This window comes from Tamandua tetradactyla, chromosome 12, assembly GCF_023851605.1.
Source record: "Tamandua tetradactyla isolate mTamTet1 chromosome 12, mTamTet1.pri, whole genome shotgun sequence".
Classification (NCBI taxonomy): Eukaryota; Metazoa; Chordata; class Mammalia; order Pilosa; family Myrmecophagidae; genus Tamandua; species Tamandua tetradactyla.
This window is the reverse complement of record NC_135338.1, coordinates 78376915-78449003: the sequence shown is the minus strand read 5'-3', so window position 1 is coordinate 78449003 and position 72089 is coordinate 78376915. Positions and strand designations below refer to the sequence as shown.

At 35.6% G+C, this 72089-nt stretch overlaps 1 non-coding gene and 1 pseudogene across 1 annotated transcript; both read left to right on the top strand.

Moving 5' to 3' along the window:
• Positions 1-19282: 19282 nt before the first annotated feature.
• Positions 19283-63262, top strand: LOC143651460 (large ribosomal subunit protein uL30 pseudogene; annotated as a pseudogene).
• On the top strand, positions 57951-58017 carry LOC143652900 (small nucleolar RNA SNORD109A). The gene has a single exon (XR_013160947.1). It is a non-coding gene; the product is annotated as a small nucleolar RNA SNORD109A (small nucleolar RNA).
• Positions 63263-72089: the final 8827 nt, after the last annotated feature.

Genomic DNA, 72089 nt, shown 5'->3' with positions numbered 1-72089 from the left:
TTCAAGAAGGCTGATGAAATTCAGGGTTTCTCTCTCAAGTGGAAAGGCACATAGTGAACATGATCATGGTTCCTCTCTCATCTGGAAGGGCACATGGCAAACATGGCGTCATCTGCTAGCTTCTTATCCTGGCTTCCTTTTTCATGAAGCTCCCCGGGAGACATTTTCCTTCTTCATCTCCAAAGGTCACTGGCTGGTGGACTCTGCTTCTCGTGGCTGTCATTCTGCTCTCTCCAAATCTCTGAATCACTTTTATTCTCCAAAATGTTTCCTCTTTTACAGGACTCCAGAAACTTATCAAGACCCATCCAAATGAATGGAGACATGTCATCACCTAATCCATTTTAACAATCACTCTTGATTAAATCACATCTCCAGGGAGATGGTCTGGTTACAGTTTCAAACATACAGTATTGAATAGTGATTATTCTTCCCTTATGAAATGGGATTTAGATTAAAACATTGCTTTTTTGAGGGGATATACATCCTTTCAAACCATTACACTTTTTTCAATGCTTGTGCTTTGGGTTTAAGATCTAGAAAACTGCCTCCTATTACAATTTTTATGATATTTCCCTACATTTTCTTGTAAAACTTTTGTGTTCTTAGCTCTAATGTTTAGGTCTTTGATCCATTTTGAGTTAATTTTTATGTAAGATGTGAGATATGAATCCTCTTTCATTCTTTTGCATATGGATATCCAGTTCTCCAAGCACCATTTATTGAAGAGGCTGCTCTGTCCCAGTTGAGTTGGCTTGACTGCCTTATCAAAGATCACTTGTTCATAGATGTGAGTGTCTATCTAAGATCACTTGTTCATAGATGAGAGTGTCTATCGCTGAACACTCTGTTTAATTTCATTCATTAGCATATCTATCTTTATGCCAGTACCATGCTGTTTTGACTACTGTGCTTTGTAATATGCTTAAAAGTCAGGTACTGTGAGACCTCCCACTTCATTTTTCTTTCTCTAGATATTTTTAGCTGTTTAGGGCACCCTGCCCTTCCAAATAATTTGGTTATTGGTTTTTCTATTTCTGCAAAGTAAGTTTATAGGATTTTAATTGGTATTGCATTGAATCTATAAGTCAATTTGGGAAGAATTGATATCTCAACTATATGTAGTCTTCCAATCCATGAACATAGTATACCCTTCCATTTATTTAGGTCTTCCATGATTTCTTTTAGCAACTTCTAGTAGTTTTCCTTTGTATCCTTAATTAAATTTATTCCTAAATATTTAATTCTTTTGATTGCTACTGTAAATGGAATTTTTTTCTTGATTTCCTCCTTGGATTGCTTTTTACTAGTGTATATTAACACTACTGATTTTTGTGTATTATCTTGTATCCTGCAACTTTACTGTACTCATTTATTAGCTCTAGTAGCTTTGCTGTGGATTTTTCAGGATTTTCAACATATGGTATCATATCATCTGCAAACAAAGAAAGTTTTACCTATTCCTTTCCAATTTGGATGCCTTTTATTTCTTTTCCTTGTCTGATTGCTCTGGTTAGAACTTCCAGCACAATGCTGAATAACAATGGTGATGGTGAACCACCTTGTCTTCTTCCTGATCTTAGAGGGAAAGCTTTTATTCTTTCCCTATTGAGGATTATGTTAGCTATGGGTTTTCCATTTATTCCTTTATCATGTTGAGTAAGTTCCCTTCTATTCCTATTCATCAAGAAAGAATGTTGAATTTTGTCAAATGCATTTTCTGCATCAATTGAGATGATTACGTGGTTTTCTACTTTGATTTGTTGATATGGCATATTACTTTGATTGATTTTCTTAAGTTGAGCCATCCTTGCATACCTGGAATAAATCCTACTTGGTCATGGTAATTCTTTCCATGTGCTGCTGGATTTGATTTGCAAGTATTTTGTTGAGGATTTTTCAGCTATATTCATTAAAGAGATTGGTCTTTAATTTTCTTTTCTCATTGTGTCTTTGTCTGGCTTTGGTTGAGGGTGATTTGGGATTCCTAGAATGAGTTAGGTAGCTTTCCCTCTTCAAATTTTTGAAGAATTTGAGCAGGATTGATACTAATTCTTTCTTGAATGCTTGGTAGAATTCTTATGTGAAGCTATTTAGTCCTGGACGTTTCTTCTTTGGGAGTTTCTTGATGACTGATTCAATCTCTTTAGTTGTGACTGATTTGTTGAGGTAGTCTATTTCTTCTCAAATCTATGTTGGTTGCTCATGCCTTTCTAGGAAGTTGTCCATTTCATCTACATTATCTGGTTTATAGTTGCACATATTATCTTCTCATTACTTTCTTTATTTCTGCAGGGTCAGTGGTTATGTCTCCTCTGCCATTTCTGAGTTTATTTATTTGCATCCTTTCTCTTTTTCTTTTTGCCAACCTAGCTAAGGGTCCATTAATTTTATTGATTTTCTCAAAGAACCAACTTCTGGTTTTGTTGATTTTCTCAATTGTTTTCATGTTCTCAATTTCATTTATTTCTGCTCTAATTTTTGTTATTTCTTTTTTTTTGTTTTCTTTGGAGTCTCTAGTGCTTCCAAGTGAACAGCTAATACCTTGATTTTTCTTCTTTTTCTTTTTTGATATCAGCATTTAAGGCAATAAATTTCCCTCTTAGCACTTACTTTGCTGCATCCCATGCATTTTTTGTTTTTTTGGCATGGACAGGCTCCAGGAATTGAACCAAGGTCTCTGGCATGGCAAGTGAGAATTCTGCCACTGAACCACCATTGCACCATCCTATCCCATACATTTTGATATATTCTGTTTTCACTTTCATTTTCCTCAAGATATTGACTGATATCTCTTGTAGTTTTTTCCTTGACCACTGGTTGTTTAAGAGTGTGTTGTTAAGCCTCCATATATTGGTGAATTTTCTGGCTCTCTGCCTGTTATTGATTTCCAACTTCATTCCATCATGATCCTAGAATGTGTTTTGTATCATTCAAATCTTTTTTTTTAATTTATTGAGGCTTGTTTTGTGACCCCACTTATGTTTTATCTGTGAGAATGATCTATAAACACGTGAGAAAAATGAGTATCTTGCTGTTGTGGAGTGTAAAGTTCTGTAAATGTCTGTTAAATCTAGTTCATTTATTTGTCCTCTGTCTAGTTATTCTATCCATTGATAAGAATGGGGAATTAAAACCTTCAACTATATGGTAGAGGTGTCTATTTCTCGCTTCAGTGTTGTCAGTGTTGGCTTCATGTATTTTGGAGGACTATGGCTCAGTGCATAAATATTTATGATTGTTATGTCTTCTTCTTGAATTGTTCCTTTTATTAATACATATTGTCATTCTTTGTCTCTTTAGTTGTTTTAAGGTTGGAGTCTAATTTGTCGGACTTCTGTTCTTTTCTGATTGTTGTTTGCATGAAATATCTTTTCCCATCCTTTCACTTTCAACTTATTTTTGTCCTTGGATCTAAATGAGTCTCCTATAGACAGCATATAGATGTTTTTTAAATCCATTCTGCCAGCCTATGTCTTTTTATTGGGGAGTTTAATCCATTAACATTTAGTGTTATTACTGTAAAGGCAGTGCTTTCTTCTACCTTTATGCCTTTCAGATTTTATATGTCATATCTAATTTTTTTCTCTTTTTACCTTTACTGATATTCCTCATTTCTATACTCTTCTCCAGACCTCTCTCTCCTGCCTTTTCCTATCTGCCTGTAGTGCTCCCTTTAGTATTTCTTCCAGAACTGGTCTCTTGGTCACAAATTCTCTCAGTGATTGTTTTTATGAAAATGTTTTAATCTCCCCCTCATTTTTGAAGGACAGTTTTGCTGGATATAGAATTCTTGGTTTGCAGTTCTTCTGTTTTAGAATTTAAATATATCATACCACTGTTTTCTTGCCTCCATGGTTTCTGCTGAGAAATCCATACATAGTCTTATTGGGCTTCCCTTGTATGTGACAGATTGCTTTTCTCTCGCTGCTTTCAAACTTCTGTCTTTCTCTTTGACATCTGACAGTCTGATTAGTAAGTGTCTTGAAGTATGTCTATTTGGATCTATTCTGTTTGAGGTATACTGAACTTCTTGGATCTGTAATTTTATATCTTTCATAAGAGATGGGACATTTTCAGTGGCTGTTTGCCCCATTGGTCTTTCTCGTCCTTTTCCCATCTCTTCTTCTTTGGGAACACTCACAACACGTATATCCATGTACTTCATCTTGTCATCCAATTCCCTGAGACCCTGCTCATATTTTTCCATTTTTCTCCTCATATTTTCTTTTGTGGTTGAGTTTCAGATTTCCAGTCCTCTAGTTCACTAATCCTTTCTTCTGCCTCTTCAAATCTGTCATTGTAGGTTTCCATTGTTTGTTTTTTTAAATCTCTTCTACCATGCCTATTATTCTCATAAATTCTGTGATTTATTTTTTCAAACTTTTGATTTCTTCTTTTCATTCGCCCAATATCTTCTTTGTATCCTCCCTCAACTTCTTTGGTTTTTGATGAGATTTTCCATATACTTGAACATCCTGAATTAGTCATTTCAACTCCTGTATCTCATTTGAATAGTTGGTTTGTTCCTTTGACTGTGCCATATCTTTGATTTTCCCAGTATGAATCTATTTTTTGCTGGCATCTAGGCATTTGATTTTCTTAATTAGTTTATTCTGGAGGTTGTTTTCACACTTTTATGTAGGATTTTCTTGCTGTATGGCTTTGTTCTCTATCTGTTCTTTGACACTCAGTTCAACTTATTCTAGACCTTTAGCATAGGTTCCATTTAATTGATGATAATTTTTTAGTTCCTGTTTTTCTATTTCTCCCCCTACATATATGGAGCATTCTTTCCCCTCAGATGTTATATTCCACAGTCAGATTTTCCTGACTGGACTAGCCCACATCTCAGGAGGAAATTGTCACCAGTTTTCCCTTTGGGTGAGACCCAGCAGGTTGCCAGACATTCCTAAGAAGCCTCTGGACTCTGTTTTTACTGTTTGCCCAGAATGTGGTGCTTGTCTGCCCATGGCTTCCCACCAGTGTAAAGTGATATGGTGCCTTTAATTTCAGCAGAATTTTCATGCCAGGGGGTGTGGTTGAGACAGAGGGGAGGTTGTAGGTGGGCCTTAATTGCTTCAGTTTTCCAGCCCCTGGGGACTGAATTCCTTGAGGGAGGAATTCCACTTCAGCTGGGTCACACATTTTTCTGGGGAAGGTATAGCCTTAAAAAAATTAACTCCTTCCACATGACTAGTTATATTGTCTCTAGAGAAGCTTAGTTCCACTAGGGATAGAGTTGGTGCCTGAGAAGACTTCCTCTTTTAACTAATGAGCTATTTAGTAGTAGAAACAAAGCAAAAAAAATCCTTCCCAGAGCAGGTCTCCTGCTCCTTGAATTTGTCAATCAAGAGCTGAAGTTACATGGCTCTATGTATCTCCAGGCTCTATGTGCCCTCCCTTTCTTTTAGGGTCCAGTCCTTTTCCAGTATTTTGTGCTGTCCAACCCAAAAAGCTTCAGTTCTTTTTTCCTTTTTCCACCAGCCCCACCACCTCTCTGCCAGGGCAAAACCTCCTAGTTCCTTTAGCAGTTATTCCAGTTTTGTGTTTACTAGGGGCCTATTTTCAGTAGTCAAAATTTGTTAATTAATTCTGCAATTGGAGTTTGGTTGAACAAAGTCATCGCTGCTAGTAAAGTCTGTTTTCCTTCCCCTTAGGGAGCCAGGTTGCCACACACATAGGGGAGGTGTTCTGGCCTCCATGGCTTGAGGGCTTACAGTTCTTTCTGGGGTCTCAGTCAGTCCACCTTGTCCAAACTAGATTACACTGTATGTCCAGCCACTAATGTAGCCCTAGAAATTGTTCTGCACTGTTCCTGCCTATTTACTAGCTTTTCTGGAGGATGAACTAAGTTCCACACCTCAATAAGCCCCAGACGACATCCACTCTTAAACCTCATATCCTATGACTTAAATACTATAACATTAACTCCAACTTATGTCATATGATAAGAGGAAAACAAGATATTTGTTTATGTACAAATGCAAACATACTCATAACAAAACAATGAGGAAATATTCATACAAATACTGTCCTTGTTTCTGTAACTAGTCATGTGGTCATAGTTCATATTTATCACCACCATCTTTTACCACCCACTCCATATTACCTTTACCCTCACCAACTACTTCAGCTGGCTGTGGTACTTTGCCAGGTGGGGTGATCCAAACTTTCATTCTTGAGGTTTCTGGGCCATTGGTGGTCCTGCCTGAATTGGACTGTTTCAGTTTCCATTTACTTTAATCACAGGGCATGGTAGTACTTAGAGACACACTAGGGGATCTCCTGTATTCCAGGAAAACACTTCTTAACCTCCACTGTGTAGTTGTAGTCCTACTTCCCCTTGAAAATCAAGATCAATCACCCCATACAGAACAGTAATCTTCTTTCATGCCTGTTGATTCAGTGGCATGAAAAGCTCAAAGTGGCCACGCGGCAGTCTTTACTTCTAGCTTAATGGAATCACTGTTGTGTCTCCAGAGTAGCACTCCTCCTTTTGGAAATAAAACTTGTAGACCAGCAGAGCATGAGGGTTTAGGGACAGGAAGTAAAAATTTTCCTAGTAGATCATGAGGGGAAACAGTGAGTGGTGCTGCTCCCATTTCCACCCATTGATTCCTGGACACATAAACCCTGCCTATGAGAGAAAGGGCATCATAGAGTGGATGGTGATTCAGAGCATACACAGCCTCCTGGAGAACATTGCCCAAGTCCTGCAAGGTATTGTCACTTAATTGGTACCATAATTGGGTCTTCAAAGGGCCATTCTACCATTCTGTCAACCCAGCTGCCTCTGTATGATGGGGAACATGGTAAGACCAGAGAATTCCCTGGGCATGTGCACATTCCTGCACTTCATTTGTTGTGAGATGGGTTCCTTGATAAGAAGCAATGCTGTTTGGAGTATCATATGGTGGATAAAGCATTCCATAAGTCCATGGATGGTAGTTTTGGGAAGCATTACATGCAGGGAATGTGACCTATTTCCAGAGTATGTGTCCATACTGGTTAGAACAAATAGCTGTCCCTTCTGGAAGTGTTCCTATGTAACCAAGGCATGGTACCAAGCTGTATTAGTCAGGGTTCTCTATAGAAACAGAACCAACAGGATATGTCTATAAATATAAGATTTAAAGGGTGTCTCACACAGCTGTGGAAATGGAAGAGTCCAAAATCTATAGGGCAGGCTGTGAGACTGGCAGCTCTGATGAAGGGTCTGGATGAACCCTGTGAAAAAAGTCTGTCTTCTTCCTTAAAAGTTTTCAACTGATTGGATTATCTCTTGGTGGGAGACATGTCTTAGCTGGTCACAGATGTAATTGGCCACAGATGCAATCAATTGACTGATGATTTAATAGGCCAACCTTCCAGTTTATCAACAAGCCATGAAGTATCCTTGCAGCATGGGTCAGGCCAGTGCTTGCCTGACCAGACAACTGAGCATCATCCCTTGGACAAGTTGACACCAGAATCTAACCATCACAAGGATCTAGTACCTACTAAGATAGAGTTAAAGGGCATGAATAGATATTTCCTCAAAGAAGGTATACATGTGGCCAATAAGCATATAAAATGATATTCATCATTTATTATTAATGGAATAAAAATAAAACCTCAATAAGATGCCACTTCACACATGTGTGGACACAGATGTGGAGAAGTTGGAAACCTTGCACATTGCTGGTGGGAAAGTAAAATGTGGAAGACAGCATCCTACACTCCTACTTTGGGTTTGGAAGGAGCAGAATGGACTTTGATCCCAAGGAATTGCATTCATCTGTTTTGAGTTGATTGGTATTTCCCTGAAGGATTGATGCAAGGGGCTTTCCTCTGTTTCACCTAACTCAGTACTCTATTGGGTGTACAGCCCTGCAAAAGACTCCCTTAAACAACTAAAACACAAGTGAACAAAAGACTGCTGCTTGAAGCAATACATAACAATTGGGAGAAATAAATACATGCTGTAAGGATGGTATACTTGTTTGAAAGTGTTGTGTACCCCAGAAAAGCCATGTCCTTTAATCCTAATTCAGTATTGTATGGTGGAAAACTTTGATTATATTTTTTCCATGGATATTTACCCACTCACTTTTTGGCATTAACTTTTGATTAGATTATGCTACAGAAATGTGACATGACCAATTTGGGGTGTGGCCTTTTGAGTAGACAGAGATGTGACTCTTCCCATTCAAGGTTGATTAGTTTACTGGGGTCCTTTAAAAGTGGAGACATTTTGGAGAAAACACAGTTGCTTCAGAGTTGACAGAGATATAAAGAGTTGGAGATACTTAGAGTGCCAACAGAGAGAGCAGATATCTAGGCACAGATGTTTGGAGATGCAGAACCCAGCAGACTTTGCCATTTGTCTTCCATGAGATGCTAAGCAAGCAAGAACCCAAAGTTGTGTCCTGGGGGAGCTAAGTGAAGGTCTACTGTTTCTTAGAAAGGAAACCAATGGTATCAGAAGCTGGAAGCAATGGAGCCTGGACCAAGGACCAGCAGATGCCAGCAGATGCCAGCATATGCCTTCCCATTTGACAGATGTTAGCATTTTTTGAGTCAGGGTATCTTTCTCTAGATGCCCTAGTTTGGACATTTTTTATGTTTGGACATAAAACTATATTTTTATGGCCCTAAAACTATAAACTTGCAACTTAATACATTCCCTTTATTTATTATAAAAGCTGTTCCTTTTCTGATATTTTGCATTCTAGTAGCATTTAGCAAAGCAAAACAAATGGGAAGAAAGGCCAAGGAATGAGACTTTTTGTGGGGGGATAAGAGCCATGAAAATTTCCTGTTTATACAAGGGAATCTAGATTTCTACTCACTTGTACAGGGAAGGAAGTATGCTTAGAAATTACCTAAGAATACCATGAAATTTAACTTGACTACTCTTTAGGCTCAATGTAAGGAGGAACGGAAGCTTAAGACAATGATGGAAATCACACAGATAGGCATAGATGGAGTGGCCACACTCTTTTTAGATACAGCCAATCTAAAAAGACCATGAGAACTTCTTCTCCTTCTCTTTCTCTCTCTTTCCCCCCTCCTCTTTCTTTCATCTCTTTCTTCCTCCTGCTTATACTTCTTCTTCTCCTCCTCCTCCTTCTTCTTCATCTGTTTGGCTGTGAACATTTTTGTAAACGTCGAATTGGATGCTATTAGCAGAGAAATATGACTTTAGTGACCACACATAACAAAGAACACACTCTTTATAAAAATTCTCAAAATAACCAGTTTTCCACCCACAAATTTAGATATGTGAAGAAACAGGGAGGCATAACCCAGTCATAAAACAAATAGTAACTAACAGAAACTGATTCTGATGAAGCACAAACAATACTTACCAGAAAAAAACTAAATCAGCTATCTTAAAAATGCTTAGTGAACTAAGGAAAACCAGGAGAACTATTTGTCAATTGAGAATATCCATAAATAGAAAATATAAAAAGAAATTTTGACGCTGAAATGCACAATAACTGAAACAAAATGTTCACTAGAGGACTGTACAGCAGACTTGAGCAATGAACTTAAAGATGAGATTATCCAGCCTGAGGAGCAGAAAGAAAAATGAATGAGTTAAAAATGAGCTTAGCTTAAGAGATCAGTGAGAACCAATCATATATAGCAACATACACATAATGGCTGAACCAGAGGGAGAGAAGAAAGGAAATTTCCCATGAAAAATCTTAGAGGCTATAAAGCAATACAATAATATTTAAAGTGCTGAGAAAAATTAAGTCTGTCAGTGAACAATGCTATGTTTAGCAGAATTATCCTTCCAAACTGAAGGAAGATTTAAGTCATTCCCAGGGAAAGAAAAGCTGATGAAATTCATGACCACTAGAACTGCCCAACATGCAATTCTAAAGGAAGTACTTCCAACTAAAAGAAAATGACACTAGACAGTGGTTCAAAGCACCACAAGCAAACAAAAGACCTCTGGTAATTATAAATACCAAGACTTGTATTTATTTTTGGTATGTAACTCCATTTCTTACTCCCTACAGGTGCTAAAAGCCAAATGAATAAAAAGTAACAAAAAATTCTATGATTTATAACATACAATTACAAAGGTATAATTTGTAACAGGTACCCAAAAAGGTGGGTTGGATAAGGTGTATAGGAACACTGAATGTGTATATTATTGAAATCAGGTTGGTATTAAGACAAATATAATGGTTATATATGTGAAATGTTAAATTTAAACCTCATGATAATCACAAAGAAAATATATGAAATATTTTTTCTGATAGAAATGAGAAGGAATTGAATATAGTACAATTTAAAAATCAAATAAATATGAAAGTAGGCATTACCAGAAGAATTGAGGGACAAAAATATTAAACTTACAATAACTAAATAGCAACATGTCAGAAGAAAGTCCTGACACAGTAATGTCTTTAAATGTAAATGGGAAGAGAGGTGGGGCAAAATGGTAGGCATAGAGAGGTGTAGAATTTAGCTAGTCCTAGAATAGGTAGTAAACAGCCAGAAACTGTCTGGAACAACTGTTTGGGGGACATCCATGAACAGATCTACCTCATACACCAGTTGGGAATTAGTGGAAAGGCCTAGGCCACAGCACAGAATCATAATTAAAACCCCCAACTATGGATGCTGGTGCCCCTCCCCCACTGGCACAGCAGTCTGTGGTGGAGGTACTTCCCTCTGGGAAAAAGAAGCAGTCTCTACTAGGAGCAAAGGAAGGTAGATCAACTAAGCTCCAATTGTGGTTTTAATTAAGAAATTTAAACTGCTGAATGCAAGATAAACCCATAGTAGGCAGGAAAGGAACACTGAGATCTCACCCAACAGAGGAGGTGGGGTTGACAGAAGAAAAAAGAAGTAGAGGCTTTTGGAGTCAGCAGAGCTCAGTATACTGGAAAAGGTCTGTGACCCAAGAAAAGGGGCACAAAGAGCTGGGTACCAACTCTGGCATTTGATTCATGAACCTTGGGGGCTGTGGGTTGGCTCTGAAAAGGGATTTCTTCTTATTATTATTTTTAAACTATTCTAAGTAGCTCATGAGAGAAAGCCCAGGCATTTTCAATTGTCAGCACTGAAAAAGGCAAGAGCAGAGTTAACATAGGTCTGAGAGACAAAGTAACCAGTCAAATGAAGGAGGTAGTTCCCTAAAGGGCATACCATCCCCAAGAACAGGGAAAGCTGGTCCAGCTCAAGTGATAGCCCTTATTCACAGAATTCAGACCCCAGGGCCGGAAAACAGAAACAGCTAAAACCCACCTTCTACCTCAGCCTCTGTCTCAACCACATCACTGACAGGCAGATGGTCTGCTGAGAATTAAAGTCACTGCAACACTTATGCGAGGGGAGTTGCAGGGTGACAAGTGCCACCTGCTGGACAGAAAAGGAAAAGCACAGAGTCAAGAGTCTTCACGGGAAAGTCTGACAACCTGCTGGGTCTCATCCTCAGGGAAACTTGATACTGATTATACCCTCCTCCTGAGACCTGGGCCTGTCAGATCTGTGAAAATCTTATTGGGGTCAATCATAACTGTGGAGGTCTTCCTCAAAAAAAAGTGTCCATATGGGTAGGGCAAGAACAAGGAAAACAGTACATGAAAAATTCTGGTCAGTTAAACAGAAGCTGTGCCAGAGGTCTAGAATAAGTGGAAATGAATGACAAAGAACAGATAGAGAACAAAGCCAACCAACAAGAAAACCCTAGATAAAAGAGAGAAAATGACATTCAGAACAAGCTAATCAAGGAAATCAGATGCCTAGACATTAGCAAAAAAAATCACGAGTCTTCCCAGGAAAAATGAAGATAGGGCCAAGTCAGAGGAACAAAGTAATACTTCAAATGAGATACAGGAATTGAAACAACAAATTAAAACTTCATCCCAGTGCCCGCCCACACACACACACACACACACACAAAGTTCAAACAAATCTTCTGAATCAAATTAAAAATAAAATCAATGGGTTGAGTAAAGATATGCCAAAAGAGATGAAAGATATAACGGCATTGGGTGACCATAAAGAGTAAGCTGAAACCTTGAAAAAACTAATGGCCAAACTTATGGGAATGAAAGGAACAATAGAAGAGATAAAAATCACAATGGAGGCTTATAAAGCAGATTTGAAGAGGCATAAGAAAGCATGAGTGAACTATAAGATGGGATATCTGAAATCCTACAGACAAAATAACGGATTGGGAAAAGGATGAAAAAAATATGAGCAGGGTCTCAGGGAATTGAATGACTATATGAAGTGCATGAATATATACATGTTTTGCATGTTCCAGAAGGAGAAGAGAACAGAAAAGGGGAAGAAAGAATAATTGAGGAAATAATCACTGAAAATTTCCCAGCTCTTATGAAAGACATAAAATTTCAGATCCAAGAAGTATGACATACTCCAAACAGAATAGATCCAAATGGACCTACTCCAAGACAGTTACTACTCAGATTGTCAATTGTCAAAGACAAAGAGAATTCTGAAGGCAACAAGTGAAAATACATCACATACAGGGGAAACTCAATTAAACTATGTGCAGATGTCTCAGAAGAAATTATGGTAGTAAGAAAGCAATGATATGATATATTTAAGATACTGAAAGAGAAAAACTGCCAACCAAGAATTCTATATCCAGCAAAACTGTCCTTCAAAAAATGAGGGAAAGTTTGAAATATTTTCAGACAAATAGACACTGAGAATTTATGAAAAAGAAACTTGCTCTGTAACAAATAAAAAATGAAGCATAGGAAAAGAGGTCTGGAGGAGAGTGTAGAAATGAAGAATATTAGTAAGGGTAAAAACAGAGAAAAATAAGATATGATGTATCAAAATAAAGTCATGACTCATGCCACAACAGGGATGAACTTTGAGGACATTATGCTGAGTGAAATTAGCCAGAAACAAAAGGACAAATATGTATGGTCTCACTAACATGAAATAACATTAATGAGTGAACTTTGAGAGTTAAAGTTGGGAAGGCAGGTTATCAGGTTATAGAAATAGGGCAGAGGTTGGGCATTTGATTCTGAAGTAATATACAATATTCAACAGGATTAATTGTAAAGATCTTTAAAGGGATAGTACAACACTATCTGATGGTAGCATAACATTATAAGTATAATGAACAAAGCTGAGTGTGAATATGGTTGAAAGAGGAGGTATAGTGGCATTTATGATGCCAGTTGGAAAGATAGTGGATAAAAACTGGGAGTGTATAATTTAGCAAAACTTAGAGTGGACAATGGTGATTAAATGTACAAATATAAGAAAGTTTTTTATATGAGAGATAAAAAATGAATGTCACTAATGCAAGGTGTTGAAAATGGGATGCTATACGGAAAAAACATGGTTGATGGAAACAAACATCTGTAGTTATCAGTAACATTGTAATATGCATCCATTAAATATAACAAAGGCAATATAACTAAGCTAAACGTCAATAAAGGGGATTACAAGATAACGGTATGGGATTTTTGGTGGTGTTGTTTTCCCTTTTATTTTATTTTTTATTCATATTTTCCCTCTTCTTCTTTCTTTGTGAAAGAAATGGAAATGTCCTCATACAGATTGTGGTGAAAGCCTAACTTTGTTATTACACCAGGAGCCGTTGATTACCTAGGATGGATTGCATGGTGTGTGAATAAAACAACATAAAGATATAAGTGCTGTAAAAAATGTGGAGAGAGAGAGATGTACCTATTCACTTTTAGCAGGGATGTAAAGTGGTGCAGCCCCTCTATAGGGCTGTATGGTGGTTCCACAAGAGGCTAAGTTTAGGATTGCCATATTATCTTGCAACCCCATTGTTAGGTATATACTTGGAACATAAATGGACATTTTCACACTGGTTTTTATGGCGGCAGTATTCAAGATTTGCAATGGATGGAGGTGGCCTAAGGGTACATGGACTGATAAACAGAAGGGTGAACTGTGGTGCATACAGACAATGAAATATTGAGCAGCTACAAGAATAGATGAGGTTGTGAGGCATGCAACCACATGAGTGAAGTTTGAGGACAGTATGTTGAATGAAATAAGCCAGAAACAAAAAATAAATATTATAATGCCTCATTAATATGGATTAACTATAATGTGCAAACTCAGAATTAAATTGATGAGTATAGGTTATCAGGAGAAGACTTATTATAATGGTTCCTAGACTGTAAGCTTTTGCAACAGTCACATCTATTCCTGAGTTGTAATGGCTATTTCTAAATTCTGAGATGCTGAGCTCTTTGTGTATAACCAGGTCATCTTCTGATGAAACTTTGGGTATCTGTGTGACACCTGAGACTCAGAAGTAGTGTTCTGCAGTTGTAAATGTCAGCATTACCCCATATAGCAACTATTTAAAAGCTGAAAAAGAGATCAGTCTTCAGTTAGTATATGAATGAAGCTGATATATTTAGGACCAAGGTAAATCACACTAAAAGGTAAAGGATTATATTGACTGTTTTAAAACTTTAACTTCTGTTGAGACCAAAGGAGGAGATACTTATTTGATGCAGAATTGGTATTTTCTGTAGCACACTAATTTAACTTGTATGTTCAGTTTATGTGAACACCATAATCACATGGAACCTTGAACAGGGAGTGAGAACTTGGTTGGTACAGGTTAGTGTGATACCCTGAAACATCCCAGAGTAATCTGGGCAGAAAGTAAAAAAAAAAGTATTAACAAAGTTCCCTTGAGGGATGTGGGGAAAATATGGAAATATTTAATGCCCCACATGGGGAAGTCCTGATATTCTCACAAGATCAGGAACTACCAGTTTAACAGGCCAACCCCCTGATCTTGGGACCTGTCTTTATGTAAATTATTCCTGAAAAGGAGAAGCTAAGATTACTTAAAATTATGCCTAAGAGTCACCACAGAGAACCTCTTTTGTGTTCTCAGATGTTGCCTCTCTCTCAAATCTAACTCTGTAGGTAAACTCACTGCCTTCTCCACTACAAGGGGCATGACTCCCAGAGGTATAAATCTCCCTGGTAATGAGGGACATGACTTCCAGGGATGAGCATAGTCCTGACATCATGGGATAGAGAAAGCCTTCTTGACCAAAAGCAGGAAGAGAAATGAAACAAAATAAAGTTTCATTTCTGGTATTTATGTGACACCTGAGACTCAGAGTCAGAGCTTTGAAACTATGAAATTCAGTATTACCCCATACAGGAGCTGTTTCAAAAGTTGAAAAAGTGATCAGTCTTTGGATAGAGATATGAATGAAGCTGATCCGGATAGAACTAAGGTAATGAGAATACAGGGTAAAGGATGATGTTGTTAATATTTTAAAACTTTAACTTCTGTGTGAGACCAAATCAAGAGATGTTATTTGGTGTAAAATTTATATTTTGTGTGGTACATTACATAATTTAACTTGTATGGTCAGTTTATTTGAACACCATAAGTACATGGAACCTTGAGTAGGGCATGAGATTTTGTTGGTTTGTTCAGGTTAGTGCAATGCCCCAATACCTCCCGGAGTAATTGGCACAGTTAATAAAAAGGTATTTGCAAAATTACCTTGGGGAACTTGGGAGAAAGGAGAAAATATTCAACTTTCTCATTTGGGGAATTCCTGATATTCTTGCAAGCACTGAGGACAAAAAATGTCAATAGATTGAGCCCCTATCTTGGGAGTCAGCCCTATGAAACTTACTCCTGCAAAGAAGAAGCTAAACCTACTTATAATTATGCCTAAGAGTCACCCCCAGACAGCCTCGTTTGTTTCTCAGAACTGGCCTCTCTCTCTAAGCCAACTCAACAGGTGAATTCACTGCCCTCTCCCCTATGTGGGACCTGACTCTCAAGGATGTAAGTCTCCCAGGCAATGTGGGACAGAACTCTTGGCATGAGCTGGGGCTCAGCATCATGGAATTGAGAAAGCCTTCTTGACCAAAAGGGGGAAGAGAGAAATAAGACAAAATAAAGTTTCAGTGACTGAGAGATTTCAGAGTGGAGAGGTTATCCTGGAGGTTATTCTTATGCATTATATAGATATCCCTTTTTAGTTTATGGTATATTGAAGTGGCTAAAGGGAAATACCTGAAACTGTTGAGCAATGTTCCAGTAGCCTAGATTTTTAAGGATGATTACATATGATATAACTTTTACAATGTGATTGTGTGATTGTGAAAACCTTGTGTCTGATACTCCTTTTACCCAGGGTATGAACAGATGGCTAAAAACATAAGGATAAAAATAAATAAATAATAGAGGGAATAAAAGGTAAAAAATTGGGTAGATTGAAATTATGAATCAACAAGAGAGAAGGGTAAGGAGTATGGGATGTAATAGTATTTTCTTTTGTATTTCTTTTTATGGAGTGATGCAAATGTTCTAAAAATAATCATGGTGATGTGTACACAACTATGTGATGATATTGTGAGCCATTGATTGTACATTATGTATGGACATGGTATATGTGTGAAGATTTCTCACTGAAAATATTAAAAATAAAAATAAAACGGTCACAAACCTGATGAAAAAAAGTTTCAGTGACTGAGAGATTTCAAATAGAATTGAGAAGTAATTCTGGAGGTTATTATTATGCACTATATAGATTTCCCTTTTGAGTTTTTGGGGTATTAGAATAGCTAGAAAGAAATACTTAAAACTGTTGAACTGTAATCTAGTAGCCTTGATTCTTGAAGATGATTGTATAACTATATAGCTTTCACAGTGTGACCATGTGACTGTTGAAAATCTTTTGACTGACAGTCCCTTTATCCAGTGTTTGGGGAGATGAGTAAAAGTATAAAGATAAAAATAAATAAATAATAAGAGGGATGAGGAATATTGGATGTTTTAAGTGTTCTTTTCATTTTTATTTTTATTTTTTGTGGTAATGAAAATGTTCAAACTTTGGTTGTGCACTCAATGCACAAATATATGATGATACTCAGAACCGTTCATTGTACACTTTAGATGATTATACGGTATGTAAATATAACTCAATAAAATTGCATAAACAATGTAAATGGATTAAAATCTTCAGTCAAAAGGCAAAGATTGGATAGTTCTGGGAAAATGGAGGAATAGGGAGGGAGCTGCAGAATCTACTTCTCTCCCAAAAGCAGTGAATAGCCAGGCAGAAACTGAATCAACTGTCCAGGAAAGAACAGAAGAGCTCTGTACAACATCCAGGGATTGTGGGATGAAGAGACTGAGAAACTGAGGTTAGACTGTAAGTAATTTCATATATGGCTTAAGGGAAGCAGCAGCAGATGGTCTGATCCTTGCCTAAGGGGTTGCTAGGACCAAGATGGCTGCCAAAGTCCTCCACCCCAATTACAGAGAGAGGCACAGCCCAGTACTAAATCAGACTCTGGCTGGCAAAGTCAGAATGCCAGAAATCATGGTTCCAGTTCATTCTGGTCAAACACTGCCAGGTGCCATTGTTTTAACTGCCAGAGGTGGAACTGGGAAGAAGCAATAACAGCTTGCCTTCATAGGGCTGAGAGGAATAGATAGCCAAAATGCACAGTATGATGAAGAAAACTTGTGGAACTAATGGCCAAAAAAATTCCCAAACCTTATAAAAGGCATGCATATGCATATCCAAGAAGTACAATATACTCAAGTAGGATAAACCAAAATATACCTATGCCAAGGTGCATATTAATCAGACTTTCCATTGCCTAGAAAGAGAGAATTCTGAAGCAGCATGGGAAAAGAAATTCACCACATACAAGGGAAGCCAAATAAGACAAAGTACCAATTTCTCATCAGAAACCATGGAGATGAGAAGATAGTACTATGATGTACTTAATACACTAAACGAGAAAACTGTCAACCAAGAATTATCTGGAAAATCAATCCTTCAAAAATGAGGGAGAGTTTAAAATACTCACAGATGAGCAGAAGCTGACAGAGTTCATTAATAGGAAATCTTCCATAAATGAAATTCTAAAGTTAGTTGCAAGCTGAAAAGAAAGGACAGGAGAGAGAGACTCAGAAGAGAATGTAGAAATGAAGATTTATCAGTAAGGAAAACTAAAAGGATATAAAGAAAGAAAAATAAATATAACAAATAAAAGCCAAAGGATAAAACAGTTGAAGTACTGCCTGTACACTAATAACATTGAATGTTAATGGATTAAAATTTCTAATCAAAAGACACAGATTGGCAGAATCAATAAAAATATTATCGCTCTATATTCTGTGCACACAAGACGCATTTTAGACTCAAATATACAAACAAGCTGAAAGTGAAAGGCTGGAAAAAGATATTCCACACAAGCAGTAACAAATAAAACAAGCTGAGATAGTGATACTAATGTCAGATAAAATAGCCTTTAATGCTAAATGTTATATGAGACAAAGAAGGACATTATATATGATATAAGGGACAATTTACTAAGAAAAAACAATCCTTAACATTTATACACCTAACCAAGGTACCCAAAAATACATGGGCCAGCCCTGGCAAAACTTGGAGTGATAAATTTCTCTACAATAACAGTGGGACACTTCAGCACACCACTATCTCAATAGATAGAACATCCAAAGAGTGGATCAATGAAGAAACAGAGAGCCTAAATAACAGGATAAATGAACTAAACCAAGAACATTGTGCCTCAAAATAGCAGATTATGCAATCTTCTCACATTCACATGGATAATTCTCCAGGCTAGACCACATGCTGGTTCACAAAACAAAAATATATTTATGTTAGTAAATATAAAAACACTGAAATTACTAAAAGCACTCTCTTTGCTCATAATGAAATGAGGATGTAAATCAATGACAGTCAGATAACTGGGAAGATAAGGAGATAAAACAACATTTGTTTAAACAAAGAAGGGTTAAAGAAGAAATTGCAAGAGAAGTCAGTAACTATCTTGAGACAAATGAAAATGATAACAAAACATATCAAAATGTATGGGAAACAGCAAAGTCACTGCTGAGATGGAAATTTCTGGCCCTAAATGCCTACATTTAGAAAGCTACAATCAAATGACAAACTTGAACAGCTGGAGAAACTAGAGAAAGAACAACAAACTAATCCCAAAGTGAGAAGAAAAAATAATTAACAAAGATTAGAGTGGAAATAAATGAAATTGAGAAAAAAAAAAAACAGTGGACAGAGTTAACAAATCCAAAAGACGGTTCTTTGAGAAAATTAATAAAGTTAACAAATGCTGATCCAGGCTGACAAAGAAAAAATGACACAAATAAATAAAATAAAAAATGAGAGGGAAGCATTACTAAAGAACTCACAGAAACAAAAAGAATCCTAAGAGGATACTAAGCACAACTGTATGGCAACAAATAGACAACTTAGATAAAATGGACAAATTCTTGGAAATCAACCGACAACCCACACTGCCTCCAGAAGAAACAGAAGACCTCAAGAAACCAATTAATTACAAGTAAAGGTATTTAATCAATCTTAGAAACTACCTCATAAAGTAAATCCTAGGACCAGATGACTTAACAGGTGATTTTTTTACCAATAATTGCAAGAAGAATTAATGCCAATCCTGCTCAAACTCTTCCAAAAATTTAAGGGGAGGGAATACTAATGAATTCATTCTTTGAAGCCAACATCACCCAGTTTCAATACCTGATACAGATACTACAAGAGATGAAAATTATGGGCTCATCTCTTTAATGAATATAGATGTAAAAATACTCAACAAAATTCTGGCAAAAAGAATTATACATCATGGCCAAGTAAGTGTGTTTTATTCCAGATAGACTGCATAGTTCAACACACAAAAAAATCAATTAATGTAATACACATTATTAACAAATGGAAAGGGGAAACAACATGATCATCCTGATTAAAGCAAAAAAGGCATTTGACAAAATCTTGTATCCTTTCCTGATGAAAACACTTCAAAGATAGGAATAGAAAGAAACTTCCTCAATATGCTAAAGAGCATTATGAAATAACCACAGCGAACATTACAATCAATAGTGAAAGACTTAAAGCTTTCCTTCTAAGATCAGGAACAAAACAAGAATGCCTATGGTCACCACTGTTATTCAGCACTGTGCTAGAAGTTCTACCTGGAGCAAATAGGCAAGAAAAAGAAATAAAATGCATCCAAGTCAGAAATTAAGTGAAATCTTCACCATCTGCAGATGACATGATCCTATATTTAGAAAGTCCAGAAAAATATATGACAAAGCTAGTAGAGCTAATAAACAAGTTCAGCAAAGTGGCAGGATACAAGATCAGCAGGCAAAAATCTATACACTAATGATGAGCTATCTGAGGAGGTAATCGAGACCAAATTCCATTTTACAAAGCAACTAAATGAATCAAACATGTATGAATAAATTTAACCAAGATGTAAAGGACCTGTACATGGAAAACTGCAAAACATTGCTAAAAGAAATCAAAGAAGACCTAAATAAATGGAAGGACATTCTGTGTCATGGATTGGAAGGTGTGCTGGCTTGAAACTGTTAGGTATCCCAGCAAAGGCATTTTTAATCCAATCTTGTGAGTGGGACCTTTTAATTAGTTTTCTTCCATGGAGATGTGATCCACCCAATTGTGGATGGGACCTTTTGATTAGGTGATTCATCTAATTCAAGGTGGGCTTTATCCTTTTACTGGAGTCATCTGTGAATAGAATTAAGGCAGAAATTATAGAGAGAGCTCAGAGCTGACACAGAGAGCAAAAACATGAAACCAAGTAAAAGGTGCTTGAAGAAAGAAAATGTCCCAGCAGAAGTCAGGATGACACACAAGAGCTGAGAGAGCCATTTTAAAACCAACCCAGGAAAAAAGGGTCATCAGACATAACTATTTGCATTCCCTTATGATAGAGAAACCTGGACATGATTAGACTTCTTTGAGTAAAGATATCCTCTTGTTGATGCCTTAATTTGAACATTTTCATGGCCTTATAACTTTAAATTTGTAAACTAATATATACCCTTTTTAAAAGTCAACCCATTTCTAATATTTTGCATTCTGGCAGCATTAGCAAGCCAAAACAGAAGGCTAAATGTCGTTAAGGTGTCAATTCGACCCAAATTGATCTATTGATTCATTGCAACAGCAATCAAAATTCCAACAGCTTAGTTTGTAGAAATGGAAAAGGGATTATCAGATTTATTTGGAAAGGTAAGAAGTTCCTCCCAAAATATCTTGAAAACAAAGTTGGAGGACTTACACTTCCTGACTTTAAAACATATTATAAAGCTACAGTGGTCAAAAAAGCATTGTACTGGCATAAAGATAGATATATTAATCAATGGAATTGAATTGAGAATTTAGATATAGACCCACACATATATGGTCAATTGATTTTTGACAAGGGTCCCAAGTCCACTCAGCTTGGACAGAACAGACATTTCAATGATGTTGAGAGAAAAAGGTACCTCCTTCCAAAAGAATTAAAGAGGATCCCTATCTCACACCCTATACAAAAATTGACTCAAAATGGATAAAAGACCTCAATATAAAAGGCAGAACTACAAAACCCCTAGAAGAAAACATAGGGAAGCATTTTCAGGAAATAGTGACAGGCAGCACTTTCTTTGACTTTACACCCAAAGAAGAAGGAATGAAAGAAAAAACAAAGATAAATAGGAACTCCTCAAAACGGGATATTTCTGTGCTTCAAAGGAGTTTGTTAAAAAGGTAAAAAGGCAGCCTACTAAATGGGAAAAAATTTTTGGAAATCACCTATCTAATTAGAGTTTGGTATTCGGAAAATATAAAGAAATCGTACAATGCAGCAGTAAAAAGACCATAAATCAATTAATAAATGGGCAAAAGACATGAATAAACATTTTCCCAAAGAGGAAATAAAAATGGCTAAAAGTCATATGAAAAAATGTTCAACTTCATTAGCTATTAGGGAAATACAAATTAAAATCACAATGAGATATCTTTCACACCTACTAGAATGGCCACTATTTAACAAGCAAGAAATTACAAGTGATGGAGAGGATGTGACAAAATAGGAATACTAATTGACTGCTGGTGGGAATGTAAAATGGTGCAGCAGCTGAGGAAGACATTTGTCAGTATCTCAGAAAGCTAAGTATAGAATGGCCATATGATCTGGCAATCCCCTTACTAAATATACCCAGGAAAACTGAAAGCAAGCATGTAAACAGGTATTTGTATGCTTCATAGAAGCATTATTCACAGCTACCAAAATGTGGAAGAAACTCCAAGAGTCCACCAATTGATAAATGGATAAACAAAACGAAGTATACACATATAATTAAATATATGCACCTTTAAGAAGGAATGAAGTCCTGAAGCATGTGATACCATGGATTAATCTTGAGGTCATTATGTTGAGATAAATAAGTCATAAACAAAATGACAAATATTGTATGATCTCACTGATATGAACTAATTATAAGTAAACTCATAGAGTTAAAATCTAGAATATAAGAACCCAGGAGATAGATGAGGGTAGAGAATGAGGAGTGACTGCTTAATGTGTGCATAATTTTTAGCTAGGAAGAATTTAAGTGTTTTGAAATGGATAGAGGTGATGGTAGCACATTATAGTGAGTGTAATCAACAGCACTGAATAAGTGTGTGATTGTAGTTGAAAGTGGAAGTTTAAAGTCATGTACATCACTATAAGAAAAGCTAGAAGATAAAACATGGGACTGTAAAATATAGTGAACTCTGTCATTGACGTTGACTGTGATTAATAGTACAAATATAGAAATGTTATTTCATGAACTAGATGAATTGTATGTCACTATTAAAACAAGTTCATAATACAGTGTTATATGGAAAAAATGCACCTATTCCAGCCTATGGACTATCACTAACAGTAATATATATTTGCATGGGCAAGGCACCGGGAATCAAACCCGGGTCTCCAATATGGCAGACGAGAATTCTGCCACTGAGCCACCTTTGCACTGCCCAACAGTAATGCTTTAATAGTCATTCACCAACAGTAATAAATATACCACACCAATGCTGTGGGTAAATAACAGAGGGAATAAGGGGTATGGAATGTTTTCGAGGTTTTTTTTGAGTAATGAAAATGTTCTAAAATTATGGTGATGAATGCATAACTAGGTGATGATACTATGAGCTATTGATTGTATACTTTGGAAGGACTGTATGATGTGTGAATATATCTCAATAAACTGCTTTAAAAAGGCATAGATTATCACTTCCCAGTGCTTGCCTGTGCAAAAAATAAATAAATAAAAAAATTTAAAAGGCATAGACTGACTGAGTGGATAAAAAAGCCTGTCCCAACTATATGCTGTTTATAAGAAACTCACCTTAAATTCAAACATGTATGTAGGTTGAAATTGTAAGGATGGAAAAAATTATACCATGAAAAGTGTAGCCAAAAGAGAGTTAGAGAAGCTCTATTAATATCAGATAAAATATTCTTAGTAAAAAATTGTTATGAGGGGAAAAGATAGTCATTATATATTAATAAAGAGATCAATTCAATAGGAAGATATAACAATTCTAAACATATATGGACCTAATAGTAAGGTGTACATACTGAAGCACATACTGCCGGATTCGAAGGGAGAAGTTAAGGCTCTACATTAATAGTAGAAGACTTGATTAAACCACTTTAAATAATGAACAGAACATTTAGATAGAAGATCAAAAAGAAATGAAAAATTGAGTGATACCACTTAGCTCTCACAGACATATAAACAACACTTCACAGTTGACATATCCTTTATGAGTGTGCATGAATCATACCCCAGAATAGACCATATCTAAGGTTACAAAATCAGTCTGAATAAATTAAAAAATATTGAAATCATACAATGTATCTTTTCCAACCACAATGGAATGATACTAAAAATCAATATCATGGAGAGAAATAGAAAATTTACCAAGATATGGAAATTCAATAACAAACCCTTAAACAACCAAAGGGAAAATTAAGAATTAATTTGAGGTAAGAATGAAAATACCACATGCCAGAACATACTGGATATAGAAATAGCAGTGGAGAGAGGGAATTTTACAGTTCTAAGTGCTAACATTACAAAAGAAGAAAGATTTCATGTCAGAGAACTAACCATAAAGCCAGAAGAACTAGGAAAAGAAAATTAAGGGCAAGGCAAGCAGAAGTAATGAAATAAGAGATTAGAATGGAGATAAATAAAATAGAGAAGAAAAATAATTAAGAAAATAAAAAGGTGCTTCTTTGAAACTATTACTAAAATTGACAAATATTTAGTTAGCCTGATGGAGCAAAAATGAGAAAAGGAGAAAATGACTGAACTCGGAAATGTAAAGGGGGACATTATCCTTATCCCACTGAAATAAAAAAGACTCTAAGACATTACTACGAATAAGTGCATGCTGATAAATTAGATAACCTAGATAAAATGGACAAATTTCTAGAAACACAAAAACTACCTTCCTTGACTCAAAAAGATCTCTTCAGAAAATCACAAGTAAAGAGATAACTATGAAACTAATAAAATAGTGAAGAAGAGAAAATATAGACTGTAGCACATTCTATGAGGCCAATATCACCCTCATATCATAGCCAGATAAAGATACCACAAGAAATGAAAAATACAGACCAGTATCTCTTACGAATATAGACACAAAAATCACCAACAGAATACCAGCAAACCTAATACAACAACACATTAAAAGAATTAAACACCATGATTAAGTGGGATTTATCCCAAGTATATGAGAGTTGTTCAGCATAAGAAAATTTAATACACCCTGTTTATGATGAATGAAAAAAACCCCACAGATCATCTGATCCTGATGTAGAAATGCATCTGACAAAGTATCCTTTCTTAATAATAAAATGCTTAGAAACTAGTAATAGAAGGAAACTTCCTCAACATAATATAGCACATATCTGAAAAACCCACATCTCATATAATATTCAATGGTGAAAGATTGAAACCTTTCCTTCTAATATTTGGAACAAGACAAAGATGCTCAATGTCACCGCTGTTATTCAGTATTGTACTGGAAGTTCTAGCCAATGCAATGAGGCAAGAAAAAGAAGTAAATGACATCCAAATTGGAAAGGAGGAGGTGAAACTTTCCCTATTTGCAGATGACATGAGCTGATATATTTAAATTCCTGAAAATTCCACAAGAAAGCTACTAGAGCCATTAAGTGAATTCAGCAAAGTGGCAGGGTGCAAGGTCAACATCCAAAATTCAGTAATGTTTCTATACACTAGTAATGAAAGATCTGAAGAGAAAATCCTGAAAAAATCCATTTACAATAGCAACTAATAGGATAAAAAAAACTAAGAATAAATTTACCAGGGATATAAAGGAAAATGACAAAACATTGCTAAAAGAAATCAAAGAAGACCTAAATAAAGGGTAGGTAATCTCAAGTTCATGGATTGGAAGACTAAACATTGTTAAAAGGTCAGTTTTCCCCAATTGACTTTCCCACATAAGGGGGAGGGTAATGAGTTTATTTTCAGAGTTGGCTGAGAAAGAGAGGCCACATCTAAGCAACAAAAGAGGTTTTCTGGGAGTGACTCAGGCTTAATAATATGTAGGCTTAGCTTTTCCTTTGCAGGAATGTTCATAAGGTCAGGCCCAAGATCAAGGGCTTGGTTTATTAAATTGGAAATTCCTAATGCTTGAGAGAATGTCAGGAATTTTAAAGGTAGAGAAATTTAATATTTTCACATTTTCCCCAGTGTCCTAACTTTTTAATTTTCTGCCCCAAATACCCAGGGATGTGTCAGGGTATTATATTAACCTGTACAGAATAAGATCTCATTCCCTATTCTAGTTTCCATGTAATTATGCTGTTTAAATCAAGTGACCACACAGGTTAAATTACATAGTGTGCTACAGAAAATATAATTTTGTAGCAAATAAACATCTTTTCTTTTGGTCTCTGATTTACATTGGTCCTATCCAAGTTCATTTCATTCATATCTCTAATTGATGTCTAGTATCTTTTCAGCTCCTTTAATAGTTACTGAATGGAGTCATGCTAACTTTCAGAGCTGCAGAATTCTAACACTGAATCTCAAGTGTTACACAGATACCCAAAGATCCAAGGAACTGCCAGTTTATACACAAAGTACTCAGGATCTCAGAATTTAGAAATCACAATTAAAATTCAGGAATAGATGTGACTGTGTAAGAGTGTAAACTCTTGGAACTTTTAAAATGAGCCTTATGGAACATTCTGTACTCTTCAATCATTAATTGCTCAATCGCTGCCCATGTCCTTTCCCTGGATAACCTATGCTCTTGAATTCAATCTCAGTATTTGCTCATTATAGTTAGTTTATATTAGTAAGTGAAGCTTTACAATATTTGTTCTTTTGTTTCTGGCTTATCTCACTCAGCATAATGTCCACAATGTTAATTCACCTAGTTGCATGCCTCCAACTTCATTCCTTCTCATAGTTGCTCAATATTCTATTGTATGGGCATACCAGTCTGCTCTTCTGTTGATCTGTCAGTGTGCCCTTAGGTCACCTTCATTCATTGCAAATCATGAATAATGCCACCATAAACACCAGAGTGCAAATGTCTATTCATGTCCTTGCTTTCAGTTCTTCCAAGCATATGCCAATTAATGAGGTTGCAGGATCATACAGCAACCCTATACTTAGCCTCCTGTGAAACCAAGATGCTGCTCTCCAGAAGGGTTTCACCATTATGCTTCTCTACCAACAGTGAATAGCTATATATCTCTTTCCACATTTTCTACATAACTTTCTTTTGTTCATTTTTTAAAAAGATTTTATTCTCATACCATACAGTCCATCCTAAGTGAACAATCAATGGCTTCTGGTAAACTCACATAATTAGGCATTCACTACTACAATCGATATGAAAAACTCCCACGTCTTTCCCAAAGAAAAAAGAAGATAAAAAAAAAAAAAAGAAATAAAGAATTAAAACTGAAAAAAAGAAATGAGAATGTCATAGAAAAAATTAAAAAGAAATAAAGAATAAAAACTGAAAAGAAGAAACGAGAATGTCATAAACCTCCCTTACATTCCCCTCTTTTTTACATTTAGCATTGGTATACTGACTTTGTTACAATTAATGGAATAATATTACAATGGTACTGTTAACTGTAGACCCTAGTTTGCATTGATTGTATTTTTCCATACACCATTCCATTTTCAACACCTTGCAATGGTGACATTCATTTGTTCTCCTCATGTAAAAACTTTCTTATATTTGTACATTTAATCACCACCATTGTCCACTCAAGGTTTTGCTAAACTATATAGTCCCAGTTTTTATCCTCTGTCTTTCCAACTTGGATCATAAATGCCCCTTATACTTCCTCTTTCTTTCAACCATATTCACACTCAGCTTTGTCCATTATACTTACAATGTCGTGCTTAACATCAAATAGCATTGTACTATCCTTTGGTGGATCTTTACAATCAATCGTATTAAACAGGATGCACTCCTTTAGCATCAAATGTCCAACCTCAACTCTCTTTTTATCTTCTGAAAACCTGAGTTCTTAACTTTAACTCTCATAATTTGATCATTACAGTTATTTCATATTAGTCACACCATAAATTATTTCCCCTTTTGTTTCTGGCTAATTTTGTTCAACATAACATCCTAAAGGTTTATTCTCATTGTTACATATGCATGACTTTATTGTCTTTTACAGCTGCATAATATTTGTGTGCTTCATGTTGCCAATCATTCCCCTAATTCAATTTTTTCCCCAATTTTTTTCTTTCGTGCATTAGAATTTGGTCACTCTGTTCTCTAGTTTGCTTATCCTTTTTTTTTTTTTTTGGCCTCTTCAAATCTGCTGTTGTGCGTCTTTAGTATATTTTTAATTTGACCTACAGTATTTTTCATTTCTGTAATTATTGCTACTTTTCCATTTACTCTTTCAAATTCTTCCTTACACTCTTCTAATGTCTTCTTAATATCCTTTATCTCTTTAACCATATGCCTTGGTTACATCTTATTTCTTCATGTGCCTTGTGATTTTGGCTGATTACTTGAGATCTGATCATCTTGATAAGATTATTTTGAAAGTTGGTTTCCCTTGCTTGTCTAATGTTTTATGTTGATTTACTTTACATTGAAAGTCTCCTTTGGCCCTTGGTTTGCCAAACCAGGGACACAGTCTCATGCAGGGGGTTCAACCCCTTTCAGCTGGCTGTTACAGACCAGGCAATAAAACCACTTGCCAGATTGCACCTTCCCAGTCTTTCAAGCAGATGGAACTCTTGTGCCATCTATTCCCTACAACCCTGCCTCTCCCTGACCACAGCTGCTCACTGGGTAGGGGTCAGACCATGTCAGAGTCCCATACTAGGCTTCTGGCTTTAGAGGGTTGTCCTCTCTAGCCAATTAGAAACAACAGTTTCTCCCTGTTTTCCTGAGGGGAGAACCTCCTTGTCTATCTCAGGTCTGGGTCACTGGAAGTTTCTGCCTCTGGGGGTGGGAGATGGGTCCTGTGCACGACAGCAAAGACTGCTTGTGGCTACAATGGACCTCATTTTCTCCAAACTCCTGTGAGGAAAGACCTTGGGCTGCAGTACTATGAGGTTCAGCTTCACGAAACAGCAGTCAGTCCAGGAGTGCATGGCATTTTTCCAGCCAGCAAGACCTGTACTGGTGCACAGTCACAGTCTCAGGGGTGGGGGACAAGTGCCTGGCATTGCAATGTGGTTCCCTCCCTCACCCTACCTCTCCACTCATTTTCACAGCTGACTCGTGAGTATCCTTGTCCCCTATGCAGAGAAGATCCAGGCTGTGGGACCCAGAAAGTCTCCCTTGCCAGCAATCAGATCAGCATTTCTCTGTGTACCCCTCTCCTCTCAAGGGGAGGGCTTCTCAGTCTTCCCCAAATCTGGGTACACACAGTGGCCAGGCTCAGGATGCAGGGTGGATACTTGGCACCACAGCAGGTTTTCTGTATTTGGGTATAACGAGTCTCCTGGCTCTTCCAAGTGAAAAGACTATAAGTTGCAGGAGTGAGAGGGTTGCCTCCCCCAGCCAGTAGCTCACATAGGCATGTATTGCATTTTGACTACCTGGTCCACCCAGTCACAGGCCTCCAGTGTGGTCATGATTGAGTACACTCACCCCCAGTTCTCATTCATGGTTTCTCTACTTTTTCATCCAGCTCTTCCTTATATTTTGCAGTTGTTCTTCTCTGGCAACTCAAGTACCAGAACCACTGATTTGGAGAGTTACTGCCTGTTCTCTAGTAGTTTTATGATAGGGTGAGTTCTACCTACCCTCATTCTGCCATCTACCCAGATGTCTCTCATATTCAACTTCTTGACCCTCCATTATTGTCACTCCTCTCACTCATGAGTGGTTGACCAGTCTCAGGGGAAATCATCATTCATAGATTATTCAATCTTCTTTCATAGTTAAGTATATAGGTTCTTGTTTTTACCCTCATATAAAAATATGATGAGAGAGTGGCTGTGGAGAAATATTTAAGTCTCTGCACAGAATTCAATATATTAGCATCATGATCACTATGACAAAAACAAGAATTAATTAATAGTCACTGTAAGATGCTTCAGAACCAGGAACCTAATTGCCCAACCCAGGAAATGAGATTACATAGGTCATTCAGATCAAACTTAGAGAACCAAATAAGTTTTTACTTAAGGCAGTGGAGAATCTGTTCCACCATGCCTGTTTCACTGATCTCTATAAAAGAAGGAATGTTAGCAATGGCACATAAACCACCATAACCATCGAACAAGAAGTATAGAGCTCTTTAACTGTCCATTACTCCTCATGTCAATGAATTGAAGCTGATCTGTATTCCATTTAGGAAGGAGGTAGTATCATTAATAATTTCTGTCAGAGTTAGTGATATATTTCTTAAAGTCTTTTCATTTATATGATTCTCACTAATAGAAACACTGCTCTGATTGTTCAAATAAACTATGAATCAATAATTCTCCCGTATAGTGTGCTTGAATACAGAAGAGTTACCTCATTTTGGAGTTCATATGTGAATAGGAATTTCCAGGCTTGATGATTTTTGTAATTAGAGTCTCTGTGTACAGGCAATTCTTGGAATGCTGTTCCTAAAAGTTTTAGTCTGAGGCAAACTGGACAAGACATAATGACCTCAGGGAAGTAGTATTGAGTAGTGGCACATGGACATACAAGAATAAAAGGAGTTGTTCACAACACAGAGAAAGGATCAGCGCCTTCACTTAGCTCAGTTACATACTTGGTTCTCTTTTAGTCTCTTCCAGGGATAAAGTCTGTGTCCAATTGCCCTACAAACATTACTGAATTCAAATTTAGAATTACTCAATATCTGATTAATAAATTATAATAATTGTTCTTTCTCTGTGACAGAAAGACATTAGCAAATCCACAGGTTGATTTTTTTTATGTTCATTTGTCCATGTAGCTGTGCATGGAAATGTTATTGGGTGTAAGTACCTGTGTTCTCCTTTGATAAGTCCAGACATTTTTTTTTTCTTTATCGTGGGCATCTGGTAATGGATAGCATCTCCAGATGGATACCTTAGTAAGATTAAGGGCAACATCTATTCAGAATGGTATTAGAATGGGTATGTTCTAACCTAGAAATCTAAGGGGATAGAAAAGAGAAAACGGGCCATTATAGTAGACAACAAAAAAAGGGGCTTGTGAAAATGAGAACAATTATTATAAGCAAGCAGATAAAACAAAACAAAACAATTATTAAGCCAGGATCTTTGTCCAATGGCTTGGGAACAAGCTATCCACAATTTATGGTCATCGGTTTGTTCCAAAAATCTTTGGTCAGCGATCTGTTTCCAAAGATCAGCTACATGTAGAGAATCTCTGCAAATACTCAGTTTGAGGACCCCTATTGGAATAAACTTCCAATTGTGTGGAATTTTGAATTGCTTTTTTAGTTGTGAAATATGAACCCAAGGATTGATTTTTATAGTTTCACTGCTGTATATGTTGTTAACAGTAGCCAATGAAGTTCCTTTCTGGGAGGAATGAGCAGACTTTTTCTCTGATGTCTCTTCTGATAGATGAAATCTCCTGGTTGAAGGATATTAAGAGGCTGTTTTAGAAAAATGTGGGAAGGTGTCTTTACTATGTTGATCAAAGGACTGGGTACAATATATAAGTCTCTTGCAAAGTTTAGCCATGTCTGTATGCAGTAAGGCAGTAATTTATCAGAGGGGAAATCCCTAAATGGATGGGCCTTCTAGTTACCAATTCCCAGGGATTTAACTGATGTGTCATGGGAGTGAACAGTATGACCATATGAGCCAGTGAGAGTATCGTTGGATAAAGAAGTTTAAGGGTCTGTGAAAGTTTTGTTAATTTTAATTTAAGGATACCAATGGCCTTTCAACATTTCCAGAATATTGTGGACAGTAAGGACAATGTAGTTTTGACTAAGAGATAATGTCTTAGAGATTTCTTTTATATAGGCCCTCAAAGTGTGGGTCTCCCATTATTTGATATAAAATTTGGATTGAAAACACAAAATCAAGCACCATTTTAGCAATGCCAGGGCTGTAGATTTTCAGCTACAAAATGCTCCAAACTATCCTAAAAATAGATATAAAATAACTAAAATATAGCCAGGTTCTATGGTGGATGAAAGCTGTATGAAGTCTATCTGAAGATGTTTAAAAGACCCTTGAAGCATTCATGGTCATGTTCCATCTACATAGTTTTCCCAGGAATATATTGTTGACAGATGACACAAATATATTAGACCCTAATATAACATCAACATTGTAGAATTTATTTATTTATTTATGTCTTTATTTCTTACTAATATTTTTTGTTAGAAAAGTTTTATGTTTATAGGAATATCATGAAATATATAGTCATTTACTACTCTACTATTAACATCTTGCATTAATGAGAACATTTGCTATAATTCATGAAACAACATTTTTATAAATGTACCATTAACTATTGCCCATCATTAACAAAATACTTCATTGTGTTCTACAGTCATGTTTTTCTTTTAATTTTTATTCTAAAGCATATTTATAACCGATTTCCTTTTTTAGCCAAATTCACATATACAATTCAGTGCTATTAATCAAATTCACATCGTCATGCTAATATCACCATATCTATTACCAAACTTTACAAGCAATCCCAATAGAAATTCTATGCAGTTTAAGCATTAACTCCCTATATAACGCAGTCCCTTGTAACATATATTCTAGATTCTGACTCTATGAATATTTTATTCTAATTTTTTCAAATCAGTGAGATGAAGCAATATTTGTGCTTTCATGTCTATCTTAGTTCACTCGACATGATGGTTTCAAGGTTTATCCATATTGTTGCATATATCAAGACTTCATTCCTTTCTATGGCTGAATACTGTTCCATTGTATGTACATACCACATTTTGTTTATACATTCATTGGTTGATGGATATTTCTGTTACTTCCATCTTTTAGCAATTGTGAATAATGCTGCTATGAATATCAGTTTGCAAATACCTCTTTTAGTCCCTGGTTCTCAATTCTTTTGGTTATATACCTAATTGTGGGATTGTTGGGTCATATGGTCATCTATGTTTAGCTTTTTTGAGGATCAACCAAACTGTCTTCTGCAGCAACTGCACCATTTTACGTTGCCACCAGCAATGAATGAGTGTTTCTACTCTCTCATCCTTTTCAACACTTGTAATTTTCCATTTTTTAATACCAACCAATTTTCATTGGTGTGAAATGGTGTCTCATTGTGGTTTTGAGCTGCATTTCACAGATGGATAATGACATTGAGCATCTTTTCATGTGCTTTTTGGGCATTTGCATATCTTCTTTAGAGATATGTCTGTTCAAGTCTTGTGCCCATTTTAAAATTTGGTTATTTTTCTTTTTGAATTTAAATTAAAGGATTTCATTATATATTCTGAGTATTAAATCCTTACTGGATATGTGATTTCCAAATATTTTCTCCCATTGTGTAGGTTGTCACTTTACTTTCATGATAAAGTCCTCTGAGGCACAAAAGTTTTAATTCTGATGAGTTTCTATCAGCCAATTTTTCCCTTTTGTTGCTTGTACTTTGGGTATAAAGTATGAATCATTGCCTAACATAAGGGCTTGGAGATCTTTCCATTAGGAGTTTGATAGCTCTAGTCCTTAGATTTATGTCTTCAATCCATTCTGAGTTGATTTTTATATATGACGTTAGGTAGAGGTTCTCTTTTTTTTTCTTTTGCAAATGGAGATACAGTTATCCCAGCACCATTTTTAAAGAGACTGTCCTTTCCCAGTGGTGTGGACTTTGACCCCCTGTCAAAAATCTGTTGGTCATAAATATGAGGGTTGATTGCTGAGCTCTTAATTTGATTCCATTGTTCTATATGTCTATCCTTGTGCCAATACCATGCTGCTTTGATTACTGAGGCTTTGTAATAAAGTTTCAGGTTGGGAACTATGAGTCCTTTAACTTTGTTTTTCTTTTTCAATATTGTTTAACTATTTGGAAACCCTTGCCCTTTCATATAAATTTGATAATTGGCTTTTCCATTTCTGAACAAGAAGGTGGTTGGAATTTTGATTGGGTGGGATTGCATTTAAATTATAAATGGCTTTGGGTTGGATTGATATTTTAATGATATTTAGTCTTCCAGTTCATGAATACAGGATGTACTTCCATTTACTTGGATCTTTTTTTTTTCTTTTCCAGTTGTCTGTGTACAAGTACTTTACCATCCTTGATTAGATTTATTCCTTGGTAATTGATTCTTTTGGTTTTAGTGTAAATGCAATTTTGTCTTGATATACTCCTCAGATTGGTCATTACTAGTGTATAGAAACACTACTGATTTTTGTATTTTGATGTGTACCTGCCAGTTTGCTGAATTCAGCAATTAGTAGAATTGTTGCTGTTGTTTTGGACTTTCTACATTTAGGATCATGTCATCTGCAAACAGTGAAAGTTTTACTTCTTCTTTTCCAATTTTGATGCTTTTTATTTCTTTTTCTTGCCTAATTGCTCTGGCAGAACTTCAAGTACAATGTTGGATAACAGTGGTGACAATGGGCATCCTTGTTTTGTTCTAGACCTAACGGCAAAAGACTTCAGTTTTCACCATTGAGTATTGTTAGCAGTAGGTTTCAAATATATTCCCTCTATCATGTTGAAGAAATTTCCTTCTAATCCTGGTTTTCTAAGTGTTTTTCTCAGCAAAAGATACTGGATTTTGCCAAATGCATTTTCTGCATCAATTGTGATCATCATATGATTTTTTCCCTTCATGCTGCTAATATGATGAATTACTATAATTGATTTTCTTATGTTGAACCACCCTTGCACATCACTTTATCATGCTGTATAATTCTTTTAACATGCTGTTGGATTCAATTTGCTAGTATTTTGTTTAGGATTTTTGCATCCATATCCATAAAACAAATCATTTGTTTATTCTATTTTCTTGTGGTATCTTTATCTGGCTTTTGTAGGAGGGTGATGCTGGTCTCATGGAATTAATTAGGTAATGTTCCCTTCTCGTCAATATTTTTGAAGAGGTTGAGCAGGATTGGTATTAATTCTTCTTGTGATGTTTGCTAGAATTCACCCATGAAGCCATGTGGGCCTGGGCTTTTCTTTGAATTAGTCTGTTCAGATCTTTTATTCTTCTAGAGTGAACATAGGTTTTTCACGTGTCTCTTGGAATTTTTCCACTTCCTGTACTTTTTCTAATTTGTTAGCATACAGTTGTTCACAGTATCTTCTCATGATTGCTTTTATATGTTTGAGGTCAGTAGTAATGTTGCCCCTCTCATTTCTGATTTTATTTATTGTTGTACTCTCTCTTTTCTTCCTGTCAGCCTAGCTAAAAGTATTAATTGTATTGATCTTTTCAAAGAACCAACTTTTTGACTTTGTTAATGCTCTGTATGGTTTTTTATCCTCTATTTCATTTATTTCTGTTTGAATCTTCTTTCTCCCTTCTTTGGGTTTGGTTTGCTATTCTTTTTCTAGTTCCTCCAAGTGTACATTTAAATTTTTGCTTTTAGATCTTCCTTATTTTTTAAAGTAAGCATCTAGGGCTATAAATTCTCCTCTCAGCACTGCGTTCACCACATTCCATAAGTTTTGTTCTGTTGTGTTCTCACTTTCAGTTTTTTCAAGATATACACTGATCTCCTTTGTAATCATTTTTTTTTGACTCATTGATTGTTTAAACGTGTGTTATTTTACCTCCATATATTTGTGGATTCTCCAGTTTCTGCCTATAATTGATATCCAGCTTTCATCCCATTGGTTCAGAGAAGATACTTTGTATGATTTCAACCTTTTACAATTTATTGAGACTTGGGTGCATGGGTGGCTCAGTGGTAGAATGCTTGTTTTCCATGCAGGAGATCCGAGTTTGATTCCCAGACCATATACACCCCCTCAAAAAAAATTATCGAGACTTGTTTTGTGACTGAGTATTTGGTCTCTCCTGGAGAATGATCCATGTGGACTTGAAAAGATTGTATTCCCTGCTGTTTTGTGGTGCAATATTCTGTATATGTCTGTTAGGCCTAGATCATTTATCATATTATTCAAGTTCTCTGTAATCTTCTGACTAGGTATTATATCTATTGAAGAGAGCAGTATATTGGTGTCTCCAACTATTATTATATAAATATCTGTTTATACCTTCTATTTTGCCAATGTTTGCATCATATATTTTGGGGAACCGTGTTAGCATAAATACCTATGATTGTTGTTTCTTTCTGGTGCTTTGTCACTTTCATTAATATATAATGTCCTTTGTCTCTCATAATAGCTTTGAATTAAAGTCTATTTTTTTCTGATATCAGTATAGTTACCCCAGGTCTATTTTTGTATGTTTGAATAGATAAACTTTTTCTATCCTTTCACATTCAATCTATTTGTGTCTTTGTGCTTAAGGTGATTCTCTTGAAAACATCATAGAGTTAGAGGCAGCCTTGCTATCCATTCTATCAATACGTGTCTTTTGAGTGGGAACTTTAATCCCTTAACATTCAGTGTTCTACTGTATTGGCAAGACTTCAGCCATTTTGTCCTTTGGTTTTATATGTCTTGTGTATTTGTCTCTGTTTTTCTTTATTGCAACCCCCTTTTCTATGTAGTTGATAGTTTGTGATGTTTCCATCTGATCCCTTTCTCATTTCTGTTTCTGAATATTTTAAATATAATTTCTTTATGGTTACCCAGGGTTTTCTTTTACACAGCCTACGGCCATAACCAACTAATTTGAAAAGATGTCACCTTAGCTTCAATAGCATCCATGCCGTCTTCTCCCATAGCCCTCCATTTCCCCTCTTATTATCGATCTGTTCCACATTACCTATTTATATTTTGCATGTCCATTATCAGGAAATATGAATTTTTCTTGTTCATCTGTATTCCGATTCTCTTGGAACTAAAAAATAGAGTTCCATATTGAGGATATGGTACTAATTTTGTTATTACAATTTTAGTTACCATTACTGAAGAGCTTCATTTTTCAAACTACTTCAAGTCACTCTCTCCTGTCTTTTCTTTTCAACTTGGAAAAATCCCATTAGTAGTTCTTGTAGGCAGGCTTTTGTTGACATACTCTTTCAGTTTCTGTTTATCTGTAAATATCTTTTTAAAAAACTCATTTTTTCAGACTTCCGGAGAAGATGGTGGCTTAGTAAGATGCGCGGGTCTTAGTTCCTCCTCCAGAAAAGCAACTAAAGAAACAGAAACAATACGAAACAGCTCCCGGAGTCACGACAGAGACCAAAAAGACAGCGTACCCCATTCTGGAACAGCTGAACGGGCAGGGAGAATCTGCTGCGGTGAGATACCCGAGGGGCGCGCGTTTTCCCGGCCGGGGCGGCTGGCGACTGGGGTCCCCTCCACGCACGTGGCTCCCTGGTCTGACTGGGAACGTTGGATAGCGGGGCCCTCCCGTCACGCTTGGCGTCTCGGGCCAGCTGGGCAATTTGGACCGGCACTCTCCCAAGCCGCGGCGGCCAGCGACCCCCGCCTCCACGCGCGGTTTCCCGGGCCGACTGCCGTGCAGACAGATGAGCGCCACGAGCGCCACCTACTGGGCAGGAAAAGAAAAACAGAACCCAGAGATTTCACAGAAAAAGCTTTCAACCAGCTGGGTCCCACACCCAGGGAAATCTGATCAAATGCCCAGACACCAGCAGAAAATAATGGATGACGCTCGGAAAATTGAAGATATGGCCCAGTCAAAGGAACAAACCAATAGTTCAAATGAGATACAGGAGCTGAGACAACTAATGCTGAATATACGAACAGAAATGGAAAAACTCTTCAAAAACCAAATCAATAAATTGAGGGAGGACATGAAGAAGACATGGGCTGAACAAAAAGAAGAAATAGAAAATCTGAAAAAACAAATCACAGAACTTATGGGAGTGAAGGACAAAGAAGAAAAAATGGAAAAAACAATGGATACCTACAATGGTAGATCTAAAGAGACAGAAGCTACAATTAGTGAACTGGAGGATGGAACATCTGAATTCCAAAAAGAAACAGAAACTATAGGGAAAAGAATGGAAAAACTTGAGCAGGGGATCAGGGAACTGAATGACAATATGAAGCGCACAAATATACGTGTTGTGGGTGTCCCAGAAGGAGAAGAGAAGGGAAAAGGAGGAGAAATACTAATGGAAGAAATTATCACTGAAAATTTCCCAACTCTTATGAAAGACCTAAATTTGCAGATCCAAGAAGTGCAGCGCACCCCAAAGAGAATAGACCCAAATAGGCATTCTCCAAGACACTTACTAGTTAGAATGTCAGAGGTCAAAGAGAAAGAGAGGATCTTGAAAGCAGCAAGAGAAAAACAATCTGTCACATACAAGGGAAACCCAATAAGACTATGTGTAGATTTCTCAGCAGAAACCATGGAAGCTAGAAGACAGTGGGATGATATATTTAAATTACTAAAAGAGAAAAACTGCCAACCAAGACTCCTATATCCAGCAAAATTGTCCTTCAAAAATGAAGGAGAAATTAAAACATTTATAGACAAAAAGTCACTGAGAGAATTTGTGACCAAGAGACCAGCTCTGCAAGAAATACTAAAGGGAGCACTAGAGTCAGATACGAAAAGACAGAAGAGAGAGGTATGGAGTAAAGTGTAGAAAGAAGGAAAATCAGATATGATATATATAATACAAAAGCCAAAATGATAGAGGAAAATATTATCCAAACAGTAATAATACTAAAAGTTAATGGACTGAATTTCCCAATCAAAAGACATAGAATGGCAGAATGGATTACGACCCAGCAATACCACTGCTAGGTATCTACTCAAGGGACTTAAGGGCAAAGACACAGACGGACATTTGCACACCGGTGTTTATAGCAGCATTATCTACAATTGCAAAGAGATGGAAACAGCCAAAATGTTCATCAACAGACGAGTGGCTAAACAAACTGTGGCGTATACCTACGATGGAATATTATGCAGCTTTAAGACAGACTAAACTTATGAAGCATGTAATAACATGGATGGACCTAGAGAACATTATGCTGAGTTAGTCTAGCCCAAAACTAAAGGACAAATACTGTAAGGTCCCCCTGATGTGAACCGACATTCGAGAATCAGCTTGGAATATATCATTGGTAACAGAGACCAGCAGGAGTTAGAAACAGGGTAAGATAATGGGTAATTGGAGCTGAAGGGATACAGACTGTGCAACAGGACTAGATACAAAAACTAAAAAATGGACAGCACAATAATACCTAAGTGTAATGTAACTATGTTGGAACACTGAATGAAGCTGCACCTGAAATATGTTTTTTTGTTTGTTTGTGTGTTTGTATCTTTTGTTTTTGTTTTTTTTCTTTTTCCTTTTTATATATATATATTATTAGCATTATTATTTTAATTCTCTTCTCTATATTAACATTCTATATCTTTTTCTGCTGTTTTGCTAGTTCTTTTCCTAAATCGATACAAATGTACTAAGAAATGATGATCATACATCTATGTGATGATACTAAGAATTACTGAGTGCATTTGTAGAATGGAATGATTTCTAAATGTTGTGTTAATTTCTTTTCTTTTTTTTGATTAATAAAAAAATTAAAAAAAAAAAAGAAAAAACTCATTTTTGAAGGACAGTTCTACTAGATAAAGCATTTTTGGCTGGCAGTTTTTCTCTTTCAGTACCTTAAATATATCATACCACTGCCTCCTCACCTCTAGTTTCTGATGAGAAATCAGCACTTAACCTTATTGAAGATCCTTTGTATGTTTCAAACTGTTTTTATCTCATTCCTTTCAGAACTCTCTCTTCGTCTTTAGAATATGACATTCTGATTAATATATGTCTCAGAGTAGGTCCATTAAGATTTATTCTGCTTAGAGTACATAGTACTTCTTGGAGATATATATATATATATATATATATATATATATATATATATATATATATATATACATATATTTCTTCCATAAAAGTTGAGAGATTTTTGCCCGTAATTTCCTCAAATATACTTTCTGCTCCTTTTCATTTCTCTTTTACTTTTGGGAAATCCATGATGCATATGCTTGTACACTTCATGCTTTGACTCAAATCCCTGAGACACTGCTCAATTTTTTTCTCTATCTATTCTTCAGGCTATATGATTTCAGTGGACCTATCTTCTAGTTTGCTGATTCTTTCTTCTGCTTGTTCCAATCTTGTTATATGCCTCCAGTGTATTTTTAATGTTATCATGACTTTAATCCCGTAATTTCTGTTATATGTTTCTTTTTAGAGTTTTAAATTATTCTTTATGATCACATATTTTCTTCTTAGTATCCTTTAGCTCTACATCCATATTTTCCTTCATCTTCTTGAATTGATTTAGAAAATTTGTTTGAACTTCTTTGATTAGTTATTCCAAATTCTGTGTCTTCTCTGAACTTTGAATTTGTTCCCTTGAGTGAGCCATATCTTTCTGTTTCTTAATATGGCTTGATTTTTTTTTCTTATTCTTTGGCTTTTGTTTATTTTGATGTGTTAAACTCTAAAGGTAAGTTGTCCCTCTTGTCTAAGGTTTTATTATTGATTGGTTTTGTGTTAAGGTTCTTCTTTGATGCTTATTCCAACTTATTCAGGACCTTTAGAGTAGCCTTGGCTCTTTTTAATCTGATTCTTGCCCTGGATATGTGGTACACATTTTTTAAATGTTTTTTATTGTGTAATATAACATATATATATATATATATATAATAAAGTAATATATAACTTTAATAAGTAGTTCTAGAACAGATTTCAACGTTTGATAAGGGTGACCATTTCACATTTTCAGGTTTTTCCTTCCAGCTGCTTCAAAACATTGGAAGTTTAAAGAAACATCATCATAGTGATTCAGCAGTCATACTCATTCATTAAATCCTATCCACTCTGTTATAACTCCTCCCTCTCCTTTGATCCTACTCCCAACATGTAGAGGTCTTTGGGCAATGCCTATGCTAACTTTTTCATGTTGAAAAGGGTGTCAACAATATATGATAGGGAGATGAAATTAGTGGATATTATATAGGAGGGGCTGGCCCCTCTGGGTTTCAGGACTTATCTGGCCTAGGAACACACTGGAGGTTATAATTTCACTCTTTGAAAAAGCTTCCCTTTTGGTATTTCTTCTTCTAGAATCTTGATCTATTCCATTTGTTTTTGTGCAGAATTTTTCCCCTAGATCCTATGATTTTTTAAAGTTCTCTCTTTTGCTTGATGCCCCCTTTTTCTTATACTTTTCAGTTCTAGTTTTTATCCTATCTTTTTATCTAAGAAGTTCAGTTTCCTACTCTTTGTATTCTCTGAGGCTTTTGTGTCTCCAGTTTCTTTCCTGTTATGTAATCTCATTTTCAGTACCCATAATGGGTCAATGCAGAAAGGTGGGTTAATCCAGAATGTTCCATTTTGCATTTAAGCAGTCCAGTGAAAAGAGTCTGGATTGAGTGCACACACCTCTTGCAAAAAGTTCTGCCATGGTCCCCCTCTTTTATTTTCCCTTTGGAGCCCTCTTATACGTGGCACTTCTTGGTCACTTGTCTTGTGCCTTGGGTCTCTTTGGAATTTCAGCCCTATGCCTGGATATTAATGGAATTCTAATGTGCTGTTGTGGAAGGGTATATAAACTGCATCTGCAGCAGGAAGAAACTGGGTCTTACTATCACTGTGTGACTCCCAAGCTGCACAGGACTAAGTGAGGATGAAGCTTCCGGACTGGAAGGCCTGGGATAGAATCTTCTATTTGATGTTGGAGATTTTCTTTTTCTTTGACTCAGCATCTGTTGAGACCTTCTCTGGTCTCTGTCATCCTCTAGACTTCAAAGCAAGTGGGATTTGTCCCATTAGTAGTTCATTCTGTGTAGAGACTTTTCCAGGGTATATCTTATGTCACCATCTTGCTAATATCACCCCTATATCCACTATTGAGAGTTATGTTTTGAACTCCCCTATTATTGATGGGGAACTGTCTACTTCTCCCTTCAAATCTGTCAATATTTGCTTCATTTATTTTGAGGCTTAGCTGTTATTTGCATATAAATTTATAATTGTTATATCATCTTGTTGAATTAACCCCTTTATTAGTATATAGCATCATCTTTGATCTTTGTAACGGTTTTTGATGTAAAGTGAATTTCGTATTTTAGAATAGCTACCCCAGCTCTCCTTTGGGTATTATTTATAAGAATTATTTTTTTTTATGTCTTTTCATTTTCAACCTTCATTTTTTTTTTTATTTAAAGTAAGTCTCTTTAAATAGCATATGGTTGGGTAATTATTTTTAATCCATTATGGAAATCTGTGCATTTTGACTGGAGAGTTTAATCAATAATCAATAAATTACTGATTATGCAGCACTCTCTTCTACCATTTTGATATTTTTGTCTTTGCAAGTCTCAAGACTTTTTTGTGCCTCAATTATTTTCACACCTACTTTCATATTTCTTTGAATATTTGCAGTGTACCATTTCAGCCCCTTCTCAATTCCTCTGAATATATTTTTAGATATTTTCTTTGTGATTATCCTTGGACTTAAATTTAGTATCCTATGGCTATAACAATCACCTTTGATTTGATATCAATTTAATTTCTATAGGTTTCACAAACGCTTTTCCTATATCACTCTGTCACCCCTTATTTTTTGCACTTGTTACAAATTACATTTTTACACATTGTAAAAAAACAATAGATTTATCATTACATTTCTTTCATTTTCATTTTAGAACTTCTAAGAAGTAAAAAGTGAGGTAACATATAGAAACATATTATACAGTAGCAGCGGCATTTAAAATTACCTATAATTTTACCTTTAATGGAACTCTTTATTTCTTCATGTTTCTGCTACCCACTTTCTACTGTCCTTTCCTTTCAATCTGAAGAACTCCCTTTATGAGTGCTTGAGGGAAGGTCTAGTAATGACAAATTCTTTCATTTTTTAAATTTATCTAGGATATCTTAATCTCTCTCTCATTTTGGAAAGTCAGGCCTGCCAGATATAAAATTCTTGGCTGGCAGTTATTTTGTTTCAGTACTTTAAATTTTTATACCACTGCCTACTTTCTCCCATGATTTCTGATGATAAATAAGCACTTATTCTTATTGGGGATGCCTGAAACATGACATATTGCTTTTCACTTACAATTTTCAGAACTCTCTGCTTGCACATGGCATTCAAAAGTTTGACTACAATGTGTCTGGCATGATCTCTTCACATTTATCCTCTCTGGGGTTCATTGGGATTCTGGAATGTGTATATTTATGTCTTTGTTAAATTTTGTAAGTTTTCTGCTATTATTTATTTGAATATTCCTTTCACCCCTTATCTCTTTCTTCTCCTTCTGGAACTCCCATATTGCATGTACTGGTATGCTTGTTGGTGTCCCACAGGATCTGTTCAGGTTTTTTCCTTGTTTCTTTCTATTCATCTTGAATCATTTCAATTTTTATTATCTTTAAGTTCACTGATTCCTTCTTCTACCAGGTCTAATATGTTGTTGGATACCTCTAGATATTATTTCATTTCAGTTTTTATGGTAATCACCTCCAGTATTTCTCTTTGGTAACTTTTAAAAACTATCTCATTTCTGAGATGCTCATATTTTTTATTCATTATTTTCCTGGTATTCATTAGCTCCTTCTCTGTTTCTTCATTTATCAATTTGACAATTTCAATATATTGAAGATCTTTTCTTTTTTTTTGTCTTTGCTATGTTCAAAGCCTATTCTTCTTCACTAATGGTTTCTGAAGTTTTTTTCATTTTTCTTTGAATAGGTCACCATTTTCCCTTTCTTTGTCAGTCTTATAATCTCTTGTTGCACATTGCACATTTTAATATTTTAATGTGATAACCGTTGGAATTAGTCCCTGAGATATCTGATCCTTAAGTTTGTGTCCACCTAGTGATATGGCAGAGATTTCCTTGAGTTCTAAGAGCTAAGAAAAGCAAAAATGACAAAAAAAAAAAAAAAGAGCCTTTCACAGTCTTTGCAAATTGAATGTGTAACATGGTTTTCTCCTTCAGTGTTTTGCCTTCCAATCAAGAAGATCAATCTGCTGGAACTGTGCAGGGTCCTTCATGTTCTCTGAGACTGCATCTTATACTAGTTTTGTAATCATGGACTTAGGAATTCACCCATTTACAGGAATTTTAATACCCCATTACTCTTTATGAAATAGAATTCCCACCACCCACCAGGTGTTCTATTGTATACTTTAAAAGCTGGAATTCTTTGACCAGACGACTTACATTTATCACACTGCATTCTTTGTCCACAACCTCCTTCTGCCTATAGGGCAAAGTGTGAAAGAGAAGCCGAAGAGAACCAGAGTTTCTTGGTTGATTCTTCGGGGCTGCCACACTATAGATTGGCACCAACATACAGGTATCACCATATGCACCTAGATGTTTTTAAAAGCAGGAAAATGAAGCTTAAACCAAGGGGAAACAATCTGTTAGTACAAAGAAACTCAGAAATTATAGAGCTATTGAAGTTAATAGACAAGAACTTTAAAATAGTTATAAATTTCCTCAAGGATCTAAGTGCAACATGAATATAATTAGTAAAGAAATGGAAGATATTAAAAAGAACCAGATGGAAAATCTAGAATGAAATACAATAATTGGCACTTAAAATGTACTGTATAAACTTTACAGGAGATTAGATATTACCAAAGTAAAGATCAGTCATCTTGAAGACCAAAAAATAGAAAATATCTAAACTGAAGCACCAAGAGAAAGATGCAAAATGAGAAGAACCTCAGCATCTGTAGGTAAATCAGTGTAAGTACTCCAAGGTGGAGAAAAAAGATAGGAAAAGAAAAGTAGTATTTGAAAAGGTAATGGAAAAAATTTTTCAATATTGATGAAACTATAAAACTGAAAAATATAAATATCCCCCAGGAAATCCAAGTAGGATGAACATGAAGAAGACCACATCAGTCTAAAGTATAACCAAAATCCTAAAAACTAGTGATAAATAGGAAGCTTTCAAGTAGCCAGGAATAAAAAACAAAAAAACAAACAAACAAAAACCATACAAACCAAATGGCGATGGATTAAGATCTAGAAAGTGCATAGAAGGACAGTCATAGCTATAAAAGCCTATATTAGTAGACAAAAGTGATTTCACATCAGTAACCTAACCTTCCACCTAAGAAATGAAAAAAATAAAAACAAATCGGGGGTGGGCAAAGGTGGCTCTGTGGCAGAATTCTTGCCTGCCATCCTGGAGACATGGGTTCAATTCCTGGTGCCTGCTCATGCCAAAAAAAAGAAAAGAAAAACAAACAAAAAAAAAATACACAAATCAAAGAGAGGGAAGAATATAATAAAGATTAGAGTATAAATAGCTTAAGATAAAGTTTATAAAACAATAGAGAAATTAATGAAATCAAAAGTTGTTTCTTTGAAAAGAGCAACTAAAGTTTCAATCCTTAACAAAGCTTATCATGCAAAAAATGAGAGAACAATCAAATTACTAAAATCAAAATATAAGAGGAATATTACTATGATGTTAAAAAGAAAATTAAATATTTTGAAGAAAATTTCAAATATTTGAAAATCAAATATTTTGAACAATTGCATATGAAACAAAAATAGGCAAACTGAATGAAATGGTCAAATTCCTAGAAAGACCAAATGACCAAAACTGACTCAAGAAGAAATAGAAAATCTGAATAGACCTGTGAAAAGTAAAGAGATTGAACTGATAATTTAAAATATTCCAACAAAAACGCAATAATTTTTTTTTAAATCCGTGGAACTGGGGTTGCAAGGGTGGTTCAATGGTAAAATTCTTGCTTGCCATACCGGAGACCTGGGTTCGGTTCCCAGCCCATGCACTTCCCAAAACAAGCAAACAAACCATCAAAAACAAACAAAAAATCAACAAATGGTGCTTCAATAAGGGGATATTCACATGGAAAAATAATGAAATGTGACCCCTGCCATACAGCATACAAAAAAAAAAAATCCATGGAACTACACTACACAAACTGAACCATAAATTAAACCATGAACTTTAATTAATAGTACAACTATGAAAGTGGGATACCATCAATTGTAACAAATGTGCCACACCAATGCAAGGTGTTTGTGGTCGGATGATGTATGGGAATCCTGTATTCTATGCATGATTGTTCTGTAAACCTATGACTTCTCCAATAAAAAAAAATATAAACAAAGATAAACCAATTCTAAAATGACTTTCATAGATAAATTCCACTAAAATTTTAATCAATTAATTATCAATACTTTACACACTATTCATAAAAAACAGAAGAAGAAGGAAACAATTCCCAATTCATTTTATGAAGCCATTATTACCCTGATATTAAAACCAGAAAAGACATAACAACAAAGAAAACTACAGGGCAGGCCACGGTGGCTCAGCAGGCAGAGTTCTTGCTTGCCATGCCAGAGACCTGGGTTCGATTCCCGGTACCTGCCCATGCAAAAATAAAAGCAACAAACAAAGAAAACTATGGATCAATCCTCCTTAAAAATATATATGTAAATTTCTGCAACAAAAAAACTACAAAACCAAATCCAAAAACATATAAAAAGATTACATGCCCTGAACAACTGGTATTTATGCTAGAAATGCAAATTTGGCTTAACATTTAAATATCAATTAATGTAAAACATCATTTAGTAGAAGGAAAAACAAAACATCCATAATCATCTCAATAGATGACGAAAAAGAATTTCAAAAATACAGTACATATAATTAATACAAATTCTCAGCACACAAGAAATAGAAGGAGTTTCCCCAACCTGATAAAGAGCATCTATGAAAAGTTATTGCTATACCATATTTAACAGTGAAGACTGTTTTTCCCCAAAGATCAGGAATAAGACAAAGATGTCCACCCTCACTACCTCTATTCAACATTTTACTGGAGATTCTTCACCAAGTCACTTAGTCAGGAAAAAGAAATAAAAGACATGGATTGGGAAGGAAGAAATATAAATTTTTATTTTCAGATGACATGGTCTTATAGTTAGAAAATTCTGAAGAATCTACCATAAAGTATTAGAACTAATAAACGAGTTCAGTGGGTTTCTGTACATTACAGCAACATATAAAATTTTATTGCATTTCTATAAACCAGCTGTTAAAAATCCAAGAGGGAAATTAAGAAAAATTTTCATTCATGATAGCATAAAAAATAACACACTGAAAACTAATTTAAAAAAATGTGCAATTTGTATGCTGAAAACTACAAAACATTGCTGTAAGTAATTAAAGGAAACCTAAATAATTAGAAAGAAATTCTGTATTCATGGATCAGAATAATTAATATTGATAAGACGGCATGTGCCCAAATTGATCTTCAGATTCAATATAATCCCTATCAAAACACAAACTGGCTCTTTTGCAAATATAGACAAACTGATCTTAAAATTCATATGGAAGTTCGAGGGACCCAGAATAGCCAAACAATTTTGAAAAAGAGCAATAATGTTGGAAGACTTATAGCTCTCAATTTCAAAACTCAACAAGGCTATAATAACCAAGGCTATTAGAATAAGAACAGACATAAAAATAAACAGAATAGAGTCCAGAAATAAACCCTGATATTTAAGATCAAATGATTCTTGAAAAATGTGCCAAGAAAATTCAAATCCAGTGGGGAAATAATAGTCTTTAGCAAATTCTGTTGGGACAACTGAATATCCACATGCAAAATGATGACTTTGAACCCCTATCTCATACCATACACAGAAAGTAACTCAAAATGGATCACACACCTAAATTTAAGCAAATTTCATGACAGTGAAATTCTTAAATACATTAGACAGTGATTTCTTAAATACAACACCAAAAGCAAAAGTGATAAAATATTTGATAATTTTTTCTAACTTTTGCCCTTAACGGACATCATTAAAAAGGTGAAAAGATAGTCCACAGAATGGAAGAAAATATTTTCAGATCACTTATCTTATAAGGACTTGCATTCAGAAAATACAGAGGTAACTTACAGCTCAGTAATAAAAAGACAATTAACCCAGTTAAAGGTAGTATGATATTTGAATAGAGATTTTCTCCAGGATCTACAAATTGCCAGTAAGCACATGAAAATATGCCCTTAAGCAATAGGAATTAGGGAAACTAAACTAAAAATCTTGGTACCACTTCATAACCACGAGGATAGTCATAATAAAAAAGACAAACAATAACAGATATTGGTAAGGTTGTGAAGAATTTGGAACACTCATATATTGCCGATGGAAGTATAAAATGTTACAGCCACTTTGAAAAGTTTGGAAGTTCCTGAAAATGTTAAATATAGAGTTGCCACATGGCCCAGAAATTCCACTCCTAGGTATATATGCAAGAAAAATGAAAACACACATCCACACAAAACGTGTACATGAATGTCATAGCCACAGTAAACAAAATGTGGTATGTTCATACAATGGAATGCTATTCAACAATAAAAACAAATGAATATGGTACTTAGTACACTGTATATGAATCCCAAAACATTATGTTAAGTGAAAGAATCCAGTCATAAAGGGCCACATATTGTCTGATTCCGTTATATGAAATATTTAGAATAGACAAATCTATACAGGCAGAAAATAACTGCAAGTGGAGAACAGGTTTATGTTTTAGAGAATAGGAGCAGATGGAAGTGTTATAAAATTAGATTGCAAAGGTGATGATACAACTATTTATATACAAATATACTAAGGATCACTGATTACATTATAAAGGGTGAATTTTTAGTACATAAAATTTATGTCAAAAAATGTAAAATTAAAAGTATATACAATACAAGGTGCACGAGTGGTTCAGTGATAGAATGCTCACCTTCCATGCAAGACACTCGAGTTCAATTCCTAGACCATGTGGCCCCCCCCAAAATATATACATAAACAATAATAAAAATTGGAGCAGCTATATGAACATCAGACAAAATAGATTGCTGGTCCTCACCAATGCAATGTTTTTTTTTGTGTTTTTTTTCGTATGGACAGGCACCAGGAATCGAACCCAGGTCTCCAGCATGGCAGGGGAGAAGTCTGCCTGCTGAACCACCATGGCCCACCCACCAATGCAATGTTTTAATAATAGGGTAGTAAATGGGAATCTTGTACTTTATGCATGATTGTTCTGTAAACCCACAACTTTCCTAATAAAGAAAAAAAAAAAAGTCCTGGACAAGGACTATAATGGGAGAAAAGGAGAGTCATTTCATAATGATTAAAAGATCAATTAATTAACATTGAATATCAATCTTAAAAGTGAATCACCATATAGGAAGAAAAACTAAGATAATTAAATGGAAAAATTGCCATTCTAATTATAGTCTGAGATTTCAACACTGTTTTCTTAGTATTATTGAATATAGAAACAGAGTCAGTAAACATGTGTATGAGAACACTATCAACCAACCTTGACAAATGACATTTGCGAAACATAATACTCAATAGCAGAATGCACATTAAGTTCAAGAATGCATGAAACATTATTTTGTGTATATGAGTTTTGTCCCGTTCTGACAAAAATAGACTTCTGATTTATTAATTGTATTAATTTAAAAAATTCTCTTCCTCACTAATTTTTTTTCATTGTGGAAAGAATTGCTAAACTTCCATATTTAAAAAAAATTAAATGTACTGAAAAATCCAAATGTAATAAAAAACTCAATCACAAAGATGGCTTTAAACACTTAAACATTTCTGAATAACATTCTATTCTAACCTGTGAGTACAAAGAAATGTTGGTATGCTATTTACCAAAGGGTTGCCTATCTTTAGACTCTAGTCATTTTAGTGAATCTATATACTGGACCAAAGAGTATAAATGGAATGCACAATAACATCTTATCACCTAATATTCTGAAATGCCTATACACAGTCTGATCACACTGTTAGTCAGGAAATATCAAAATTAAAGATTCAGGACATGGAATGATTGATAAGTACTTAAGAGTTTTTCTGACCACAGTTCAATTTACCTTGTTATGGTGTTAATACAGGACCTACACACCTTTTCCATGGGCATAAGCAATTATTGCCCATTGCATTTTCTTTCAAAATGTTTCTCAACTTTTTACTGGTTTTCTCTCAAGTTATCCTAAGGTTCCTGTCAACACATTTGGTTGAAAGCAGACCAAAAACAAAGAAAAAAAGAAGAAAATACCTTTTGCAAAATAATCAGGTCCTGGCTTTAATATATCCTTTATATATTTGTAAACTAATGTTAAAATGCTCTAAAAATATTATTTAGGAAGGCACAATTTGGTAACTTCATTTATCATCTATAGCTTTTGCTAAACAAGATACTAAGAAACTGCCACCTTGCTATTTTTCACTTAAAATAATTTATAAGTACTTCAAGGTTTGTTCTGCAGGTAATGACTCTCATTCTCAAATTTACTAAATTAAGAGCTAATACAATGGATAGTGAGCAGAATATGAAAGTACAAGCTAGTATGTCAAAAAAAAAAGGAAAGTTCTTATGATATTGGGCTCAGAGATTAAAGAATCTGGAATAAGGGCTTACACAACTGTGGAAAAGTAGAGCTCTTCTTGAGGTGAGTGGGCTTTTATACCTTTGGTTATCATGAACATCAAAAGAGGAACAGCTAATGTGTTACCAACAGCAAGCCATAGTGATAAATGAGTTAGTAAAGCTCAGTTACCACTCTAGGTTATACACTAGTCAATGCAAACTTTTATACTTCTAATTTTAAAAAGGATTTGACTTTGTATTTAAAGTTATTAAACAATATATAAATTATATATACAATATTTTCCTATAGCTCAAACTGTAACGCTCAAGTCTATAAAATGAAATTCTTTCCAGGAGTGCTCAAAAACCCCATAAATCCTATTTCTCCTAATTATAAAAACCAACAATTTTGAAAATACTTCTAGCATAGAAACACATAATGGTTCACTCAAAGCTTCTAGCCCATATTAGTGGACAGCTTCTCATAAAGTAATGTATTATGCTATAATACTTAATATCATGTGGTCAATTATTTGATTGACCCCATTGATTTATAAATATTTTTTCCAGGTAAATGCAATTAAAGACAATGGGATCAAATTGAGTATATGTTGCTATTCATTTTGAATGCTAGACAGTGCTTGCACCCTAAAAATAAAAAATGAGCTGCAGTAAGAATGATATAAATATGTCCATTTATACTATACACTAAAAAAATAAGAAACAGAAAATATCTTACTTGTTGATTGAAAAATGAAGGCTGAAGGATAAGAAACAATGACAAATGATGATGGTATATTTCATATTTGTTGAAGCTCTGAAATTGTACTAAATTACTAATTACATTGGGGTAGAGATAGACCTTTTGCTTCTTCCTCACTTATTTACAATTTGATCTTTATTATTTCCTTTTCTTGCACTCTCTTTGGTTTTCTTTTTCATTTTTAAAATTTTTTAAGAAAGAATTTAATTTTTTACTTTTCATTTTTAAAAATAATAAAATGAATTATTTTATTCACTTATGCAATGAATTTTAGCTTCTGTTCACTGCTACAAATATATCTGATAGATTTTCCTATTTATTGTTTTCATTGTCACTATTTTTTAAACTTCCATATTTTCCATTTCACCCAGTATTAACAGGAGATTTTAAACATTTCTTTATGGAAGGGAATTTCTGTGCTTGTTTTTGTTAGTTGTATTAGTTAGGGTTCTCTAGAGAAACAGAATCAACAGAGAACACTCGCAAATATAAAATTTATAAAAGTGTCTCACGTGACCATGGGAACGCAGTGTCCAAAATCCTCAGGGCAGGCTGTGAAGCTGAGGAGTCCGATGGAGGGTCTGGACGAACTCCACAGGAGAGGCTCACCAGCCAAGACAGGAAGAGCCTGTCTCTTCTGAATCCTCCTTAAAAGGCTTCCAGTGATCAGATTAACTATTACTCATTGCAGAAGACATTCCCCTTTGGCTGATTACAAATGTAATCAGCTGTAGATGTAGTTGACATGATCATGACTGAATTCTATGAAATGTCCTCATCGCAACAGACAGGCCAGCACTTGCCCAACCAGAGGAACAGGTATCACCACTTGGCCAAGTTGACACATGAACCTAACCATGACATTAGTAAAGTCTAGTTTCATTACATTGTGATCAGAGAGTATTGCTGGGGATGTATCTATTAATGACTGTTTTCTTTCTAACCTAATTTATGATTTTTTTTTAATGTGCCATTACTACTTGAGAACAACACATGTTCTGTTTTCTACTGTCATAAAAACCTATACTATTGTTTAAGTTGTTCAACTCTTCTATTTCCTTACATTTTTGTGTCCACTTGATCTTTCTACTGAGAATTGTATTTTAAAGTTCCTTATGATGGGTGTCTTTATATTCATGTATATTTCATATAGTTTTGGTTCATAAAGGTATTTGCTGTGTCATTTGGCATACAAATATTCTTAAGGGTGTATTATAAACTGTGGCTGTTAGCAAAAAAAATATATGTCTTTAATCATTTTGTGCAATATCAGGAGCACTACTCTAATTTGTTTTTGTTTCCTTTGGTTTGTTTGTTTGCTTCTGATGAACTTTTGTCCATCCCTTAATTTTCAGCCTTTCTGAATCATTTTGTTTTAGATGTATCTCTTTAATACAGCATATAACTGAGTTTTATTTTAAAACCATGTTGAAAATATTTTTTCTTTTAAGAGATGTGTTAATCCCATTAACATAGATTGTTATTTTTATGACTGATATGTTTGATCTACATTAGATCATAATATTTTTAAATTATATGGTTTTTAAAAATTACTTACTATGCCCTCTTTGTACTGATGTGCAGTCTGCTTAATAACTCATTCACTCATCCATTCTCTAGGAAAGTGTATATTTTTGTTGAAATGTTTACCTTTGTATCTTTGCCCCTTAATGCTTTTGGCTCCCTGTTTTCTTAATTGATCTTTACTTCCTGGTTTATCAGTTTTGAAGGTTATACTTTTACACTCTCCATTGCTCATACAATGATGAGCTCCTTTCCTCTCTCTCGTCTACTCCCATTTTTTATTTGCAATAGTTCTACTTTGTCACAATATAGAGCATTTGTTCATTAGTCTTCCACCCTAATCCTCTCCTTTGTTTTACCCTTTGATATAAATTTATATATTTGAAAATACTCACTATCAGTTCTTTCACTAAAGTTTCCCAGTTGTCATCTGCTTGGATGAAGTTCAGGTAGGATTGATAGGGGCAGAATTCTCTAAGTTCTTTTATGTTAAAAACTGTTCACCTATAGCCTTGAAATAGCTAAAGTACAGCTTGACTAGATATAAAATACTTTCTTTCACAGTGTTTTTCATGTGTGTGCATTTTAATGGTGCTTTGATGTTGCTTTGCTTTATATATATATATATTTTAAATACTGGTCTTTAAACCCCTACTACTAGTCTAAGTCTTTTGGCTTTCTAAGTTAGTTCATCTATTATTGCATGGAAGCCTTTAAGAATTGTATCTTTATCTATGAATTCTAGTTACTTTTCTAAGACATGTCTTGAAATTCATCATTATTGGTTAATTTTTCCATGTACCCAGTAAGTCCTTTCAATGTGTAAATTTAGGTCTTTTTCTATTCCTGGAAAGCTCCAATAATATAAATATTATTCCTTCTTTCCTGTCTTCCATTCCTACTACCTTCTCTGATCCTCTTTACTTCTTTCTTTAAGCATTTTCATTATCTTGATTGTCTTATTCTATTTCTTCAATGGTCCATTTGAGTCTATTCCCCTTTAGGAAAGTTGTGATTTATTCCTTATTTTTGATGTGATTTTATCATTTGCTTCTAGTTCTCCCTCAATTCAATCAATTCTTTTAAAATTTTTCTGTTTTTTTAAAGCTATTTTTCTTTTTATTTTTGAGTTTCTAATTTCAGTTGTATTTTCATATCCTCAGATGCTTTTTATGAATATGCTTAATTCTGTTGAGAGTGTAGACTTACAGTTTGCCCATGGTCGTGATACAAGGACCAAATGAGATACATTTTTTCTGTTATGTGTGAAAGTGTTTTTATCATTTTCTGCAGACTTTTATTTTATGACGTTGGTGTGTTTTACATGATGCCCTGCTCTGAAAGTTTAGCAAAGTCCAGGGATGTTAGTGGGTTTTGCTTCTTTGTTTTGGTGATGAGGATGAGTTGCTTGTCCTTTGATTTTGTGGTTCTCTTTTGTCTTGCAGGACCTTGAATTTCTCCACATTCATTCTTTTACCCTTTACCACCCGATAGCCAAACAGAACTTCTTCCTTCTTTTTGGTCTTTTCTCTTCACAGAAGTATATGCTTAGAAGACGCTCTAAATTAAGTCTGTCTTTTAAAATTATATCTGCCTTTTAAAGTCTGTTTCTTCACTGGAACTGTCATATGCCATCTAGCCCTTTAAATTCAGCACACCTTGAAATTACCTTTTAGCAGTCAGAGATATTCTCTGCCCAGTCATTTTCTAGTGCTTTTTTGAGGTGATGGTGGAGTTGATCTTTCTGCAGTTGCTGATCCTCTCCTGCAGGCCCTGGGGTGGTTGGGGTAGCAGCATGAGGGACATGGCACTTGGGTTTTTTGAATTTTCTCTTTTTGCTCACAGTTATCTTGCAGTTTTGATGTTCTCTGCCTTCAAGTAATGCTGAAAATGTGTTTTAAAAATTTTGTTACTGTGGAGCCATTTGTTAATGTTTAGAAAACACATTTGGGAGGGTTATCACTACACAGGTATGCAACAATTCTTCAGTTTTCCAAAAGTCTTGCTTTGTTAGGCAGTTCTACGGTAGTTTATAATCAGATTTGGCATAATAGACCACCTAAGGGATGGCCTATTGTGATGGCTGTACTAAATGCCCATAGTGTTCAAAAACGACTCTGTGCTGTTCCTGATCATAATTCAAACATCCACAGGCCCCGTGCAAGATCTGGTAACTTTATCTCCCAGGGCTATGGTAGAATTTTTTGCCTGTCATTATTGCAGTTTACATACGCAGTTTAAGGGAGCCCTAGCCAATTTCTGGAAATCGAACTTTCCTATATGCTTCTCTGCAAATTCACAGGCTACAGTAACTTGAATATCTAACATAGTCTCGTTATCTTGCTTGCACCCCCATACCTTTATTGGGTACCTCTACCTCTGCCTCTATCAGAAACCTATTCATCAAGGTGAATTATAGGACTTAGGCAATTTTTTCTTCTCTCAGGGATCACACATCTCTGCTGTCCATTGTTAAGCATCTGACAACTATTTCATACATTTTGTATGGTTCTTTATGGAATTCTGCTACTGCAACAACAATTTCTCTCTCAAAGCCATACTTTCCTTTGTGAATATATTTTTTTGCTAGCTATAGATGACTGGGTTGAAATTGTTTATCTTCTAGTGGCATAAAAATGCAATTCCACTGTATGCTTGTGTGAGGATATCCCCCCCCCCCCCGCCTTGTGTCTTATTAGTTTCACTATGGTATGCCTAGGTATATTGTTTTTCTCATTTAACCTGTTTGGGGTTCACACAGTTGCTTATATTTGGGGATTACTATTTTTTATCTAATGTGAGAAAGGTCCAGCCAGTATGTTTTTCAAAAATTTTCTGCCATATCCACTCCCTATTCACCTTCTAGGACATTAATTAGATGTATTTTCAAGCATATGATATCATTACACATTTCACTGATATTCTTTTTCTTCTGCGTGTTTTTGCTTTTGTTTTGTATGGAATTTTTTCTCTTCCTTTGTTTACAATTTGTGCTTCAGCTTGGGTCATTCTTTTGGCTTGTCTTTAACATCTCCGATCTTTTCTTTTGAAATGTCCACTCCATAGTTCAACTCATCTAATGCCTTTTGTTTAATGACTTTACTGAGATATAACTTACATATCATGAAATTTAAGCACATTAAGTGTACAAGTCAATGATGTTTAAGGGAAATTTACAAAGTTGTACATCCATTGCCACAATCTGACTTAATTCTAAATGGGAGTATATAATTCAATCTACCGAAGGTAATTTTAATTTCTAGAATTTACATTTATTTCTTCTTATAATTTCCATTTTCTTTAGAGGTTTATGACCTATTGTCCTTTTCCTGCCATTATGTCCTATGCATTGTTTACACTAAAATTTAATCTTCTGTTCTCTTTCTAAAATATGGGTTACTTTCCTATCAGTTTATATGAATTATGGGTTCTGTTCCTTGCTTTACCTTATTTACCTCCTATATTTTGTATAACAGACATTTTGAGAAGAATAAGAGTGGAAACTGATGTGTATTGTGCTTTTATTTTAGTATTTTCTCCAGATAGTGTCTGGTGGCTACTGAAAAGGAATTGTCATTCTAGTGTCATCATAATTAAAGTTGACCCTGTGTTTAGCCTGGAGCTTTAATATTACACCATCTGTCTCTCTATTTATAAGAACATATATTTTTCTGTTTGTGTATATGTATATATATATTTTAGATATACATTTTGTATATCAGAATTTTTTTCTTGAGTCTTTTGAGAGATTTCTATTTGAAATTTTTAAATTCTTTAATATACTTTGAATTTTTATCAAAACAACACTATTTCTTGATGTTACTGGCTTTGATGTAGTGGTAAATGTTTTTCACATGTATTATTCATATATATATAATATCATCTCTTATTTTCAATTATTTGCTCTTACAAATAATAATGTGATAAGCAGAACTAAGATATTGGGAAGTCAGTCACATCAAGAAAAATGACCTCTTTTTAAAGGACAGTTTACAAATTCTGAAAGAATATGTATTTTGTACAATAGTCATGAAGTCTGGGTTTCCTAAAAACCATTTGAAGATTAATGAAATCAAGAGTTCTTGAAATAGACTTGTCTTATATATGCTTTGTGTTAAAATAATTTTGTTCTTAGGTAAAACAGAGGATCTTGTGGGAGAATGATCTCCTGTTTCTAAAATGGACATATACCTGCTCTCATAAGTAATGTAGACTAATCAGATGAGAGGATTATCACATGTATATTGTTGTCAGATCTTAACATACTTTAATAATCTTTTAAATTATATAACATGAGTTCACAGCTATGATTACTTGTTACTATCATATTGAGTAAATATATGAGCATTGCCAACCTCCCCACTGTAATATCACTTCAGGTATTACTCTAAAGAGAAGGGTTATAAGCAGCTTATGGACTTCCCATTATAGCCAACTTCACTTAAGTCAAGTCAAATGTCTGCCGGTGCCATTTCCTTCTGTAAGATTAATGCATGTAATAAATTGTTAAGAGTATTCCTGTAGTATGAATAATGCCTGTTTATCAATAGTGGCCTGGTGTAGATTAAGGCAAGCATAAGCATCTGAAGATACTGAGGTCAACTGAGCAGCCTTCTGATAGGATAAATAACACTTTCAGAATTGGCTAAATTGATGAGCTCTTCAGTGATCTCACAATAGTCCTGTCATGTGCCTTTCTTTTTTTTTTTATGCTGTATGGCGGGGTCAAAATTTCATTCTTTTTTCCATGTGAGTATTCTATTATTGCGCACCATTTGTTGAATTTTTGTTTGTTTGTTTTTTCTTTCTTTCTTTGCTTGTTTGTTTTGGGGAAGTGCATGGGCCCTTTCATTTGCTTTTATCATAGGGTATTGTCATAAAACCTCTATGCAGTAAAATTCAATTTTAGAATTTCTTATTCAAAGAGACAACTACAATGTCACTTATATAGTGAGAGAGGATAATTGACTTTTTGCAGAGTGAAGAATTTAGGGAGTTAACAAAGTGAAGAAATGCAATGAAAAGGGTGACAAAGGATCAAGCAACTGTGATGTGTGTGGCAGGACTGGAAGTGCTGGGAGACCTGCATGATAAATAATTAAAAGAACTATTTAAAAATTTATTCTTAATGAATTTCATGTATTTTATGATATGATTTATTTGCATGTGTGGTATTTTGCTGCAGGTCAGAAGGCTAGAACAACTTGCAGTGCTTCAGGAAAGAAAGGTGAGCAGTTACCCTGGTGTTTTCCAAATTCTTTGTGTTTTATGACCACTGTTATGAAACTTTATATCTGTAAGTTTTTTTCTTTCAGAGGTTCAAAGAATAGTTTTATGACATACTTTTCCTCCATGAATTTCCTCAGCTGTTTTAGGAAGTATTGTTACTATTTTTCTATCTCTTGTTGAAGTAATCTGAATAATTTGGGGGAATCATTGATTTTTTGTAGTGCCTTAAAATAGTCTTATAGTGAAATTAGTTAAAATAATGTTAAAAATACCAATTTTTAAAATCTTTTAAATTATTGATATACTCATAATATTTAAGGTTTCTACTGCAATCATGTCATTTATTATTTATGCTACCTGATTCATTCCTTGAAATTTCAGTTCATTACAGTATTTTTTTAAATCTTTCCCCAAATCTTTTATCCGATTTTATTAGAACAATCTAAGGTCACAAGTCTTTCATGTTATGTACATGACAGCTCCATTATTTAGATACTAAACAAAACATCCATTATACATTTACAGGTTTATACACATAGACCATATGGCTATAGAAATGCTTATTTTGGGGGGGGGGGTTGGTGCTTGTCTGGATCAATGATGAGCTTAAATGTCTGAGGATGCTGAGAGACTCATTCCAGGTATCGATCTGAGGTCCAGATGAGTGGCTCTACAATAGGCAAACAATACTCTGAGAGCCTGGCTCTATTTGATGACCCCTCAGTGACAACATAATACTGTTATGAGCATGTGTTTTCTTTCTCTCAGAACAAGGCATTTGTATCCTAATTTCTGAGGATTAGAACATGTACTTTTGTACATGTTCATTGATGTGAGACTTCCTTCATTTTGTCCATTTTGAACACATAATTGTAGATAGCTGAATATATGAGATATATTCTTGAGTAATGTATGATGAAATGAGGAAGAATGAATCAAGAAGGAGTCAGGCAACAGTGATGTACACTGAGAGTCTTATTAGTGTTGGGTTAAAAGAAGAAAATGCTTTGTGCATATATTGAATCATGACAATGGAATCAATCTTAGTGCTTTACAACTTTTACTATTGAGTATTTTCTGAAACTATTTCTTTGCTTTTCTTTTGTCATGTTTTGCTGAGCTAGAAGGGCTGGAATGAGGTTCTCCACTTCTTGGAATAGGGTGAGTAGATATACCAGGATCCTTTGAAATTCATGTATAATTTGCTCTATGTCAGGTGCTGAAGGTCTTGAATTCATCTTTGCAAAGTCTTATAGAAGACTATTTTGGTGTGTCCTTTTTCTCTTTGAGCTCTTCACCAGGGTCACATACATTATTGGATTCTTACAAGTTATTTCCTTTTTTATAATTTTATGGAAAAATGTAGAATTTTAAAGGGCTGGGTTTTTTTGATAACTTGATATTGGATCACAAAGTTATTGTATTGAAAATCAAATGTACTAAAATATTACTGGAGCTGCTGTTGGTTTCATATTGGGGTTTCACAATTGAGACTGATTTCATAACATGTCACTGTTGTCACACTACATCAATTTTATGCTCCTAAATTCATCATTGAAACTTGACTTGAATTAGTTTTTTTTTCCTCTTCTTAATAATATGGGAAGTTCTGTTTGAAATGTTAGTCTATCTCTTTAAGGTCATGAAGCTTTTATATAATAAAGGTGGCAATACTTCTTCTGAAACACACAAAAAAATTCAATTTCCAATACTGTCTTGGTTTCAAAAGTATATTATGCTATAACTATCAAGTGGAGAGATATGGAAATATCAAACATGGCACCATTTCTTATTAAAACTTAAGACATACATGATTTCAGTAGTGCATATATTTTCTGGCAAGTTGCTTAGAAAACTTTGTTAGTTTAATCAGAGCTTAATGATAGGTAACCAGTTTTTTTTTAATTAGAGAAGTTGTAAGTTTACAGAAAAACCATGCATAAAATACAGAGCTCTCATATACTACCATATTATTAACACCTTAAATTAGTGTGGTACATTTATTACAATTCTTGAAATATTTTAATAGTTATGCTATTAACTATAGTCCATTGTTTACAATAGGATTCACTGTTAGTTTTGTACAGCTCTTTTTTAAAATTTTTATTCTCCATCAAAGTCTATATGCCAATCCTTATGCCAGTACCACACTGTTTTAATTATTATAACTTTATAGTAAGTTTTGGAATTGGGAAGTGTGGATACTCCCACTTTGTTCTTCTTTTTCAAGATTGTTTTGTCTTTTCAGAGCCCCTTGCCAATTCCATATGAATGAGGATCAGTTTTTTCAATTTCTGCAAAAAAGGTCCCTGGAATTTTGAAATAGCTTGCATTGAATTTGTAGATTGCTTTAGACAGCACTAACTTCTTAACAATATTAAGTCTTCCAATTCATGAACACGGATGTCTTTCCGTTAAGACTTACTTAATTTCCTTCAGCAATGTTTTGTAGGTTTCAGTGAAGTCTGCACCTCCTCAGTTAAATTTATTCCTAGGTATTTTATTCTTTTAGATGCTACCATAAATGGAATTATGTTCTTCATGCCTTTTTCAGATTGCTTAGAACAGGTGTATAGAAATCCAATTGACTTCTGCAAGAGTATCTTGTATCCTGCAGCTTTGCTGAGTTTATTAGTTCTAGTAGCTGTCTTGTGGATTCTTTGGGAATATCTGTATTTAGGATCATGTCATCTGTGAATAGGGATCATTTTACTTCTACCTTTTCCACTTGGATGTCTTTTCTTTCTTTTTCTTACCTGATGGCTCTGGCTAGAACTTCCAGTACAATGTTGAATAGCAGTGGTGACAGTGATCACCCTTGTGCTGTTCCTGATCTTAAACTGAAAGCTTTCAGTCTATCACCCTTGAGCATGATCACGGTGTATAACCATTTTAATATTCTGTTAGATTCAGCTTGCCAATATTTTCTTGAGGATTTTTGCATCTATGTTGATAAAGAAAATTGGCCTATTTTCTTTTTTGGTGCTGTCTTTATCTGACTTTGGTATGAGGGTAATGTTGTCCTCATAGAATGAGTTAGGAAGTCATCCCTCGTCTTCTGATTTTTGGAAGAATTTGAGATTAGTGTTAAATCTCCTTTAAATTTTTGGTAAAGTTAAGCTGTGAATCCATCTGAGTTGGGGTGTTTTTGATTATTGATTGAATCTCTTTGCTTGTTTTAGGTTTATGGAGATTTTCTATTTCTTCTTGCATTTGATTATGTAATTTACATGTTTCAAGGGATTTGTCCATTTTTTCTAGGTTTTCTAATTTGTTGGCATAGTCCTTTCTTATAAAGCTTTTATTTTTGTAAGGTTGGTAATAATATCCTCATTTTAGTTATTTTTTTCCTCTCTCCCTTTTCCTTTGTCAGTCTGGTTAAAGGTTTATCAATTTTATTGATCTTTACAAGAACTACTTTTGGTTTTGTGGGTTCTCACTACTGTTTTTCTATTTTCTATTTCCTTTATCTCTGCTCCAATCTTTACTTTTTCCATCCTTTTACTAACTTTGGGCTTGGTTTTCTCATCTTGTTTTAGTTTCTTTAGGTATGAAGCTAGGTTACTGATTTGTGATTTTTCTTCTTTTTTAATGTAGGCATTTAAGGCTATTAATTTCTCTCTGAGCACTGCCTTTGCTGCCTCCCATAAGTATTGGTATGTTTTGTTTTCACTTTCATTCATTTCAAGATATTTCCTAATTTCTCTTGTGATTTCTTATTTGTCTAATTGGTTGTTTAACAATGTGTTGTTTAATATCCACATATTTGTAAATTTTCCAGGTTTTCTTCTGTTATTGATTTCTAGTTTTGCTCTGTTGTGGTCTAGGAAAATACTTTGTATGATTCCCATATATTAAAATTTATCAAGATTTGATTTGAGTCCTAGCCTATGATCTAACCTGGAAAATGTTCCACATGTACTTAAGAATAATGAGTACATTATTATGTACTTATGTAAATGAGTACAACTATTTTGCTGTTGTTGGGTAGGGTGTTGTATATATTTTCACTAGGTCTAATTGGTTAATAGTGTTGTTCCAAGTCATCTGTTTCCTCATTGGTCTTCTGTCTGGATGTTCTATCAATTAATGAAAGTGGTGTATTGAAGTCTCCAATTATTACTGTAAAGCTACCTATTTCTCCTTTCAATTCTGTCAATTTTTGCTTCATACATATTTTGGGGTTCTGTTATGAGGTGCATATATGTTTATAATCATTATATGTTCTTGCTGGATTTAAACTTTATCAATATATAATATCTTTGTCTCCTGTAATATTTTTTTACTTAAATTCTATTTTTTCTAACAATAAATAATGCAGCCACTGCAACCTTCTTTTGATTACTGTTTACATGGTGTCATGGTTAGGGAAAGGTGTCAACTTGGCCAAGTTGTGGTACCTGTTCATCTGATTGGGCAAGCGCTGGCCTGTCTGTTGCAATGAGGACATTTCATAGGATTAGGTCATGATCACGTCAGCTACATCCACAGCTGATTCCATTTGTAATCAGCCAAAGGGGAGTGTCTTCTGCAATTAGTGATGCTAAATGCAATCATGGGAAGCCTTTTAAGGAGGACTCAGAGGAGACAGGCCCCATTCCTGCTTTGGCTGGTGAGCCTCTCCTGTGGAGTTCATCCAGGCCATCCATCGGAGTCATCGGCTTCGCAGCCTGCCCTGTGGATTTTGGACTCTGCGTTCCTACGGTCACGTGAGACACTTTCATAAATTTTATATTTGCAAGTGTTCCCTGTTGATTCTGTTTCTCTAGAGAACCCTAACTAATACACATGGAATATCATTTTCCAGCCTTTTACTTTCCATTTCTTTGTGGTTTTGTATCTAAAGTGAATCTCTTCTAGACAGCATATACATGGATCATGTCTTTTCATGCCATCTATCAATCTCTCCCTTTTATTAGGGGAGTTTAATCCACTGGCACTTAAGATATTAACTGAGATGGAAAGATTTACTTCTGCCATTTAGTTATTTGTTTTCTGTATGTCTTGGATTTTTTTTGTTGTTCCTGTTCTTCATTCATTCCATTACTGCCTTGTTAAAATTTTAGTTGCTTTTTTGTAAGGTACCATCTTGAGTGCCTTCTTCTTCCTTTTTCTATATATTTTAAAATTATCTTTCTACTGGTTACCTTTGCAATTATAAGTGATACCTTAAATAATAACAATTTGATTCTACTAGAGCCAACCTAGTTTCAGTAGTATATAAACTCTCTACTATTGTATATCCCCTTCCCACCTCCTTTATATCGTTATTGTCTTAGATTACATTTTTATACATTGTATGCCCATTAATATACATTTAAAATGTTAGATTATGGCACTATCACAAAAGATACAGGCACATGTACAGAACTGACATCTGAATGGCTAGAATGGCAAGAAAAGCTGGCAACTTGTATGTATCTGCAGAACCCAAATTGGCATTTATCATCAGAATCACAGGTATCAAGGGTGTGAGCCCAAAGGTCTAAAAAGTGTTGCAGCATCTTCCTTTACTCAAATCTTTATTGACCCTTTGTTAAGCTCAACAAGGCCTCAATTAACATTCTGAGAATTGTGGAACCATATATTACACAGGGCTACCCAAACCTTATATTAATCTATAAGCGTAGTTATGGCAAAATCAATAAGAAGCAGATTACCTTGACAGATAACTCTTTGATTGCACAATCTCTTGGTAAATATGGCATCATCTGCATGAAGGGCCTGATTCATGAGATCTGTACTGTTGGGAAATGCTTTAAATAAGCAAACAACTTCCTTGGCCCTTTAAATTACCTACTCTCAGAGGTGGAATGAAGAAAAAGGCCACCCATTTTGTAGAAAGGGGAGATGCTGGCAACAGGAAAGACCAGATCAAAAGGCATATTAGAAGGATGAACTAAGGAGTCTACTATGATTATTTTTGTAATCTGGTCAATTAATAAACAGTGACTGCTTTCAACATGAAAAAAAGTTATATTATACACTTGTCTGTTAAATATATAGGGAGTGAAAACAGTTAGAAATGAAAAGTACAATAATATAGGATGGAAAGGTACAATAATATAGGGTATACCATCCTATACCCTATGTATTTACCTTTTTTTTTTTTTTGGTGAATGAGTTTTTTATTTATTTATTTTTTTTATTTTTATTTTTTTACATGGACAGGCACCAGGAATCAAACCCGGGTCCTCTGGCATGGCAGGCAAGCATTCTTGCCTGCTGAGCCACCGTGGCCCGCCCTGTATTTACCTTTACCATTGTTTTTTATTCTTCTTGTGGTTTTGAATTACTGTCTAGTGTCCTTTTATTTCAACCTGAAATAAAAGAAATCTCCCTTTAACATTTCTTGAACAGAAGGTTCTGAACTGAACTCTTTCGGCTTTGTTCAGCTTTTGTTTAGCTGCAAATGTCTTAATTTCTCCATTTTTGAAAGGTAATTTTGCTGGATATTGAATTCTAAGTGACAGCAATTTTTCTCTAAGGACTTTAAATATGCTATCCTACTGTCTTCTAATCTCCATGATTTCTGGTGAGAAATCCACTGTTAATCATATTGAGTATTCCTTGAATGTAATGAGTCGCTTCTCTCTTTCTTCTTACTAAATTCTTTGTCTTTGGGTTTTGACAAATTTTCAATGAGTATTGCAAATATCTTAGAGTTAATCCTCTTTGGAGTTTGTTGAGCTTCCTGGATGTACATATTCATGTCTTTCATCAGGTTGGAGAAGTTTTCAGCTACGATTTCTTTAAATACTTTTTCTTCCCTCTCTTTCTCCCTCTCCCTCTCCTTGACCCTCTCCCTCTCTGGTCCTTCTGGAACTCCCATGCCCTGAATATTGCTATACTTGTTAGAGTCCCATATGTCCCTCAGGCTTTGTTCATGTTTCTTCATTTTATTTTCTTTCTTCTCCGCACAGTGGATAATTTCAGCTGTCTTCAACTTCACTCTTCCTTTCTTCTGCATATTTAAGTCTGCTGTTGAATCTGTCTGATGAGCTTTTCATTTCCATTACTGTACTTGCAGCTTTGAAATTTGTTTGGCTCCTTTTCATAATGTCCAACTCTTTATTTTGTTTAGACAATATTTTCCAAATTTCTTTTAATTCTTTGCATATGGATGCCTTTAGCTCATTGAACATACTTAAGACAATTAATGTTAAATCTTTGACAAGTATTTTCAATGTAGGAACTTCCTCACTTCCTCATGGATGGTTTCTGGCTGTCCTTTCTTCCTGTTAATGTGCCATGCCTTTCTGTTTCTTCCTGTGTTTTGTAATTCTTTTGTTAAGAGCTGAACATTCTGAGAATTATGTTGTTATAACTCTGAAAATCTAATTCTCCTACTCCTCTGGGCTTGCTAGGTTTTGCAGTAGTAGTAGTAATGGTAGTTATAGTAGTAGTGGTAGTTGTTGTTGGTAGAGCAGATTCTGGAGAACTAGTTTCTTATCACCTGCCCTGGCACCAGCAAGCTGTACCAGTCCCCACTGCTGCCTGCCACATAGTTGGCAGATGAGGGAGGTAGTCACAGAAAAGAGGGTGAAATTCACCCACATTTACCGCTGATTACTAGCCTCTTTCTCCAGCCTTCCCCTAGATGCTGCACAGTGTTCCACTAGACTTCAGTTTCAAAATAGGTGATTCAGACAGTTCCTGAAACTTCAATAGTGGTATTGATGGAAGGACTGATTCCTGAGCTTCCTACTCTGCCCTCTTCCCACAATCCTCAGTGAAGAAATCTAATTCAACTTTAAACTGGTCCTGTCCCCTTGGGAGATTTCTGCTGTTACCTTCAATGACACTACAAGTTCTAGCTAATAGTGCCACCCAGAGTACTAGGGCATGCCAATGAGAGGGGACTCAACAGGTAAACAGACAGCTCCAGCAACCTGACCCCAGTCATGAAGGGTGGGGAAGGCTGCCCCCCCCCCATAAGCTCCTCCCACCCTGCACTCCATTTCTTGGAGAGTTGCTGAAACCTGCCTAAGGCTTTCTGGGTTCTGCCAAAATTCACACCCAGGACTCCCTGATGTGGAAAACCTAACTCTGCTGCAGGGAGGCTTCCCCTAACCATCTGCCCCAGCCTGGGTGAAGTTCCCACCATTACCCACTGTGCTTTTCCTTTGCAGCACTTTTCACAGCTGTAACTAAACAGCAACTGACCTTTATGCCCATCTTCCTTTATGAGACAAGATCCGGGTGGGTACTTCTTGTTCCCTGCTATGTTCCAGCAGGTAGCATGCGTCCTGAAACACTGTGTCTGTCCAATAAATAGTTATGGAGCAAATGAATGGTGAGTGAAGGAAAAACTCTCTCAGCCACCACTCAGTGCCCAGTGATATGGGAGGTGATTTAGCTCCATCCTGCAGAAGGCTGTGCTAGGAACCCTCCCCTCAGTGGGAACTGTTGAGAGAGAGGGACACATCCAAAACTGGGCACTCAGGAAACGGTGCCTAACATCACTCCCACCCCTTGGCTGATGGTCAGGAACCAGGGACACACTTTGACAGGCCTCACTGATTGGTCCCTTAGGGGAGGCTACTTCTCTGCAGGCTGTATGCCAGGTTCCTCGATTTCCATGATAGGTAATTCTAAAGTCTCATGCTCCTGAATGTCCCTGCTGGCTGAAAGGCAGCAAATAGCTCACACCATTTTTCTGATGTACCTGAGCCCCTGAAAGCTGCCAGGACTAAGACCATGATTTATTCGTTCTGGCATCCTCAGAGTCATTGACTTCTGTCAGTTAGCTCTCCAGAAGGCAGAGTGCTCAGGGAATAACCTGGAGGGCAGGTCTTCAGAGCCAGGGCTTCTGACTCTGAGTCTGGAACCGCGCCACTGCCCCCGCTGACTGCTGCTCGCTCCCCAGAACAACGTACTTTGTAAACTGCTAAAAGCCGTAGAAATTACGGGCTGAGCCCAGCCCCACCTCTTCCTAAATAGTAGCCGTGGGCCCCCTCGTCTGAAACAAAATGGAATTTAGGAAGACCCCACAAGCTTATTGGAAGGATCTCACCGGAGGTGGGGTGCGGGAACCCTGAGATAGAAAAGCCTTGCCTTACGCACCACGGATTTCTTCAGAGCTGAGCCGCGACCAGTGCAACGAGGACATTTTGAGCTCTGCTCGACAGCAGGGGCCTCGCAGGAGGCTTTCAAGGCTTGGTGCAGCTGGGAAGTGGGCCGCTAGCTGAAGGGAAGTTGCGTGAGCGACCGGCGGCGTGGGAGGGATCCCATTGTATATAATTAAATAGTTAGAAAAGGCAAGTTGCTGGGTGATCATGTATTTCACACCCTAGAATATTTTTTTTTCCAACTCAATGAGTATAAGAAGATTTGATGTTTGCTTATTCTTAACTGTGCTGCAGAGAGTGGAGTAAGAAAAGGATGTGTCAGGGCTTCGATTCCCAGCTTATCTCCCAATAAGAACCTGAAAGTTTATGTCTTCCCAAAGAAAACCTTATCTCCTGTAGCCACAGAGCTAAGATTTCTGAAAATCAAACAGTCTTATCTTGTGAGTGCTTGAATTATAATGGAAATTGAATTCGCAACCTTACATGTTCTCCACTGTTATAGTGAGGACATGGATTGGGAAGGAATGGCATCCCAAAAATTAGAATAGAGACATACAGGCAAGTTCTGTTGAAGCTAGGTACATAGAATCCTTAAATCCTGCTCATTTTTCTTTGCCAGTAGAAGCAGATCTTTCACCTCTGTCTGAAGAGATAACCCCGCTTTGCCTAAACAAAACTGCTATGACCTCTCCAGAGGTAGTAAATTGCCTTGCAAGATACTGTTGGTTCTCCACAGGATGTCTCCATTGCCCCTCTTTGCTTTGAAATCTCCAACTACAATCAAGTCCCCCAGGATCCAAAGGTTGAGGTACAAACTATGGCCATGTGGAGATGTGCTAAATGCCAAAAGAAGTGCATGGTATTTTTCCAATGCATACAAACAGAAATCTGAGAAATATGTGTGGGAATGGATTTTAAGGGCATGGGATAATGGTGGAAGGAACAAAAAGTTAGATGAATATATTGATATGAACCCAAAAAGCAAAGATTTTGATTCAGTTTTGTTGCACATTGGTTTAGAATGAGCTCTAACAGTTTGATTGGTTGGCTGAAACATGGACCAAAATGTGGCTTATAATAAAGTTGAGTTACTAGAACTGTCATGGTATACTGTAACATATCAAAAAGCTTAAGTAGATTGAAAAGTTACAGTGGATTTATCATGTAAGACCTGTTCACTCACAGGAGAATCCAGAGGAAACAGTTGCACCCTGACTGTAAGAAATAAAATTGTGAGGGGAGCTCCAGTATCTCTGAAGAGCACTCTTTTCTCTAGGTCAGAAATTACAGTGGGAACAGCTGTCACTGAACTGAGATTTTAAATGCAATAGAGATTATTGCATCTTTGTGTGTCAGGAGCCAAGTGACAGCACTTTATTTCCAAAGATAAGGTGGGCATATTTACTGTAATGGACAGTGTAGTCAAAGCAAAAATCAGTTTACTTTGACTCTCAGAGACCTATGTAGTTGGCCAGTTGATCATGGTGTCTAAGAGGAGAAATAGATAAGCAGTTTACTTAATAGCTACTTGATCTGTGTAAACAGAAGGGTTCTAGGTCAAGTGAACAGAAGTCTAACTTGAATTAAAAAAAAATCAGAGAGTCATAGCCCTTTGATAAATTCCCAGATTTGAAATAGTTTGCAGACCTAGAACCCCTGGAGTAAGGAGGATGCCAGTATATTATTGTAAACTTAACCAGGTGATGACTACAATTGCAGCTTCTATTTCAGATGTGGTATCCTTGTTTGATCAAATTAACAATACCCCGGTATGCACCTGTCAATCTGGTAAAAGCCTTTTTCTTGATACCTGTTAGTGAAAATGATCAGAAGCCATTTGCATTCATAAAAAAAGGGGGGGGGGAGGGAATAGTAATACATTGTCACTATCTTATCTCAGGAGTATATCAATTCTATAGCCCTATGTTATAATTTATTATACAGGGATATTGGTCATCTTTCTCTTCCATGAAACATCACACTAGTCCATTATATGTATGACATTATGCTGACTGGACTTAGTAAGAAGAAGCAACAACTCTAGACTTATTGGTAAGACATTTGTGTGTCAGAGTAAATGAATCCCACAAAACTACAGAGGAAGACACCTGTGAAATTTCTAGGGGTCCAGTTATGTGGGCCATCCCTTCTAAGGTGAAGGATAAGTTATTGCATCTGGCCCTTTTACATCCAAAACAGAGGCACATTAGTGAGCCTCTCTGGATTTTGAATGCAACATATTCTTCAGTTGGTTTCACTACTTTGGCCAATACACTGAATAATCAGAAAATCTTCTAGTTTCTGGTGGGGCTCAGAACAAGAGTAAGCTCTGCAACTCAACTGCCATGCAAGCTGGACTGCTACTTGGGCAATGTGGTCTAGGTGATCCAATGGAATGTGGTTGTCAGAGGCAGAAAAAAGAATCAATTGACTGAGGTAAAGAAAATCTGGACTACATTTACATATGTGTTTCTTCATGATACACAGGTCCATCTGAAAGTGAAAGCAGCATTACAGCCCTTTTCTGGGATGTCTCTGAAGGACAGTGGTGAAGGGAAGCCTTCACCAGTTGGCAGGTGTGTTCATTGTTCTTGAAGGAGAAATTACCAGAGGTGTATTGTATACTGATTCATGGACTTTGGAGAATGGTTTTGTGGAGTGTTCATGGACTTGGAAGGAACATAATTGGAAAATAATTGGTGACAAGGATGTCTGGGGGAATTCAGGTGGATAGATATTTCTTACTGGCAAAACTATGCCAACATTTATGTCCCACATGAATGCTCAGCAAAGGTGACCTCAACAGAAGAGGATTTTAATAATCAAATGGAAAGGATGACCCGTTCTTTTTTCCCAGTTTTTCTTTTAATTGCTCATGAATAGAGTGGCCATGGAGACAAGGTTGGAGGTTATGTATGGGCTCAGCAACATGGAATTACACATACCATGGCCATCCTGGCTGCAGTCATTGCCTAGCACGCAATCTGTATGCAGTGGAGAACAGCACTGATTCACTGATAGGATGCCATACTCTTGGGTAATCATTTAATCACCTAATGCCAGGTAGATTACAATGAACTGCGTCCATCATGGAAAAGGCAGGATTTTGTTCTTACTGGAATAGATAATTACACTAGATATATATTTGCCATCCCTGCACATAATGCTTCTAAGACAACTATCATATATGGACTAAAAGAATGACATCCACCATTGTAGTATTCCACATAACATTGCTACTGATTGAGAAACTCAATTCACAAAAGATGCAGTGCAGAAATGAGCCAATGCTCATGGAATCCCCTGGTCTTTCCATATTCCCCATACCCTTAAAACAGAATCAGTTGCAGTATCAGTTAGGCAGAAATACCTTGCAGAGTTGGGACAATGTTCTCTGGAAGACTGTATATGCTCTAAATAAGTGTCCAATATATGGCACTGTTTCTTCTTTATCCAGGATTTATGGAGAGGAATCAAGGGTTCAGAATGGGAGTAGTACCCATTATCATCATTCTTAGTGATCTACTAGCAAAATTCTTGCTTCTGGTCCCAAGATGTAATGCTATAGTGGCTTAGAGGTCTTAGTTCCAAAGGGAGTAATGTTTCCACTAGGTGACATGGCAATGATTCCATTGGAGTGGAGGGTAAGATTGCCATCCAGCTACTTTGGGTTCCTCAAGACTCTGAATCAATTGGAAAAGAAGGCAGTTGCTGTACTGGCTGGGATTATTGATCCTAATTAACAAGAGGAAATTTGGCTGCTACTATTTATTACAATGGAATAAGGAAGAAAATATCTGGAATACAGGATATCCTTTGGAGTGTCTGTTAGTACCACTGTGCTCTGTGTTTAAAGTTAATTGAAAACTGCAACAACCCAATTTATGCAAGAGTAGTATTGGCCCAGACCTTTCATTAATGTCAAAGAATCACAACTAGATGTGGTATTTGCTGAGGGAGAAGGGAAGATGCAATGGGTAGCAGAAGAAGGTGGTTATACATACCAGCTATGATCACCTGACCAAGTGCAGAAATGAGGACTGTAATTGTTATGAGTATTCTTTATTTTATTATGAAGATGCTTATAATCTTATAAAGATATATTCATATCATATGTCAGGATGCTACTCTCATTTTGACTACTTAATTCCTGGAGCTATGAATCCTGGCTAAAGAAGAAGCAGCACCATGCATTGAATACTGATTTTGAACATATGTAAACTCCTGAAGAACATTGCCCCAGACCTGCAAGGTATTGCTGCCTCACTAGTGCTTTAACTGAATTTTGAAAAGGCCATTCTACCATTCTAGTAAGTCAGATTATTTATTCATACCATATAATATCTTTGATGACTTCTCTCCTTTATCTATTTATAATATAACAAAATATGTATCAATTTTAAGTTTTTAATTACATCATTTAAATTATGGGATATCAAGGAAAAGTGCAAATATCACCCAAAGACTTTTTCACCCTCTCCTGGAAAAACAGTTATTATGTTTTAGGTTGTATGCAGGATAATTGCATCATGTTACACAGAAATATGACTTTGTTATTGTCTTCATTTGGATATTAAGTATGGTTATTAGGTTAAGCATAAATCTAGGTGCTGTAGTGATAGGATTTGTATGTATGCTCATCATCTAAAATTAGTTGAACTTAGTAAAGGAGAGTACCTCAATAGTGTAAATGGACTTCATTTTAAATAGTTGAAAAGCCTTAAGAGCAAAGTTGAATTTTTCCTAAGAGGAGTGAGAAAAGATGGGGGAGAAAGAGGTCACAAAGTATGTCCCCCCACAGAAACATTGATAAACAAGCAGAAACTGGCATAACTATTTTCTCAGAACTCTGGGTAATAGTCCAAACTTTATAGCAGCCAAGAAAATGCTGAATAAAGAAAAAGGCAACTTAAAATGGTAGGAAAGACTTGTGGTGCTCTAACTAGTCTCTTTCAGTGGGAGCCCACACTCCCAGGCAGGTACATGATCCTGGGACCAGAGACAACACAGCTCACACCTTATTCATAGAATAGGGCACATGTATGTCTCTTCCAACTCATCTAATGACAGTCAGGGGACTGATCAAAGATGCTTGTCTCATTTTAACCTGGCACGGAATTCATTCTAAATGGAGAGATGGCAGGCATGGCTGCTAAAACATTAGAATAGAGCAATCAACAGCAACTACATGGGGCAAAATATGTAGTTGGGACATACCGTAGAACACCTACGGCCCAAGAAGAAAGGCTTAGAGAAATTCCTGGAGAAAATGGGACATTCAGTGTCCATGTATACTTTGAGCCTTTTATAAGGCCAAGTGTATTCCAAGAGAAAGATCCTCAGAAAGAAAACACCAAACAAATATAATATGATTCCATTTAGCAATAAGAAAAAAACCCCAGCAACCTCTGAATAAGGGGGATAATCTGACTTCGGAAATAACACATCAGAGTTTTCAAATGTCCATATTTCAACAAAAAAAAATCACAAGACAGACAGAGAATCAAGAAAAGATGGCTAATTAAGTGAAACAAAATAAAGTAACCAAAACCATCACTGAGGAAGCTCAGACATGGGAATTACTAATCAAAGATATAGTGTCTTCTCTCCTAAATAAGTTTAATGAGATAAAGAAAAACAGACAAAGAACAGAGGGAAG